The sequence below is a fragment of the Magnolia sinica genome, chromosome 2, assembly GCF_029962835.1.
Source record: "Magnolia sinica isolate HGM2019 chromosome 2, MsV1, whole genome shotgun sequence".
NCBI lineage: Eukaryota > Viridiplantae > Streptophyta > Magnoliopsida > Magnoliales > Magnoliaceae > Magnolia > Magnolia sinica.
In genome coordinates, this window is record NC_080574.1 from 5,945,053 (window position 1) to 6,017,141 (window position 72,089).

General features: G+C 40.0%; 1 protein-coding gene and 1 non-coding gene across 5 annotated transcripts; both read right to left on the reverse strand.

Annotated features, from left to right (window-relative positions):
- Nucleotides 1–1,965: 1,965 nt before the first annotated feature.
- On the reverse strand, nucleotides 1,966–30,244 carry LOC131232846 (acetyl-CoA carboxylase 1-like). 4 transcript variants are annotated; one of them, XM_058229350.1, is made up of 32 exons: nucleotides 29,788–30,244; nucleotides 28,094–28,466; nucleotides 27,728–27,934; nucleotides 27,468–27,629; nucleotides 26,802–26,894; nucleotides 26,293–26,388; nucleotides 25,747–25,920; nucleotides 25,568–25,661; nucleotides 25,290–25,477; nucleotides 25,148–25,198; nucleotides 24,159–24,198; nucleotides 23,860–23,984; nucleotides 23,569–23,685; nucleotides 23,370–23,444; nucleotides 23,214–23,270; nucleotides 22,999–23,103; nucleotides 14,628–14,714; nucleotides 13,167–13,358; nucleotides 12,816–13,008; nucleotides 11,521–11,627; nucleotides 11,314–11,403; nucleotides 10,967–11,143; nucleotides 9,719–9,796; nucleotides 9,434–9,556; nucleotides 9,000–9,269; nucleotides 8,570–8,925; nucleotides 7,972–8,209; nucleotides 7,501–7,850; nucleotides 7,193–7,406; nucleotides 5,727–5,906; nucleotides 3,239–5,392; nucleotides 1,966–2,230 (listed from the first exon to the last, which is right to left on the reverse strand). In XM_058229350.1, the coding sequence occupies exons 2-32, from the start codon at nucleotides 28,463–28,465 to the stop codon at nucleotides 2,171–2,173; spliced, it is 6,825 nt and encodes a 2,274-aa protein (XP_058085333.1). In that variant the 5' UTR covers nucleotide 28,466; nucleotides 29,788–30,244; the 3' UTR covers nucleotides 1,966–2,170. The 4 variants fall into 4 exon arrangements, with proteins under 4 accessions (XP_058085333.1, XP_058085347.1, XP_058085324.1 ...); XM_058229364.1 differs by having other exon boundaries at nucleotides 11,521–11,631; nucleotides 12,820–13,008; nucleotides 29,897–30,243; XM_058229341.1 differs by having other exon boundaries at nucleotides 11,521–11,631; nucleotides 12,820–13,008; nucleotides 29,788–30,243.
- On the reverse strand, nucleotides 6,172–6,291 carry LOC131238160 (U5 spliceosomal RNA). Its single transcript, XR_009167570.1, has one exon. It is a non-coding gene; the product is annotated as a U5 spliceosomal RNA (small nuclear RNA).
- Nucleotides 30,245–72,089: the final 41,845 nt, after the last annotated feature.

Sequence of the window (72,089 nt, forward strand, 5' to 3'; positions counted from 1 at the left end):
TCATTATTATTTACTATAATAATTTTGTGATGACATTACTTACATTTGACTGTAGGAATGATTTTATCACATTGTTTGTTTTATGAGGAAATCATGACCTTGATCTCACAAGCGTATTTAACCACATATGCAAGTTAAATGAGGATAGCTAATAAGTGTATTTGAATTGACCATTCTTCATGTATGATGCTACCAACTTTGTATTGGCCAATGGGCTAGGCCGATCATGGCCCGATGTCAATCCGGCCCAGCCCAGGCACCATGCATAGATTTTGAGCTCGGGTCTAGCACTCCAACCAAGTCGAAGATTCCAAGCCCTGAAGGTATGAGGCCGTTTCCCCATCCCATTGCCACTGCCAGGTTCTCATGTCACATAATACTTGTTTGTGCAATAATCTTTCAGTTCGTTTTGCCATTAAGGCGACTTTAGATCATATCTTACTCCACATGGGACCCCGAGGAACTGACCATGTGGTGGAAAAGGATTCATGTAGCTGAACCCGATTAGTTGAGACAAGGTTTAGATGGTGATGGTGATGATCATTTTGAACATCGAAAGAAGAAAGAAAAAAAAAAACCAGTGTAAAATAACAGCAGTCCTACATAAAATTACCCAGCCTGGTAAATTCCTAGTGGTACAATTTCAAACTTCTAAAGTCATGTGCTATCCTGAAATTAATATTAAATATAATAATACTGTTTTTTTTAAAAAAAAAAATCACAAATCCGACAGCTAAATATCATTCAATCTTACAATCAATGGTTAGAAATTTCCTTTCACCATTTCATGAGATCCTACAACTTTTTTTTTTTTTTTAACACAATCACACCCATGCACTCACATCACAGTGGTTTTTCATGACAATGCGATCCTACAACTTGTAGTTAGGTGGAAGGTGTGATTTTGGCGGACAGCCTCACGCCGGGGAAATGATTTAACTGATGAGGGCTAAAGCTCTTTAACCAATGTGTTAGTTTTGCACTATTAAAACAGTGATGGTGACTCATCCTCTAACATGTGGCACTGACCTACAGCCATCCGAAACATTATGGATCCATTGTGGATGGAGCATACATTTGAAATCATACTCATCAGGTAATCCTAACCATCCATCCATTCATGGCTACCAAATGGATGGTTAAAAGTAAAATAATGAGTACTTGGAAATTTTAAAGGGGAAAATCAGATAGTTAATGTCGTCCTTTCAGTGAAATTTTAGATTACTCTCCATTAATGATTGCATTGGAGACTTAAAGAGAATTTACTACAACTAACCATGTGTCACCACAAAATTTGAATGGTGCAAAACTAACACATGCGCTCGCCTAAATCACTCCCAATGTGCCACCCCATTAGTGCAGTTACCTGTGCTGGCCTACCTACGAATATGGCGGTTTCACTCAGGTGGGCCACAATATATGAAAAAAAAAAAAATGAATGGTTGAAGGACATTTTAGCCATCCAATTTGGGTTGACAGTTTGGCGTTGAGGACTGAATAATCTAAACAAATAAACCATGTGGCCCGCCCAATGGGAAGCTTCGATCACGCAAGTGTGATTGAACGTAGATGGGCCAGCCTCCACTTGTGAATGGGCTTAGCAAACACCTACCTTTCAGAAACCTAAGCTGTTTATCTGATGGTTTGATCATCGGAGGGGCCATGCCTTAAAAAACTACCAAATCAAATTATCCTTGCCATCCAACAAAGATGGACAGCAACAATCAAATGGCCCACATACAAATGGGGCCAAACTAGATGGGAATGATCATCCACAGGGGGGAAACTTGGAGCATCTCCAATCCAACATGGTGCACTATCTTCAACTAATTTCGATCAATAGGTGAGACCGGCATGTAAACTTTGTCGGTCTGAACAAAAGGTGGATGAAGCATTAATACCCTTGTGGGATGGAACGATGCAAAGTTCCAACGGAGAAGCAAGGCATCAAATCCATCAACTGTCTCCTCCATACACCTGTCTTAATTTTCCTAACTTCTAAATCACATGGATTTCTATGGAGGGAGGGTTCCATTTTCAATGCCATAAAATTATTTTCAAATTACAAAAGGTCATACTCTACAGCTGGTGCATAGGATTCCTGAGAAACGGACCTGATTATCGAACTATATAAACAGAGCAGGCCGATAGGTTTCTCCTGCAGCCGCTACTACCAACCGACTACCTTTCTAATTTCCTCGATTAGCTGCATCCGTCTTGATGGTTCAACCTGCACCGGATTCAAATAATCAGTTTAGCAATTCTTGTTCAATTTCATTCCTTACCGTTCGTTTCTTCTAGTGCGCATTTGCATTTGGATGTTAGTCTAAAAGAATTGCAATAGTTTAAATGTAGAGGTATTGACCAAACTGGAGCTGGGGCCATCTAATTCACACTGATGTCTGACACTAATTGCAATTGCTTGCATTTCAAGTCCGACCTGAAATGATCAGCACCACTATTTGGGGGATGGCCGGTCCCTTGTTTCCAATGGAGTGAAGCTAGCCTGCTTCCATCATTTCCACCTTCATTGAAGTGAATTACTGCAATTCAATTCAGTTGAGGATCCAAAACCCAAGGTCTAAAATCCTAGTTTCAGCGAGACTGATGTAGTAGGTGCTGAGCCTGAGTCTGGCCGGCAAAACCAATATGGACTTGGTGAATGACATCGGGGCAGCTGCAAACTTTAGTTTACGTGATCCTATGCGACCATGGTTTTAGAACTCAGACGAGTCCCATGCAACTCGTCCAAGGCAACTCATGCTCAGCAGCACCTGATCTGGTTCAATACCATGATTCACACCAGAGCAGGCCGAAACTTTCTTTGTGTCCCCCATGTGACCATGGTTTTATGACAGACGAATCCCATGCAACTTGTCCAAGGTGACTCGGACACGGTAACTCCTGATCCAGTTCAAGTTGGTTGAGTAGTGCTGATTCAGCCCTGACTTGACTCAGGACAAACAAATTGGTAGGAGTCACTGAGTCTTCTAACCATGCATGTGATTCATTCACTGCAGGCGAGTCACACCGTGTTAGGATTTTGATACAGACAGGTCACACTGCAACTCATCCAATACAGACAACTCACACTGTAATCATAACTTGATATTCCAATTCAGCCTGCATTCCTACCTCTTTTCAGAGTAAGGCCCCAAATCGTCTAGTCTAGGGCTCAGAATCAGTTTGGTATTTCAAACCATGAACTCCATGCAAGCAAAGAGAATTGATGGCTTACCTTTTGAAGGAGAGCAGCAATGCCTTGAGGCAGAGCTCGCAAATCTGAGGCAGAGTTGGCAATATTTGATAGTCGAAGCATTATTTTCTGAACCCGCAATTCTTGCATGTGTTCCTCATAGTTTTCAGGATTATCTTTCCAAGTGAAGAAAATATTGTCATCCTCCCATGTATCTTCTTTGGCATTGGAAGGCTGGGAAGCCAGGAACCATTTCTTGATCAAGGCCACTGCCGATTTATGCGAGAGCTGCTCGCCTGCAGCTTCCATCACAGTCCTGATCAGCGACCCCTCGGCAACTCTCCTGTGCAGCCTCTTGTAGAAGAAAGACCGGGACCTACCCCAGTCAATGACTTCCCTAATCACCCCTTTCGCGGCCATTCTGAGGGAAGTATCATGCAATTCGGCGAACCTGGTGGCAATCTGAGTGTACACTGGCAACAGCTGTTTTTCACGAGATCTTATGCTCTGCTGCAGGGCTTCCACAGTCCCAGGTGTGCCACTTCCCTTGGCCTCCTGAAGCTTTGCCTTCAATGTAATAAGCTCTTGATCAAGCCTGCCCATGCACTCAATCAGCTCCTTTGATCTGAACTTGATCTCGATCATCCCTTCTGGCTCAAGTACGTTACCCTTGGCTGTCCTTTCTGCATACATCTCTATGTTGTCTGGATTGATTTTGCTGTCAACGACGACCCATGCCCCACCACGGAGCTCACCAGTCGCAGGGATGTACACAAAAACAGGCTGTTTGTATGACCGAAGGTTCTCGACAATGGTCGATCCGGCCTGAAGGATGCCTTCAAAAAGGTCCCTCTGCCCGCCAGAGAAACCCCTCCAGTTAGCCAGAATGAAAAGCGGAAGCTCTTCTCTGTTAAAATCTAACAGTGCCTGAGCAGTCTTGGTAGCCGAATCAGGAAACCAAACCTGTCCTGCTTGGGGGACGACCCTTTCATGAGAATCAAGCTGGCCAGGGTCCGCGGGAATGACTTGCATCACAGTCTGTGTTTCAACAGCAACAATTCCCACGGGGATTCCTCCGAGCTTGGCCCTTCCTGTAACCACTGTCCTTGCCCAACCCTCCAATGTCTCTACGAAGCTATCTCTATCAAAAATTCCCCCGAACCACCTCCCATTATTATCCTGAAGACCACAAATGGCTGCACGAGGATCACACAAGTTCTCCGGCACATACTCAACGAGCCTCTCGGGAGGGTCCAGTGAAGGCAACATGGGAAGGGGTCCACCTACACGAGGTGGAACATAACTGAGCCACTTTAAAATGGCTGAGACACCTTCAAGATCATCTGATACGGTCAGATGAACGACCCCATTGGTAGCCATGATTTTTGGGCCACCCAACTGCTTATGCGAACTGTAAACCTCCCGCCCTAGAAGTTTGTTCAATGCAGAAAACCCGGTCAGAATTATAGGTTGATCAAGCCGTTGAATGCAGCGCATACCAAGGCGAGCAAGATATGCGCCTATGCCAACTGTTCGGCCTGTTACATAGGTCAATGTAAAGGTCTCCTTGTATGCCCTTGAATAAGCACCTGCAATAGCTCCACTGCCTGTTAAGTTCTCCACTCCCAAACCATCCTCCTTCCCTATGATGGTGTCTATGACCCATCTGATTTCACCAGTTTCCAGCTTCAACTGGTGTGCTATGACAGATGTCCCAATCCGTGCATGATCTTCAGGAGTTAAATACACATATTGAAAGCCACGCTCAGGGTTTGATTCATCAGACCATCCAACATGAAAGCAAGCTTTTACTTCCTCGGCAACCCCGATTCTTGCGCCTGAGTTTGCTGCCAAATAAATCAAAGGCAGTTTCTTATGGCAAGCGAGATTTGTCACCTCGAGAAAGAATGCATCCTCTCGGGGACCAAAGGATCCGGCTTTAAATGTCACGTCATTCGCTACTACTAAGGCAGTCCTTCCATCAGGGAACTCTGGGGTACACATCTCCATACACCAGGCTACCATGCCCACATCATTAGAGGCCGCAGGACGCTCCACAGAGACCAAAGGAGTACCCCAAGCTCCTCCTTTGTCGGCAAACACGAGTTCCGTGACTTTCAAAAGATCTTTATCCTTGGTTTTGTTACTACACGGGATCTGTGATGCCCATGACCGTTGCAACGCTGCTTCAAATGCCTGCAAATATCATACTTAGGACAAATTAAGCTACAAAATCACTTCCAATTGAGCCATATGCAAGCACAAAATCCAGGGGTCTGTTCGGATGTACACCAGAAGAATTGAAAGGTTTGAAACCCAACCCATCCATTGATGCCTCCTGCAAAATGCCGATGGCAGGATGCACTAAACACCCCCATAGGAAATCCACCCAAAAGGTGAATGTAATGATGAGTGATCAGATGAATTATCGATGTAATCTTATTCTGGGTGGTGAATGCAAGGGTTTAGGTATGCCCAAATTGGTCCTGAGCCCGTGTAGCAGTAAATAAACAAATGATTGAGAATTTACCAGTGGAAAATCATAACAGTAAGTAGTGTTGCTCTTCCTTGCCAAAAGACGTTTCCGATCAATGACTCCCAAGGGTTGATACCATGAAGCCACAGGCACACCATGCAGAGGACCAGAAACAGAGAAGGCAGAATGATAGACCACTTCATGTGTGTTGGCATCCTCCACTTCTCGATATATCTGCAATATCCATAAAAGTTATTGTTGAAAAAAAAAAAAAACCTTCTCAGTATATATATCAACCAAAGTTACTGTTTAAGGGTGTGTTTGGCAGCGCCAAATTTCATGAAATATCATAAAACTTTGCACCAAATTAGACTGATTATTCATTAAAATATCATGAAGTTTCTGATATTTAGTGCAACCAAACACACTCTAAATAAAGAAAAACGTGTACTTCTCAATGTATCTGCAAATCAGAACTTTTTTTAAATATTTATATAGGGCACTTTCTGAAAAGGAAAGGGACCCTCAAAAATAGGCATATGCCGCTTCAAGTGGCTAGCACACAGTAGTCTTTAGTAAAAGGCAAAAGAATATATTGTGTTGTGCTCACCATGTGGCCACGTAACTCATGAGAGCTTATTTATCAGTACTAACAACAAGGTTTACTTATTTGAGAATAAAAAATAAAAAATCTAGCTAATGTATACTAGGGAAGTGGCACGTGCAACACACGTACAAGAGAAAAAGCGGGAGATAAAACAGGAGAGATTATAGGGAAGATGCAGGCAACACAGAGAGAAAGAGGAAGGGCGCTCATGTTTCAATGGTGGGCAAACCATTCACACTTTTCCAGTAATGAGGCCCAGTGAAACTGCAGACCTGACTCATTTTTGGGCTGACATCCTGCATGAGTTGGTGCAATGGATGTACGGTGAAATATGAACCACAAGACCGATGAAAGTCACATTTTCGAGTTCCAAAATATCCTTGACTTCATTTAAAATGCCTTCCTATGCCCTTTTAATATTCAAAGTTCTTTGTCCTATGAAAATTAATTGCGGGGCCAAAACAGTCAACATGCTACTTGCGTTATATATAGTATAGTAATGCAGGGGCATTTTCACACCGGGCTCGAGTGGAATGTAGGGGCACACTCAGGATGGGCGGCCTGTGTGAGGCAGGTGGCTTGTGTGAAGCAGAATCCATGTGAAGTAGGGCCCACGAGAAGGTTCAGCCGAGGTCCTAAAAAAAAGGCCGACGATTGGATTCCTAGCATCTTCCAATATGAAAGACCTTTGGGGCAACCCCCATTCAAGTGCAGCCCGTCAGATCAATGTTCTAGATCACTAAACCATGGGCCCCATCTGTACAGATGCACATCAGCACAGTAGTCAACAGTGATGCTTCAGGACCCAATAATTCCCCGCAAATTTTCACAAGCTGAAAAGCTCCTAAATGAGGTTCCATCATCTCTTCAAAAACAAAAAGTCAAATCCTCCACCATGAACATAGAAACTTACATGCACAGTGCAAGTGTGACCAGTTACATTTGTCACCACAACCCGCCAAGCACCACTAGCAACTCCATCAGAGTCCAGCCAAAGCTTCAATTCCCATTCACAAACAGCTAGCCGATGCATCCGCACACCAACAGATTCATGGATCTTACATGACAGATCTTCCAAGATCATGCCAACTGTAGTTTCAACTTGGCTGGAATTTACCTCGACGCTCCTGGAGTCGATGACTTGAAAATGAGATGATAACAAAAGCATGCTAAGCAATCCACACAATGAAAATCACATAACCTGACTATGTAAACTTTCACCTGGAATACGGTACAAGGTCATATAGATGTTGCTCGCGTAAGACGCAAAGGTACATATGAGCATGTTCTGATTTGACTGTTGCATTGTGCATGTGAAGTTCCAACTCATCCAGCGCCGCCATTAATGACCTTAATATGCTGATAGAAGTATATGGCATATCTGGTTGTGCTTGGATTGTTTCCACATCTAGTCCTTGGCATATAGAAAATCCTTCCAATGTGTTTGGTTGCCTAACAAGGGTGCGGAGAAACATCCTTTGGATGTTTGGCTTGTCTACAACAGTGTACATGTGCCATTGCCGATCACGAGACTGGATATACTGTATATTTTCATAGCCCTTAAGCTTATCCTGAATGAGAACAGACAGCCATGAACACAAAAAGCCAGCTCGATGGAGCATTATAAATGAGAGAGAGAGAGAGAGAGAGAGAGAGAGAGAGAGAGAGAGAGAGAGAGAGAGAGCTACAAACCAGTTCAAGGAATGTAGATAGAGGTGGTTCCAAGTGACGCAATATAGGTTCTTCTTCATAATAAAGCTTTTGCGCTGACCAATGGAAGGAGTGCCGCATAGGTGCCCGCCCTTCATCCCTCTGTATGATACAGCTGATAACTCCAACACCTGCCCCACAGAGACTGGAGCCCACATTTTTATCTTTCAGTATCTTGGCTAGTTTGTTTATTCTTTCCTGAGCCTGGTCCTCATCACCACTGCGAACAAGTTAAAAGGAATATAACGGTTAACAAGGGGGGTGTCAGCCATTCATACATGTGGGGCCCATCATTTGGTGATCCAGAAAATGATGTGATGTACCCAGTGAGAATGATGGTGATGGCTCAGTAATCTTCCAGAATGAAGGGTCACCAAACAGTGGGCCACCGCATGTACAGAATCATGAGCCTCTGAAAACCATATATTTGTTGTTCCATATAACTACATGATCCTGTGCAATACACAAGGCTTTGGAATAAACTCAAGTAAAAGGAAAATCATTCTCCATAACTCATCAGCATGCCGCCCCTCAAACATGCATGCATGATAAATTAAGTGGGGAAAGATGCCATAAATACCTATCCTGAAGTGAACTCATCGGATTGTTGATGCCCACCAAAGCAACATGCAGCATGTTACCATGGCTAACTGGTTCTAAAGATCCATTTGGGACCATCTCATGATCAGAACCGAAACTTGGGCAATGAGTAGTTTCTTTCAATGCAGCATTAATTGCATCTGTTAGAAACTGAAGAGATTTTATGATAACCATAACTCCCCATCTCTTCTCACAATGCTTCTCTACCACTGACTCATCACACATTTTGTCTTCACCACCATCTCTTTTCTCAATATGCTCTTCAGAGAACTCCCATGAAGCAATAAGACCAGATCGATGCCATTGCATACGTACACTTCCCTTCACAAGGTAGGGCTGAAAACAATGGAGAAATGGAATTGGTCCTGGCGAGGGTTGCTATATAACAGATAATATGAAAGTAACCGTACCTGGTACAACCGACGGATATACGTCTCCATAACCCGCCTTTGAAGAGTGTGGTCACTGTGATCAAACAAGCCTACAAGGGCATCTTCAACAGCCAGAGGAGCACCCACAAGATCCTCCATCCTCTCATCAATCGCGCTTTTCCTCCTTGGAGTGGATATATTTTCACCTTCCTCGGTAAACATCTCTAGCTCGGAGAGGCTTCGAGCAATGCTTGTACGGAGTTCACTCAATTTGGTTTGCTCAAGCAGTTGGCTGGCTTTTAGAGTCAGCTGAAAAAAACAGGTCAATTTTGCATCAGGGTTTAGCACTTGCAAGAAGGATAGAAAATTGAACTTTCATTATGGTTTTAGATGGTCATTTTAACTGACACTCCAAATGCTTTTTTTAGAGCAACATGGTATGATAGATTATAGAAATTGAGTTAGTCCTTAACCTCTGAGTAAATCATATGATTAAGAGAGGAGAAACGAATCAGTTGATCCCTGTACGCAGCAGGATTAGGGTAAACCAATGCTTCCATAAGTCGTAATATCAGCTTGTTTTTTCTCCGAACACCCTGCAAGGTGACATACTTATGATCACTTCAGTGCTCCATAACCTCAGGCAAATTTGCCTTAATGATTGATACTATTGCAAAACAGTTGCATGGAAATAACAGCAAATGATACCAGAAGAGCTAGCTGGAACATGGTACTAGAATACAATCATCATTAAATACCTGATGAGAAAGCACCATGTCCACAACCTTCAGGAGATCCTTCTTATATTGAAGTCGAAGACCTTCAATGACATCAGCCTATCAAAATTAAATACTAGTAAGGACCTTTTGCCACCAACATAAAAATAAAAGTTGAAAATCAAATAGCTTGCTCATTCAAAAAGACGTGATTCTACATTGATTCTTACTATTTACATGCAGCGCATGATGGAAATAAAACCGAACCATATAAAACTTATGCCATGATTGGATGATATGCTACAAAGATAACAAGGGCCTTTTCAACAGATGTTGCAATCAATTTACGACAAAAGAGAAAAGCATGCCCAATTCCTTTTCTATTAGGATGTATTTGGATGTTTGAATTGCAATCATGTGTAAAATAAATTGAAATAACCAAATTGTGATATCCTTCCCCAGCATTCACATTGGGCATTCAGCTCCAAATTGCAATTATGTCAGTTTCAAGTCAGACTTGAAAAAAATGTAACTGCAATTTGAAAGCTAATTCCTCATTATGAAAGTCAGGTATCATCATCATTAGTTTTTTGCAATTCCTCTAAATTAAACTGAATGTTCAAAACCTAATTCATTTATGAATCCAAATGTAGCCTCAGATCTAGCATCAAATGCTCAAAGCATTAGTGCCACAAAAACAGTCCTATTGCGAATTAAAGTTAGAAAGGCATAGTTGTATTACTTAAAAGTTGGAAGGGTTTCCTTCTGTATAGCTTAGACCCTGATAGGAGATGCCAGGGTAGCAGACAGAAAGTTCTAGTAACACAGTTAAGGATAGCTGCAACACAGAGTGGTGGACCGAAATCTGAAAGATCTTTATGATGGAAGTGAAGATGCAATTCCAAAACACAAGAAAATAAGCCTCTTGCACATGTAATGACACAATCAAGGGTATTCAATAAAATTGCAGTACTAATGATTGATTTGTTTTTCATAAAAGGGGCTCAAGCTGATAGGAAAAGGAAACTGTAGGTTGGAGTTTCACATTTTTTGAATAAGATATAATAGAAGGCATTCAACCTTGTCTTAAATACATTTTTTTTCTTGAATCATGGCCAACATAATAAACTCTTCTGATTTTCATGCACTTGAAGTAAAATCCTGATGCAGCTAATGCTCAGAAGCATTCAGCAAAGAAAAATATTCAGCCTTCAGCAAATATGAGAAACTATATAATTAATAAACACAGGCAACCACCACTATAATTGCATCTAATGGAACTGAAATGACCTGAATATTATCACTAAATAGTTCTTCAACACAAAGATACTCCTCAAAAAGGGATTGAACCATAACACGAGCATGGCTTTCTCTTCCACCCTCATATGACTTCACGAGACTCATCAACAGTTCCACGAGCCTTTCTTGTGTAGCTATTTCCTTATCAGAACAGGAGGCGAGATGTCCCTGCCTCAAAAAGAAGATATGCAGTGACAATCCAAATTTATCTTCCCCAACGAAAAAAAAAAAAGATAATAGAAGGGAAAGAATGCTTGACAAGGTATTTGACGCTTGACTAAGCCACATATTACAGTCATAGTATCAAATGAAAACATGCAATCCAAAGAGTCACTGACCTCAAGAACCCTCCTCAATAATTTCGCTGGAAAATCAACATTTTTCTGGGCACTTGAAATCGTTTCATACTCCTTAAATTTTGCATCCAGCTGATGTTTGCATGAATCAAAACACAACCTCAGTTCAAAATTCAAATAGGGGAATCCACAAAACAGCAAGGAGGGACACCTCCAACGATATTTATACACCAAAAGACATCCACGAACCTCGTTTCTTAGATCTTTGGGGAGGCGGGTTGCCAAAACAGCCATGCACTCTTGCCACTGAAGGAAAGGAAGCTCGGGATCATCCAGGCAGTTTAACAGCTCTTGTACTACCTGAAAGAATTTCGGTGCTCTGTGATCGTCCCCAAAATCAAATTTTGAAAAAAAAAAAAAAAAAAAAAGGAAAGAAAGAAAGATAAGGAAAAAAGCACAGCAAGCTAATGGTGCACATATGGAATCAGTTCAAATATAAATAGGGCCAGCAAATAAGCCATTAAGGTTGGCCATGAACCATACTGAAAGCAAATAAAGCCTCATTATGCAAACTGAAACATCTTTCCAAAAGCCATGATTCATAAAGATTCCTGAGGTCCAAGTTTATTGGGTATTTATGTGTTGAAATAGCTAAAAAAATAAAAAATAAAAAAATGGAACCCTAGAGATGACGGTTGAAAATCAGTTCATATACAAAGAGAGGTAAAAGAATTTACAGGCATAAAAATCAATTACAATCAAATAAGACTAATAATAATAATCTCTGTTTTGGATGCACATATAAACTCAGTAGTAACAAGAAACTATAATCAAGTTGACATGTTAAACTTAATGGATGCCTCATATGGCATGAGATTTTGACAATTCGTATTCTTCGCCATTTAAAGCTCGCAAATTACCCCAAGGTTAAGCATCAGATTGCTGGCCAAAGAGACCAGGTTTTAAAATCAGACCTTTCAGATTTTTTTTTCCTGCACTTCTTTTCTGATAGCCGTGAAGCACCTAGACAGGACTGTTTTTTCTGATTGGTGATGGATGGAGAATTGTTTGAACTACACCTGAAAGTGATGCACCAGCCGTCCCAAGCCCAGGTACAAGTGTTAGAGTTGATGCCAGGCAGGCAACCAGTCATAGAATTTTTGCTAAGCATTCATAAGAATACATGTTTCTAATATGATTGGAAAAAAGAGGATTCATAAAGTGATGTGATGACGATTACGACGATGATGATGGCAACAGCGATGATGACGATAACAAAGGCAGTAATGCTGATGATGGAGAGGTCAACCAGGTCTTAACTTGCATGCACGCACGCACGCACACATATAGGTGTGATTTCAACATTCTGCATCCTGTCTGCCTTGGGAAGCACGAGAACTCAAACATATACTAAACTAGTCAAGAAGAATCTGAACCAATTCACATTTATGCATCTGAGCATTCAAAATATCTGTTCAACTTGTTTTAGGCCTGGTATTGTTCAGTATGAAAAGGAATAGTGTTTTTTGGGTCCTTGATGTCACTTACTTTGTCAATATTATGCTCATAGCCTGCAAGAATCATTCGTGAAGCATTTAGGCTTGCAGCACATCTCTGGTGAACTTTTCCAGAAATTGCAGTGGGGGGGCCCAATGCTGGAAAGCTCCCATGAAATGGCTCAGCTTTCCTCACAGCTGATGGATCGTCAAGATCGAGCTTTGCTATGAGATCACCTGCCTGCAATAGGAAACAACTTCAACCTAATTCCAGATATGGGTGCATCAAATACGTCCAAAGCAAATCTTCCCCAAAAAAAAAAAAAAAATTTAAAATTTAAAAATTAAAAATGCAATTCCTGGTAAAAGGATGACTCCACCTTAGACCAGAATATGTACCTGCATTGCCTGCCCTTCCGAAATCATGAAATGGATAATTCCAGAAGCAGGTAAAAGAAGCGGCATGCACATCTTCATAACTTCAACCTCTGCATATGGTACATCAGTGTCCACATGACTGCCATCTGGAACTAAGAAACGAAGCAGCTTGCATGGTGTCTCTGCCACTAACTTAGATGGATCGTGATCGTTCTGGGAGTAACAAAGATAAGGATCTCATCACTTAGGGTCACACAACTTAAGTACAAAATATATGCCCAAGAAACCAAAAAAAAAAAAACACATAAAGATGAATAGTACGGAAGAAAACTACAAACTGTATATGCAAGCTAAACTAGCTAGTTTGATCTTTGATGAAGAAGCAGCAAATAGAATTTCTCAAAAACAATAAAAGTAAATAAAATAAAATAAAAAGAAATCCCAATCAAGGGAGGAGAACTCTCTAAACCAACTTGTGCCTCATCCAATCCAATTCAACCCATCTTTAACCAGGACTGTGTCAAAAAGTCATAAGACCCATTCTATATAGGACTTGACTCACAGCCACAAAAATTTATATAAAACTCGGCGATACTGATGACACTACTAGTATCAGATATTCCAAGTATTGGGGATGTACCGCTAAGTATCGCCAATATTTTTTATTATGTAAATTCCAGGTGTCACTTGTATTGCCAATGTCGATATCGCCAATTTATTGCCAATATTTTCGACAGTGTAAATTTCATGTGTCGCTTGTATCAACAATGTATCGGCAATATTTCGATAATATCGCCAAAAATCTATTTATTTAAAAAATCCATTTCAAAATTTTTTATAGGCACATGGTTGTACGTAGTGCTAAATTTCTTGATGATAATATCGTAATATTATTGTTATTGCAACATAGGCGATATCGAGATCACAATCTTTTGTTTCCTTTTCAGTTGTCGATGATTTTTTAGCGAAATATTGTGTGTTGCCGATATTCTGAAATATGGATGGATGTTTGGCTGGAAGGTTGGAGTGTTGGGTGGATGGTCGGATGTATAGATGGGATGGATGGATGGATTGATGTGATGGATGGGATGGTTGGACTGATTTCTTATAACAACACATGCTTTTAGGCCCCCATTAAATGAAAACTTATTTTGTATGCATTCTTTTTGCAAATTTGTTATTCCTATATATGTAAATATGTGTATTTTAGCATCTCCTAAAGTTTCACTGAAAAATTCCACCTTTTGTCCACATGTTTCCCTGCATTTCTGATTATCAGTGATATTATCGACAATATCAATATTGTTTCCTTATCCCCAGCCAACAAAACTTATAGTGATATCGATACTTTGAATAGTGCCGACCTCTTAATGAACATTCAAATGATCTTATATATGCATGATGCAAGTAAATGTTAGATGAACATTTCAAAACTATTTCTGAATAAATCACAAAATAAACAAGTAAAAGAACGTGATTCACCTGTAACAAGCAAGTCCGCCCATCTATTAGAAGGCGAGTACCAGCTGCCTCCTCTTCTGCATATATCACGTGGCTGTTTCCATCTAACTGTAACAAACACATCTATCTATCAGATATGAGTTAAAAGGCAATTCACATAAGCAATTCCCCTTTTTAATGAATTCATAAATGAAATACCAAGAAACTGTAGCCTCCAAAAAAAGAACATAAAAATAATTTGTATAGCACAATCCACCGCAATTGCTTGCCCAGTGCAGTGCTACAAAGTGCACAAGCTTTAAAAGAAAGGCCTAGAATAACTCTAGTGCATTACACTAAGGATTTCCAATGCCCTTGCAAATCTTTCCTTTCCCTTACGAAAAAAAAAAAGACTCGCTTCCCAATGAACAATTACAATTACGATCATGGAGTGTTGTAACGGCCGTTACAAGCATGGTATGCCAAATCGGTTACGTATCGGCCGTATCGGCCGATACGTAACGGTAACGGTACGAGCCGTTACGCGATTCGGGGCCGAAACGGCCGATTCGGATTTTTGTACCCGTATCGGCCGATACGGGCGTAACGGCCGATACGGGCGTAACGGTCAGCGCCGTAACGGTCGAAAAACGGCCATTTTTTTTTGCATTTTAAGCTCCGTTTTTTATGTTTTTTCGAAACTTCTTGCTTCCAAACTGTTTCTCACTCCTTCTACTACTAATTTCGACCAACCTTGGCTGGATATTTGAGGAAAAAACACATTATATTGCGGATTTTGTTGAATCAAAGCTTGGTGGGCCATTTTTCATAAATTTGTCAAAAATAGGTATTTATACTTTTTTTAATATGTTTTGCTGTTTTAATCATCTCATATGATGTGTTAATCATAGTAGAACATGTTAATATGCATTTTACAGATTTGGGGTGCCATTTAATATTTTTTTCTATTTACGCATGAATTTTGCCCCTTTTTTTTAAAATTCAAAAAATCAATTTTTAATGATTGTTTTGCTGTTTTAATCATTCCATATGATGTGTTAATCATAGTAGAACATGTTAATGTGCATTTTACAGATTTGGGGTGCCATTTTATATTTTTTTCTATTTACGCATGAATTTTGCCCCTTTTTTTTAAAATTCAAAAAATCAATTTTTAATGATTGTTTTGCTGTTTTAATCATGCCATATGATGTGTTAATCATAGTAGAACATGTTAATATGCATTTTACAGATTTGGGGTGCCATTTTATATTTTTTAAATATTTTTTCTATTTACGCATGAATTTTGCCCCTTTTTTTTAAAATTCGAAAAATCATTTTTTAATGATTCTTTTGCTGTTTTAATCATGCCATATGATGTGTTAATCATAGTAGAACATGTTAATGTGTATTTTACAGATTTGGGGTACCATTTTATATTTTTAAATATTTTTTCTATTTACGCATGCATTTTGCCCCTTTTTTTTAAAAATTCAAAAAATCAATTTTTAATGATTGTTTTGCTGTTTTAATCATTCCATATGATGTGTTAATCATAGTAGAACATGTTAATGTGCATTTTACAGATTTGGGGTGCCATTTTATATTTTTTAAATATTTTTTTCTATTTACGCATGAATTTTGCCCCTTTTTTTTAAAATTCAAAAATCATTTTTTAATGATTCTTTTGCTGTTTTAATGATTCCATATGATGTGTTAATCATAGTAGAACATGTTAATGTGCATTTTACAGATTTGGGGTGTCATTTTATATTTTTTATATTTTTTTCTATTTAAGCATGAATTTTGGCCTTTTTTTAAATTCGAAAAATCAATTTTTAATGGTTGTTTTGCTGTTTCAATCTTGCCATGTGATGTGTTAATCATAGTAGAACATATTAATGTGCATTTTACAGATTTGGAGTGCCATTTTATAATTTTTTTAATATTTTTTCTATTTACGAATTAATTATGGCCCTTTTTTCTAAAATTCGAAAAAATAATTTTTTAACGATTGTTTTACTGTTTTAATCATGCCATGTGATGTGTTAATCATAGTAGAACATGTTAATGTGTATTTTACAGATTTGGGGTGTCATTTTATAATTTTTTTCTATTTTCGAATTAGTGACTTTATGTTTTTATTTGCTTATATTGGACAGGTTTTGCCTTGGAGCTTCTTAGGGTTTAGTTAGAATATAAAATCATCTTTATTAACATAGGTCATACACTCATACTCAAATCTAATTATCTAGTGTCTACCTAAGCCTAAAGAAATGTCTGGGTCTGGCCAACAACAAGTAAGTGATGATATTGGATGGCAACATTGTGAGAGGGTTGGTGGTACTAGGCACCAAATGAAGTGCAAGTATTGTGATAGACTAGTGACTGGTGGAATTACCCGTCTCAAACAACATTTGGCACATCGAAAGGGTCAAGTTGCGCCATGTAGTAGAGTACCGAAAGAGATAATGCTTATAATGCAAGCTAGTCTGGATGAGTCGAAGGGTAAACGTGCTGCTGTACAAAAGAAGAAAGATGATATTTTGGGTGCAGCTCGACAGGAAGTATTTGGTCCTGAATATATGGGCATTCGTGATGAAGATATTATTGATTCTGACGAAGATTCAGATCGAGAACTTACTATAGCTGGGAGAGAGAGCTTGCGTCTAGCTCGTGAAGAGGAAGAACGTCGCCGCATGTTTGGCACGCATGGGTCGGTGCGTGATACGGGGAGTGGGAGTGGGAGTGCAACTGGAAGTGCAATTGCTTCTGGGGGGGGGTAGGTTTGGTTTGTTACGACATATGTTTGGGAGCCCACGACAGACATCTTCACATGATGCCCTTATACGTTTGGATGAAGAAGTAAATGAGCAGGAGACCCTCTATTGATCCAATCCTATTTAGAAAGAATCAACTAAACAAAAAAGATAAAACAAATGTGGAGTAGAACTTACGTTGAGAAATTACGTAGAGCAGTGACAAAGTTATTTATACATGCCAACATACCTCATAACGCACCAATTCTCCATATTGGCAAGTGGTAATTGATGCGGCAGAAGCAAGTGAAGGAATAAAAGCTCCCACGGCTAAGGAGATTAGGAGGAAATGGACAGATGCAGTATGCGGATGTGAAAGCATACGTGGCTACCTTTAAACCTGTATGGCAAGCCGGAGGATGCACAATCATGTGTGATGGTTGGACTGGCCCAACCAGACGCAGCATGATCAACTTCATGGTATCGCCACTTAGGAACTATATACCACAAGTCAATTGATGCCTCAGAGGCAACAAAAATTCTACTTATATTAATGGACTAATGGATAAAGTTGTGGACGAGATTGGAGAGGAGAATATAGTGCAGATTGTGACAGATAATGAAGCAACATATAAGCTTGCAGGACATATGTTGATGGATAAGAGAAAACATCTTTTTTGGTCACCATGTGCTGCCCATTGTATTGATCTTATATTGGAAGATATTGGGAAGAAGAAGAATGTTAAGGAAATGGTCGAAAGGGCAAGGGAAGTGACAACGTTTATTTACAACCATAATCAAGTAGTTGCAATAATGAGAAAGTTCACGAAAGGACGAGAGTTGTTGAGGCCTGCGGCGACTAGATTCGCAACAAACTTTATAGCATTAGAGAGTTTATTCCAGCATAGGGAAGAGTTGAGTGAGATGTTCGCTTCCCGAGAATGGCTCAACACAAAACATGGGAAGAAGACATCAGGAATACCGGTCGAAGTTGCGAACACCATACGGGACAACAAATATTGGAAGAAGGTCAAGGCGATCCTAAAGGTGATGGAGCCACTAATGAGGGTACTCCGTCTTGTTGAATCCGATGAAGCACCTACCATGGGCTTCCTATATGATGCCATGGATAAGGCAAAGCTTGCAATTCAACGTGATTGTAGAAGTTGGCAGACTTATTGGAAGATGATCGACAAGAGATGGACAAACCAACTCCATCACGATCTTCATGCAGAAGTTACTACCTAAATCCTAGGTATAGATATGCCCAATCATTTGTTGCGGATGATGAAGTTCGTGTCGGGCTAAAAAATGTGATAAAGAGATTAGAGCCTGACTTAGATCTGCAAATAAAGGCATTAAATGAATTAGATATATTTGGAAATCACCTTGGTAGCTTTGGAGATGCTCTTGCACAGCATGCAGTATCTAGATTGCAACCGGCCGAATGGTGGATTAATTTCGGAGAGTACGAAGGCTCTCCAAAAAATTGCAGTAAAAGTTTTGAGCCAGACAACATCTTCCTCTAGCTGCGAAAGGAAATGGAGTTGTTTTGAGCTCATTCATTCAAAGAATAGGAATAGATTGCAGACTAGAACATTAGATAGACTTGTCTTCATGCACTACAATATAAAACTAAGAATGCGACGACATCATAGGAGCATTACAGCTGTTGATGACGGAGACTACTGTCCAATAAACTTGGATAATATTTATGATGAGGATGACCCACTTCTACCTTGGTTGGAAACAAGGGAAAAAAAAATTGAAGAGGATAGTGAAGAATTGGAAATTGATGACCCAGAAATACGCAGAGCACAACAAGAGAGTCGTACAGATGTGTTGGACCTAGTAAGAGGGGCAGCGTTTATGCCACATACAGATACGGCTCAAGATCAACAAAAGAGTACGAGCAGTGGTAGCGTGACCGTGTCGGATGAAGACGATGACCCCCCTGCCCCTGGTGCTGGCACTTCTGGTGTTGCTCAGTGCCCTATACAGCCGTCTACAGATCACAATGTCGATGAACAGCGACGAGGTGGTATACGAGGTCAGACTTATGAGTGTACCGAGTCACGATACAGCCAGCAGGAGGTGGGTACATCTAGTGGTGCACCGGGTCCGAGAGGTTCGAAACATCAGCAGGCTCATGGTCTTGGTTATTATGATGGATATTCTTATGGTAAATTGAATTATGATGGTTATACTGAGCCTGTTCCATCACATTCATGTTGGAGTAGCCCTCCTGATCAATATCCATATGATTATAGATATCCAGATCCAAATCCAAGTTACTCATCACAGCAGACGCACTCTCAATCTCAAGATTCTCAACCTGAGTACGGGCACTAGTGCTATTCGACGGGCACTGGTGGATATCCTTATTCCGGGTCGGAGTCGTTGCCTAGTCGGGATCAATCATCCTCTAGTTTCGTTGATCTAGTATTTCCTTCCGGCATTTGGATATTATGGATATGTAGCACTTACACCTATTGGACAGCCCTCGGCCTGATGGTGACGATGACGATGATGTGGAGGTCGAGTAACCACAAAAAACGATTTTCATTTTGGTGGTGACTTATGATTGTGAGTATATATTTGTGTTAAGGTAAGTATTTGCAGCAGACAGCTCACAACAGTATTATTGCATCGCGAGTACACACTTGACACTGCCGAACTTGTATTTAAAATAGCTCCCCCGACAACCAATCAAGTAATCCTTAATCAAGTTGCAGGGAGTATATCAGACACTACTAATTTTTTATTTTTTATTTTTTAATATGACAGGTCATAGACAGGAATTACACTATCACAGTCACGTGCACGGTGCACCACACTGCACAGGACCACAGGTATGTTCGAGAAATTCCTCAAAAATAATTGCAAACACCTAATGTAAGATATTTTCATTTTACATTCATTCTAATATATCTATCATTGATAGTAGATAGTTAGAAAATTAAATATATGAATTTTGTAGTCAAATTCAGGTTATCTGGTTCATAAATTCATCAGACAGTCCGATACAACTTCTCACCAAAGAGTGGACCGTTACACCATCATAAACATGTTCCAATTTATAAATGAATGCATATTTGGAATGCTTAGAATATTCTGGATTTAATCCATATTTTTTCATATTTTTTTGGCAAAAAAAAAAATTTTGCGGTGTTACGGGTCGTTACGCCCCCGTATCCATATCGGTTTTGGAGGTCACCGTTACGCCAACCGATACCGATACGGGACACCTTGGTTACAAGGTCATAAAGGCCATTACATAAAGGTAACGGTGGCAACCGTTACCATTTAGGGGCCATAATGACCAGTAACTGCCGTTACCGTAACGGTTGTAACAGCCCCTTAACAGTCTGTTGGGGAATATATAAAGTTTTTTTTCAATAAAAAAAGAAACTATAACTACCGTTACGGCCCATATTGTAAAGGTAATGGTGGTGGCCATTACGGCCACTGTTACCGTTACGGAATACCTTGATTATGATAGATTTTACAAAAGATATATTTTAACTTTTAATCTAATGGAATAGATCATATGACAACCATGATTATCTTGAAATCGTACGAAGAATTGATAATTACTAAAATACTACCAATTCAGCAAAAAAGTAGATTTAAACTTTTCTATATCCAAAATGTTTATAAGGCTTAATCTTTGATTCCCAGTAAATGTATTGGGCAATTGGAAAATATTAAATCCGATAAGAGTCAACAATTTTAGGATCATCAAAAGTTATAGAACATGGGCTTGTAATAATAATAATATATATATATATATATATATAGAGAGAGAGAGAGAGAGAGAGAGAGAGAGGAATGCCCACCTGCGCACCGGTTCTCACAAGAACTCATGCGAACCTTTTCAGAACTCATCACACGTGATGTGGGTCCAAAATCTGAATGGTCCATGTAATGCAACACCCCATGAAACCCTCGGGGCCCGACTTTCACTCTGATCCAAAACTTTGGTGGGCCATGAAAAAAGGAAACAGATTCTTCCCTTGATTTGTCCTTGGACATTTTTTAAAAAAATAAAAAAATAAAAAAAAAATCCCCCTTTTAGAGGCCAAGGGACATAAACTCATGTTATTTGGCCCAGGAAGCAAGTGGGGCCACCAGAAAGCAATTAATGAGTTTTCATCTAGCGTGCCACACTCACAATGGAATAATGAATAAGAAAGGGGGATCTTTTTTTCATAAATTGAAAAAATTCCGACAATCTTGTTTTGTTCAAGTTTTGAATTCTGGGTATGAAAAGTGATGGTGATGCAGGACAATTAACCACTTGCTCTAAAAGCTCGAACTGATAGATCATGGCAAATTAATCCATTTATCTTATAGCCCAGGTCCCACATCGCATGGGTTAGGACCTCAGCCGAACCCCCTCGTGGGCCCCACATCACATGGGTACCGCCTAACACGGCTGCCTGCCCCGAGCGTGCCCCTGCATCCCACATGCAACCCCACTCAAGCCTGATGTGAAAATGCCCATGCATTAGGTGGTTTTTCTACTTGGGCAAACTTCGTGGACAAATTGAGAATAACATAGGGATCATAAGAAATTTCACATCCCAACATGAAACACAGAAACAAACAATTTTCCAAACCATATTTCATTGGCTTCCCAATGAGCATGGTCAGGAAACAGGAAATCCGACCCCTAAAGATGTTTTTAACATATCTAAGAGAATCCCATCCGCTCATTTAAAGAGCTGGGCCAAGAAATTCCAACAATCCAACTAATAAGTTCAAGAAAATATGAAGTTTAAGAGCGAATAAAATCAGAGAAGATAATCGCATCCATTATTTTGTGTGTAAAGGCCAGTCTTACTCTTACAGCTCATGTAACACAAACCAATTCGTATTAACAAACTGAGAATAACATATAGAATGCTAAGAATCTCGAATCCCAACATCAACCAAGAAACACCCCCATTTGCCCAACCACATTTCCATTGGCTTCCCCAGTGAACATGGGTCAGCAAACAGGAAATCCAACTATTAAAAATGTTTGAAAATATCTAAGATGATCTCACCCACTTGTTTAAAGTGCTGAGGCAAGATTTTCCAAGTTCTAACCCACTAGTCAATAAGTAAAACATGGCATCTTGGAAAGAATAAAATTAGAAAAGATATTTCATCAATTGTCTTGTGCATAAAGGGTATTAGGGGTGCAACTCGGGAGGGTTGGGTGAGGTTGAGGGTTAACCTAGGCCCAATCCACAACCCAGCCTGATTCCAACCCGAGGTGCCCAACCCAAAGTCTTCTATACTCTAACCGACCTGATCCAACCCGACAAGACCCAACCCAACCCAAATACATATGATTATTTCCAACCCAACCAGAATTCAAATCGGGTTGGGTTTTTCCAATCCAAACCCAACCTGAGGACCTTGACAACCCTATCCAAACTCAGGTTGGGTCAATCAGGTTCAAGTTGACTTGAACCCAAATTGCAGCCCTGAAGGGCAGTCTTGGAGCTGATCTAAATTGTTAACCAATTCGTAATAACATAATCCTGAAGGGCAGTCCTCGAGCTGATCTAACTTGTTAACCAATTCGTAATAACATAATGCATGCATTATACTACGAGAAGTGATGAAAATTGAAATGGCAAAGAAAGGAAAAATATACTTGCCTGCATCAAGAGACCCCCATCACGCAAGGTATGAATTTCTGCTTCGATCTCTGACTGGTTCATTCTTAATTTATAGCTGCCTGGTCCTCCCCTGACCATTTCAATCTAAGGGATAATATTTCACAAACTTAGTTATCCACTTGTTCCACACACAGTAAAACTTCAACTTGAGAATGATAAAATTTGTTGGAGTCAAAAGAAATGCAAATAGTTACCGTGTATTTGCTTCCCTCAATGTTCAAGGAAACTTGAGAATTGACAAGTGATATGTTCTGCAGTTATGGAAGCTCATTCATTAAATAATAAGGATGAAAATAGAAGAAAAGACCAAAAATCGTGACTCAAACCAAGATGATTCTATAATGCAATACCTTCGGCGGGATTTGCCCCTTTCCAAGATAACCAACATATTCGGAAACCATAGCTGCACTGCTGGTTGAGGCTTTCTTTAGGCACAAAAGACAGAGAGAAGGAACTGTATTGATTAGACTCACACTCGAATGTTTCCATAAATGATAATAACTATAATTATCTTGCTGCAAATTGACTAGTAAAATTAACAGTCCTTACATAAAGTGCTCCTCCGACGACTGAAATGTACCAAGGAGGCCTCTCAGCTCTAACTCGCATGGCAATTCTGCTGTCCAGCCAGCCCGTGTGAATGTTGTTGTCTCTATATTCTGAAGCCTGAATCAAAGATGGATCTCTTAACATCAATGCATATGGTCAGTGAACAGCATGATGCTCATAAGTCAACTTCAGGTGATTTATGTTCAATACATTGATCTCTTCACAGAGAACAATAGAATTTCATATTGCTATGGTAAAAGAAATCACAGGGTAAAAGAATGGGAACCTTACATGCAAGAGATCTATGGTGTAGTCAACATTTGTACGAATCTCTCCCCGGATTTGGATTTCTTTTAGCCCGAGAACCATGTTAGCTATTGCTAAGGCTCGAGATTCACCAAAAGCAAAAACATGTCCTGCAAATATAAAATACAGATTTTGCAACAGGGACAATTATAAAATAACATGAATCCAACTATTGAACAATAGAATTTAAAATATCATCTTTCAAAATAATAAAAATAAAAAATTAACCAGATTGCAATCCAGATATTTACAGACTTGTTCAGAAACTATTAACAACTACTAACCAAATTGAGAATCGGAGAATTCATGAATGCCTCCTCCAGACTGTGAAACACATAAAAGTTATTGTGTAAGGCGCTTATTAAGCTCAAGGAATTTCTGCTTTACAAACAAGCATGTATATGACCACTTGTAAACACGAACTAATAGCCAGTATTGTGAGACCGATCATTTGTGAGGGATGGAAATAATTATTGTCGCAGAAAAAAGGATGTTTCCAAACATAAGAACCACCCATTTGAGTTTGAAAGATACATGATAAAGTCAACAGACTTTGTTGAGCATAGGTTGAGGACAAGACAGTTATAATATACAATACTTGATGTGGTTACTACCAAGCTTGAAAATCAACAATAGCTGGCAGAATAAAAACATGGTCAAAGCTATTAAGGAGGATTCATCTCCAACCAGCCCAATCGATCACCTGCTGTTTCATTTCATCATGTGTCTATAGATGAGAATAAGCTATCAGGCACCCTCTCTAAAGAAGGGCTACTCAATCATTTCTCTATCTGGTCTTCCTGTCCACTAGCTTTATGGATACTATACTTTTTCTTTAGAAAATTTGTTGCTAATTGAACAAAGAAAAATAAAAGATTAAATGAAAAAATTAGAGATCAATGTTTCCTTCATACAACAGGCAAATATCAAAGACCTGAGCAACAACAGCTCATTATACAATGGGAAAGGATCCATGTGTGTTAAAAAAGAAATGAAATGCATAAGATAAAGAAAGGGAGGAATGATTCTTAAGAACCAACCCCCATGAGGGATGATCCCAGGCTTCAAGACATCCCCATGATGGACGATCACGGGCTCCGAATCCCACTGACCACAGAACGCCTTGGAGGTTCCAAGGAAACAAGAAAGATTATTGAGAACCAATCTATTCTCAAATACATAGGAAACCACTTGGCCATTTTGATTTTCTGTACAACATCTTTACAATAAAATTTGGAGCTATTTCAACCGGAAAGTTGCCCAGAAGATATACCTTAACGGAGAAATACGCCCATGCGTTGGGCTTGCTTTTGAAATTTAGTTCCTGCAACAAATCAACCAATTCCAGTTGAGCTCATCACACGCACATATCAAAAGACATTTGGGGAAATTTTTGCAATTCCAGAAAGTCTAACCTGTACTTTCCCACTAGTAGGCTTAAAACCATCATCAGGATCTTCACTTGTTACACGTACAGCCACGCAATGACCCTTTGGCCTTATTGACTCTGCCTTATCAAAATCAAATGGGGTGGCAGCCACCGATGTCTTTCTCCAAGCATCATACCCTCCACCATGGTTTATTCCATAAAAGCGCCTGATTTCTGATAAGGAGAGGCACGGCAACATGGAACTTAGTAGCAAAGCACTGAGAGCATGAATCACACAACAGCTTTAAATGAATAAATTCGTACCAGGAATTTGCCAGAGGGGAATGCCCATCCCAACCGCAACTTGAGCTGCTGGCAAATTTATTTCAGCTATCCATTCAGTGACAGGATGCTCCACCTAAAGCAGATTAGGTTCCGAGTAAGATGCTGAAAACATTGAAGGGTGTAGTTTCCACCAACTACAGGCATAAATTTCCACAAACCTGTAACCGTGGGTTGAGCTCTAAGAAATAATAGTCCCCAGTGTCCATGCTGTACAGGTACTCAACAGTAGCAGCCCCTACATAACTTACAGACTTTGCTAGACGCCTTGCTGCCTGCTCCAGTTGTTTAACAGTCTCGAGGGGGGCTACTGTAATTGGACCCTCCTCAATGATCTATAGGACATAAATAACTGTATCAACATCCTTTGTTGGCAGTTCCCTTTGGAAATGATGCTAAAGATCCATGTTCTTGATGGCGTTTAAAAATGAAAACTAGGATTACTTTAGAAAACTATATTTGTCAAAATGATTCAGGGAAAAAAAATGAGCACAGAAAATAAAAACGGAAAGACATGGGATTTTTGTAATGTCCCACTGTTGAGAAGAAAAAAAAGTCAGCATAAATACCATATTTTACAACAATATAATACGATGCATCCACACCCTCAAGATTGTTACACTGCCATTTCAGTGCATTTGGAGATAACAAGTTTAAGTGCAAATAATAATAATAATAATAATAACAACTCCAAAAGAGAAGGTTACTTTTTGATGTCGCCTCTGAACACTGCAATCACGGCTGTGCAAAGCTGCAACATTGCCATACTGATCGCAAAGTAACTGAACTTCTAAATGCCGGCTCTAAAAAATGAAACAAAGTTAAAGTCAGAACATGGTTAAACTCTGGCAATTTGAAAGAAAAACGAAATTATAACATAAAAGACTATTCTCCACTATAGCCAATGGCAAAAGACATTCACTTCAGTTTTAATAGCAACACACACATCTGTAGCAAGGGGAATGCTCAACATCCAAGTCCTCGACTAACCACATTCTAGTCATTCAATGCATAACAACGCCCTTTGGGTAGGCTCAAGAAATCAATGTGAACGTCTCTCAAGAGGAAAAGGAGAAGACACTCAGAAAGTGAATTGTGAAAGGACCAACCAAAGACAAAGGATCATCTGATGTCAAGGAATGGTGGTCTGGCTCCAACATACTTTATATGGTAGACTACAGTTTTAAGTGGATTTGATGGTAAAGAAATATCTCACCTGAGAAGCTACCTTCATTATAAATATTGGCGAGCCAGGAACTTCACCTTGAACTTGCTTGAACAAAGCTTTCACTTCGTCATCATTATGAACCTAATTGAGAGGATAAAGAAATATTCAATAGAAATTGGAAAATAAAACCAAATGAGTTCAACCAACATTCTTATATGCGCAGCATTACCAATGTGTCATTCTGTTACAGTATCAACTACTTCACTATAAGTAACCGAAGTGTGTTACAATATTAAATGCACCATGAAAAGATCGGTCCTAATTGCAAACTAATGATGAAACAAAACCATATTTGTAAAAATATAACTTCCCTTTTTTCAAAAGTTAAAAGTGACTTCCCTAAATAGCTTTCTAAATCCTCTTCTGGCATAAACTCTTCATAGGATCAAACTAGCTAAAAACTTGTTTGATGTCAATAGTTTTGAAATTGAGGCAACTAGAAATCTTGATGTACCTTGTGTTTTGAGGAAGTCAGGATGCAAACCACCTTAACCAAAAGGTCACAGGTCAAGCACCAATCACAAGAGTGATTTGCTTTTAGATAATCTTATTTGGAGATTTACTTTAGAATAAGCAGGAAAGAAGGGAGATATGTTCTCACTCCTCAGTCCTCAGTGATAGGAAAACCACATTGTGATCAAGTATGAGACGTACCTTTCTTATCCCTTTACCACCGCCACCCCAAGATGCCTTGATCATAGCAGGGTAACCCACCACCTGACAACTTGCCACTGCCTCCTCTGTCGTATAAACACAAGCTTCCCGATAAATATCCTCTGGGATAGTTTCCAAGCAACTTTCAGGAGGCATTTTCACCTAGGAGAAATTTTCAAATATTGGATCAACCAATTCGAATGTCTAATACCCAGGCTAAACAATAATAAAAATTAAAAATTAAAAATAAAAATAATTACATGTGAGCCACTCCATGGTAGTGTTGGTACTCCTGCTGCTTGAGCAATTAGAGAAGAACCAATTTTATCACCTAATGCTGCCATCGATGATGCTGGAGGCCCAAGAAATATGATTCCTTTTGCAGTCAACGCATCAGGCAGCTCGGGGTTTTCCGATGCATGGCCCCAACCAGGCCAAACAGCATCAACATGTGTAATCTCTGCCATCTGTAGATGACTCAAATTTTAAAATTGAACGTATGATGAAGAATAATAGGTTTACCAACTTTTCAACCTTCAATTTAGGTATTTAAACTCTCAAACCAACAGTCCGATATAAGTAAGCATAGGTAAGGAACAAGAAATGGAATTGAACGCAGAACCGACCTCCACAATGAGTTGCACATTAGCATAGTTATTATTGTTGGTTCCCCCTGGAACTTCCACAAACTGATCAGCAATCCTAATGTGCTCTGCATTGATTCTCATGTCTTCTGGAGTTGCCATAGCCACCAACAAAATGGCTTTCTCTGTTCCAAAGGTTTCGTAAGCCCATGTTCTGATACTACGCATGAATTTCACAGCTGCCATCCCATTGTTTGCAATTAAGATACTGTGAATGGGCTTCTTCCCGCCAAGGGCCTTGCAGAAATCATCAACTTCTGACAATGCCGAATACCAGATTTGAACTTTTCCATTTATGACCCCATTGCCACGCCACACTTCTGCCATAGCTGTTCTCCTTTGGGCTTCAGACATTCTGCATTGACATAACTAAATAATCAATAAATCCAAAGATTGGAAGTTAATACTGAATTGGGTTTCTCTCATTCTTTCTTTCTTTTATTACTTTCCTTCTTTTTACCCATCATCATATGTTAGAAAAATTGCAACTTGGGCAAGCACCATATAAACATGAGCAAGAAGAATATTGAATGTAGCACTAAAAAACTTCTAGTTACTTATGTTGGTTTTCATGTTCGCTTCAAGAATGATCCTAGCTCAATTGATTATTATCATGAAAAAAAACTTCTCAACATGAACAGCATGACAACATGTTCATGAGAAGGTCTCCATGGATTCCTGGCAGACCAAAAAATCCACATATTCCAAAAGGAAGAATTCTACAACCAGATCCTAAAGCTAAAGCACATGGATCATTTACTAACGCAGATGCTGTTTGCACAAGCATCAAATGAGAACAATTTTTACAGTTTCTACAGCAATTTATAGCCTTTAATTATTAAATAAATAAACAGAAGAAACCCAAAGTCAATAGCAGTGATAAAATTCCAACCCACTCAATCTAAGAAAATTCAATCAATTCAACAGCATATCTCTCAAACATTGCTAATACAATTAGAGATTCTAAACGTTCATACGAAAAACAAGTGGGGTTGTTAGTTCCACCCCATGGGTAATTCGAATTTTGGTCTTGACACTTGTTCTTGTATGCGTGCTTTTACCAATATCTCGAACAGCCAAATCATCCAAATGGGGAGGGGCTAACAATTTTCAGAGTGGAAAAAACAATTTCCGAGACAAATAATAAACGAAAAGAAAAAAACTCGCTCTGCAAGACGAAATATATGATGCTTGGCCCGAATTAGAATTACTGGTGCTTCCACCAGGCCGGCACTCCATACATGCAGGTCCCTCTTTTCAGTGGTCCACCCCAGCCACCTCCTAGGCCCCATTGTAGATGCCCGGCCATTTGCCAGTATTGTTTGATGAATTAGATTCTGGATCAAATGGCCCATCCAGGGAGCGGCCCACCAGACGAATGGTCTGTATCACTGAAAGATGGTGCCCTCCCTGCATAAAAACCTCAGCTCAAATGAAAAAAGCTGGATTACCGAGACCATGGGTTACAGAAAATTCAACCACCCATACCACTTCAATCAGTTCAAGACCAGAAAAACTCCACATTCCATTACAGTAACACAAAACAAGACTACCTCAACTAAAAATTCAGAAAGAAAAAAAAAAAAATCAAAGAAGATAAACAGGCAACAGCTGTAAAAGGAGAAATTAGTGTACTGAACTGACGGAAGAAAACCCCAAATGAAAAGAAGATAAACCTTATTTCCTTCTTCTTCTTCTCAACGATGGGAATGAAAGAGGTCGAAAAAGCTCATGTATGGAAGGGAGAATGAGAAGAGAATGAAGGAGAAGAGAAGGGGCATTAACGGGCTTTAATTGCAATTCCGCGTGATACCTGCCCACATCTTTCCCTCCCTTGTTCTCGTAGTAGTTCCCAACTACCTCATTACTCTCTCTCTCTCTCTCTCTCTCTCTCTCTCTCTCTCTACAATAACGGTTTGTTCTGTTTTATTTGATTTTTCTCTTTCTTTCTCGGAATGGCGTGTGCGTGTCTTTCGATTGTGAGGTTGGGTGGGGCAGTCGACCAACCTCTCTCTCTCTCTCTCTCTCTCTCGTGGAAGGGATGGATGGGATTGGGGTGAGAGGGATGGATGAGACAGCCCAAATTCCAGCCGTGTCCGGGCTTTGATGATTTCCATCTGCTTCTTTCTTCCCCCGCGAGGGAGAAATGGACAGAGGGGACTTTGTCGATTTTAAGTTCGTTTCTTTGCCTCTCTCGCGACTGAGCATCCACCGTTTGTCGCCCCTCACTAGGGCCCACTTTCTGATTGGTCCGATTATCGGAACTGTGTATGATTTGGAATCTATGGCGTACGGGTCTTTTATGAAAATTACAATGGGGGAATGGTTGTGACCTTCGCTATCTGTAGTCAAATTTCGGACAGTATAAGAGTAAATTTCCAATGGCTTGAATTAAACTCTAGAAAGCGAAGATTAGGATTATGATTGATGCGTGGTTATGGGGAACTAACTTATCTGTGGTAGTAGCGAAAATGTGGACGGTTCAAATCATTTGAGCATGTGGGCCCCAGAGGGTGATGACAGACGCCCCGGGTCCTGAGTGGCCATGCACGTTAAACGAACTCGTCGATTTGGGTTTTTTTTAAGGTCAATAGCGTCAAGGTACGATGTGGTACTCGCTTTAGCTTCGCCTTTCTAAACTTAAATTTTATTTTTTAAGCCGTAAAGGTACTTTTTCATATTTTTAAGGACAAAAATATCCCCACATCATACCTGAGATCTTGTCTCATAAGGACAAAAAAGTATTTTTCAAAATTAAGGATTGGCCCACCCTTGGCCAATTTAACCCATTCATTTTGATCAGATGGTTATGAACCCACAAAAGAATTTATTTTTTTCAATTTTCTTTTGAAGTTCTTTTTAGCTCTCAACTACATCATTGTTATGCATTAATTTTTAATTGTTTCCTCTGGTATGGCTCATATGTGAAATTTGGGTCAGTAACATGAAATTAAAACTCATTTTATGTAGACTGATTATATTTATTTTAGGGCAAACCAGTGGACCCCACATAAGATGTGGGATGAGTTTATATGAATGGTGAAAATTTGTGAAAGGAGAAGAGAGTGTGGTGATTTCCTTTATAGCTTTTTAATGAACATTGGGAGTTTGTAAAAGGTAAAAGGGTATAGACAAATGTTGTAATTAATAAATTTTTGTATTTGATAAATTTTGTAACGAAAGAATGTTGTAATTGATTAATTTCATAATGAAATAGTGTCATAATGGATAAATGTAATGAATATTATAATGAATTAATGTTATAATGAATGACTATTATAATAGATAATTTTTAATAAAGGAAGAATGTTGTAATAAATGTATGTTGTTTGATGAATCACTGATATTTATTGAGGATTATCAATATTCAGTATAAATTATTGATATTCATTATAAATCATTGATATGTAGTGTGCATCGTCGATATTCAATGTGAACCGTCGATATTCATTATGATTCACCGATATATTCATTGTGGATTGCCAATATATTCATTATGAGTCACGAATACCATGAAAATAGACATTATTCCATTATATGTTCGATTTAAGTGATATTGTGTTTGTTAGAAATATAATTTGATGAAGATTCAAATAGTTTTGGAATCATCTTATTTGGATACCATTTAATAACTCAAAAGTAGACCCAAAGTTCATTAAAGTTGTAGGTCATCGATCTCAAAAAAATGATTATAACTTATTCGTTACATGTTTAATTGGGATAATCTTGTACTCATTGGAAAGATAATTTGATGAACTTTAAAATAAATTTGAAATCATTCCATTTGAATCTATGACAAGGGAGTTATAACTGTTTTGTAGAATCAATAATTCATATGCTAATAAACTTTGGATCTATTTTTGTGGGATCAATTGCTACAAAGAGCCCTTTCTTTTTATAGAAAAATCCCTCACCAACTTTAAAATTCTTGAAAGTTCGCACAAACTACCTTTATTGATTGATTGATCGATGATTTCCAAAAACTTCCAACATCTGATTTTCAAAATTTAGAACTCTATCAATTTATTGAACCTTAACCATCGATTAGTTGAATGTGTCAAAAAATTCCAACAACCATTCTAAGAATTTCAATCAATGAACTTCATCCATTGATATATCAACAAGCCCAAAAAAAATATCCAGCGAGTTTTAACATAAATTCTGAATTTATTCTATCAATCAATGATGGTCAACAATGATTGTAATTTAATGTTTTGATATTTAGAGTTTACCGGTTTCAAAATTTGTTTCATTCAAAATCTTAACTGTTGGGACTTGGTTTCCTTAAAGCTTTGAATTACCATAATTGACTTAAGTTCTTTAAAACTTCTTTCAATCATATATAATAAGAAAAATATACTTAATTAATTAGATTAATTTATTAATGAAATCTATAGAAAATTAATGTAGACTAGAAGATAAATATGTGCAATTTAACACTCAACAAATGGGTAGTCGATATTGGTCACGGAAACTTCTTTTATAAAACTGATTCAAACTAAGTACATTTTGTAGGGCATTGTTTGGATGGATAAGATCCTCCCGTGAGTGGATTTTTTTCATGGTGGCATGTAGAAGAAGGGCTAAACCGAATCTGAGTCCAGATTAGTAATTGTACTGTCCACGTGTCGAAAAGCACTGGGTTGACTTTATAGGATAAGCGGCCAAGGCGTGTTTTGGGCATTCATCATATTAATTTTTAATTTATTTAATTATTTTATTGAATTTTGTTTCAAAGAGTTATAAATTGAAAGTTGGGACATATAGATGACAGAAGGGTGTAGGGTCTAGTTCGTAATGGCCAATAAGCAATTGAACCTACTAAGAGGAGCGGATTAAGCGAGACCACCCAAGAGGGTGTGGCCAGTTCGTAATGGCCGGTAAGCAGCCAGTTCGTAATGGCAGGTAAGCGATTGAACCTATGAAGAGGAGCAGATGCAGTGAGACCCGGCCTCACCCAAGAGGGTGTGGCCAGTTCATAATGGCCAGTAAGCAATTGAACCTACGATGAGGAGTGGATTAAGTGAGACCCGGCCTCACCCAAGAGGGTGTGGCCAGGTCATAATGGCCGGTGAGCAATTGAACCTACAAAGAGGAGCAGATGAAGTGAGACCCTGCCTCACCCAAGAGAGTGTGGCCAGTTCGTAATGGTAGGTAAGCGATTGAACCTACCAAGAAGAGTAGATTAAGTGAGACCCTGCCTCACCCAAGAGGGTGCGGCCAGTTCATAATGGTCGGTGAGCAGTTGAACCTATGAGGAGGAGCGGATTAAGTGAGACCCGGCCTCACCCAAGAGGGTGTGGTCCTTACCATGGGGCCCACGTTGATGTTTGTATTCTGTATCCACTCCGTCCATCCTTTTCCACATCATTTTAGGATATTATCCCAAAAATGAATCAGATCCATTTATCAGGTGGACTATACCATAGGAAAGAGTGGTGATTGAAGGCTCTACTGCTAAAAACTTATTAGGGTGCACGTTAATGTTTCCGTAGTGTTTACTTGCCATCCAATCTGTCGATGAGGTCACGAAAGCCTAGATGAAGGGAAAATAAATAAATATCAGCTAGATTCAGAACTTTTGTGGCTCATTAATGGTCAATCTCCGCTGTTTCCTATGTTACGGTCCACCTTATAATTGAATCTGCTTCATTTTTGGGATAATGCCCTGAAATGATGTGGAAAAATGGATGGACGGCGTGGATACAAAATACATACATCAAGGTGAGCCCATGGTAAGGGCCACAGAGTCTTGGGTGAGTGGGGATCTCACCTAATCCGCCCCCAGACGGGTGTGGGATTTGGCTTATTCATAAGGTGGGCTCCACTTAATTTATGTCCTGAACATGCCCGGTCCCAAAATTAGAGTAGCCCATTCATGAGGAATGCCACACTCCACAAGTAGACAAGAAAAAAGTCACAACCAACGGTATATATTCAATTTGCACACCTAACTTGTCCACCAAACGTATTAGGATCTGAATTGTCAACCAAGGCTTAAAACACCCAAACTCTTTGGTTCGGCCATTTTTTGTTTGCGAAATCCACTCCGTCCATCAGGTGATCACCCTTATTTTCACTGCACACGCAAAAGAGCCTCCCCATGACAAAACTCATATTGACATATCAATGGGAACAATGTAAACTTAGCACCTAAAACGTCTAAGTTCACGTGATGTGGCCCCCCTGAGTTTTGAATCAGGATGATTTCGATAATCTTTCCCTTCATCCTCGTCATTCACACCTGATGGACGGATTTGATGAAAAATAACAACGATGACCCTCCACACAAGCCCATGGCTGGTGTCCCTTGCCAGTTGTTCCTTATGGGGGTTTGGCTGATTTTTTGTGGACGCGGATTACCCACTGAGAGGTTGAGTAGCGAGACTCCTACTGGTCCCGTGGGTCCCATCATGGTGTAGAGGTGTACAAGAGTAAATCTGAGTCAGCTTGGCACAGCTCGACTCGGCTCAGCCACTAGCTGACATCAGCTCGAACTCGGCTCAGCTCGGTCCTTGAGCTTGACTAGCCAGCTCGGGATAGTTCAAGCCAAGATCGAGGTGAGTTCGTCTGTGCAACATTTTCACAGACACATGGATTACACCTTCAAATTCTTAGTGTATGTAAAACACCAATAACAATTTTATAAGTATTTCATCAAACATCGGGTAGGCAATGTCAAAATCAAGAAAAATACGTAATTGTTTGATGAAACATACCTTCCTTGCCACCAGCTGATACTTCGTTGAGTCATTTTATCAAACAATTGGTGAGCAAAATCAATATCAGAGTGACCGGGCCACCATATTGGTTCGATTCGAGTTGGGTTCGATCCGAGTCGAGTCGAGTCAAGTCGAGCTTGGGCAAGCTCAAACTTCGTTCGAAATTTTTTCGAGCTCAAAAAGTTAGATCAACTCGGCTGAACTTAGTTTTGAGCCGAGCCAAATCAAGCTTTTTCGAGTTGAGTCAAGTGAGCTAACCAAGCTAACTCGGTTCATATATAGCCCTATCATGATGTATGTGTTGTATCCACACTGTCCATCCATTTGGAGAGATCATTGTAGAGCATGAGCCAAAGAATGAGGCAGATCGAAAGCTGTAGTGGACCCACCATAGAAAACAGTGGAGAGATTGATGCCCACGGTTGAAACCTTCCTAATCCGGGATCCACATGTTTATGGGCATGTTGTGTGACACTTTTTAGCTAGTGACACCTGCCATTTTATCTTATTTTTCATTAACATTATTTATTTAAATAGGAATGAATGATAAGATTGAGCTACATGGTGGGATGGGACCGCTGCAAGAGATGGGTGACCATGATTGAGGTATGGCATTCATGGTGCAGCAACCTTATGGCGTGTTTGGCTAGGTGGATTGGAAGGGATTGAATGGTATTAGGGTGGATGGCATGGATTTCAAGGCAACGATGGTGTTGTCCGTGCATTGTCTTAAGATCCATGGGATTGCCATATCGAGTTTGTTTGGCATGCCTGGCCAATCCCAAGATCAAACCTTCCCATCCCTTCCAATCCCTCAAACCAAACACGTCCCAGGCATATTTGAACAGATTAGGGTGGATTGGATGGGATTTAAAGGTAATGATGGTGTTGTGGGTGGATTGTCTCAAGATCCATGGGATTGCTATATCCCGGGATTAGATCAACCAGTCTGTTTGGCATGCCCGGCTAATCCCGACATTTAATTTCCAATCCCTTCCAATACCATCCAATCCCTTTCAATCCGCCCGGCCAAACAAGCCTTTACTTTGTAGGGCACGTACAATAGGCAATAGGGGGGCTCAACCCATGCTTTTCTCAGGAAGCTTATTTAACTCTCACAAAGCTTTTCACTTGCAAATATAAAAAGGAAAATACAATGTAGAACATTATATATTTATGTATAATATAGTTTTAATCTTAATAAAATAATTTTATCTCTACAATAGCTTGAATCCATACAATTGTATCACATGCGTCAAGTATACCTTTTGTGAATGTTTTAAAGGATTAATTGCACCTACTACTTGCCTTTCCTCCACTTTGGATTGTTGCTCATACCTCTCCTCAATGGCAATGATTCTTACAAAATCTACCATAAAACCCTTGTCTTTGTGCAATTGACCGCAATTAATATCCAACTAGTTGTTGTAAATGCATGGGCCCATTGTAGTTATGCATGTCATCCAACCTATTCAACATGGTCACCACATAATGACATGGGTATGGACGGGATGAGGTCGAGCACGGTCTTCCTCCGGGGATAATTGCTCCGAATTCATGGAGTTTTACTGTATTCTTCATAAAGTTTCCTCAAATCCACAAGGAAAAATAAGAACAAAAAATTCTAATAAATTCGAAAATTACTTGATTGATAATTGTTCCCTTTGTATATGTCCCTACTACACTACTAATAAAGAAAACAACTAAACCAAAATGTGATGACCAAAAATAACAAAATTCTAATTTTAATAAAACTCTTCTAAAGCCTAATTTTAAAAAATAAAAATTATAAATAAACTTTTCCTAAAAGATGCCTAGCATGATTAAAAGTTATTTCTAAAAAAAAAAAAAAAGAAAATCTAAAAGTCTGAAAGTATGAAATTATAAAAAAATCAAAATTACAAAAATAGTATTTTTTTTCTTAAAATTTTATTTTTGAGTTAAAAGCACGCATTTTCTAGTGAAACGGACAGACGCAACCTATTATGTGAGTCGGTTCACTTTAGATGGCCCATTACAATTAGGGCCTGTTTGGATTCGCGTATTAGGGTGTATTGTATTGTATTTGGGTACTGTTCATGTATACGTTGGATGGTTTTCAGAATACATCCAAATCGACACGCCATTAATCAATGTTTGGATAGGAGGTATTGATCGGTCAAGTATACAATTTCTTGTACATATCAATGTTTGGATACGACATATTAAGCTTGCGTATTGTACAATCAACAGCATCATTTTCTAGCTGAATTTTTAGATCAACCTCCTTTTCTGGTTGAGTTTTTAGCCCGTCATGCATTAAAAAAATCTCAGCTTTCGATGAATTTGCTTCTGGAATATCTTTCTTCTTTGTGGAATTAAAGATTGTAATTGTATATAAAATCAAAACTGAGAATGTAAGGAATGTTGGTGATGGAATCGAACTTTGAAAATAAAAAACCATAAAAAGAAAGAGTGTAAAAGATACCAAAGAAGATTGAAAGAACATGAAGAAGAAGGAGAAAAACCCATTTGAATTTGATTTTCAGATATTCTATTCAAGATCAAAGATTAAAACAAGCAGTACAACAAATAGAAAAATCTAAAAGAGAACGTTCAATCTCAACCGTTTCCTCTTTCTTGTATTTTTATTTTTATTTTTATTTTTTTGCTTCTAAAACTGATATATCAAAAAATAAAGAAAAAATAGCAACTGATTTTAAAAACCTATATAGCAAAAGGATAAGAAAACAAGAGAGATGGGCTTTCTTCTTCTTCTTCTTGCTAGATTTGAAGAAGAAAAATGATAAAATCTAATCCTATTCACCAACCAGAGATGGGAAGAAGAGATTTGAAGGAGTAGAAGAAAAATTATTTGAGTTTCAGCTGTTTTCTTTTTTCTCAGAGAGAGGAATTCCTTTTTGGAATGCATTTTTTTGGTTCCGTATTGCATGGTTTTCCACGCATCTCCACTCCAAACGAAACACCGTAAATGTCAAATTAAACCCTCTAATACCATACAATCCCCCCTAATACACGAATCTAAATAGACCCTGAAGATTGATAGGTTGTGCACCTCGTAACGATATCCAGATAAAAAGTTATGGCTAGTTATGGTTCACTAATTGCATTAGGCTCTTGAACTGACACAATACATGCACTCATGCTCCCCCTAACTTGATAGTATGGATCAGTTCATTCATTTGTGCCTCTATTTTGTTGACCTCCTTGATCCATGCAATCATATACGGGGCAATTTTTTATTTTCAATTGTAGCTTTTTCACCATTTTTCCAACACAAGATTCTTAGTACCCTCATTTTCAAGTAGTAGACTAAGTGAAGATACCCTTGTTTCAACACTATGGTCTTGATATCAATTCTCTAGTGGGGGTGGCTAACAATGGAGTGTATACTGACAATGGGGTGTGTACTAACAACCTAACCCAAAAAAAAAATAAAAAATAAAAAAATAAATCTCAAATGCCTTATTGATTTGTACCTGTTTGAATTTTTCTTGAACATCTAAAAATGGGTGATGGACCAGATTTTTGCTTGAATGGTTGGTTGTACGTGCCAGATCAATCGCCGGTGCTCCCCATGGGATCTTCTGACCTTGGAGCCTTATGGGACATCCCTCATCTATGGCGCGGCCCATCCAAAAAATGGACTAGATTAACAAACCATGGGCATGGTTGACTCTGGGTGTAATGTTACAGCAAAAATTCATTGGTCGTGCACCTCGTAACAATACTCATATCAAAAGTTATGATGGATTTACAGTTTACACTTCGAAAAATAGTTTCTCCCTATTTGAAATGAATTTCTTCGATTTGGATACACCTAGGCCCTAATTACATAGAATTTGGATCCTTTGCTTGCCACAAGCAGAGATTTCATGCTTGCTGGTCCACGTCATCACTGATGTTGTTAGCATTGCTATATTAAATGTAGGCAATGATGATGTGGCCCAATCACATTTCAACAAGCAGAAAATGATCCGGACTCTTAAAGCAAATGATAGAGTGGTGCGATCCACACACATAAATGGTTCATGGCCATTTATCCAAAAGCCCCCCCACAAAATGCATTGATCATTGATCTAAGGCCTTTATCTCACTGTTTCTATCATAACATGATAGAGCCTCCTTCGACCAGGGACATGGAAGTATAACCACTCGATCAGAACTATGTGACGAGTGAATGCAGCCTGGATGGCCCTGATTAGAAACTCACCCAAAACGGATGATCTAATGCATCTAATTGATGGCCTTTCCAGTGGACTGTAAGAAGCAAAATAGTTAATGGTTCACATTCACATGGAAAGATGAGGGAAAACCATGGTTAGAATTTTCTTGGTAATCAAAATTTTGAACCATGAGCCATCCACGGTGTAACGGATATAGAGCCGGTTGCAATCCTATCCTTGGCAAATATAGACTGAAAGAAACTTGAAGGGAAGTGGACATAGTCTGCTTGATCCCTACCTAGTCCTATGTATGACATTAAGTAATTGAATCCGGATTCTTTACTTGTCAATTTTCTGCTTGTTGAAATGTTATTGGTTCATGTCATTATTGATGGTGACCAAGTAGGAAATTCTTGCTGAGTCTGAATCCTCTACTTCAGCAAGTACGGATTTCCAGCTTATTGCAATGTGACTGGCCCACATTATCACTTTCTTTAAGTAGTTGAGACCTTCAATGATGGGCGCCAGAAATGAGGTACATGTGAGTTTTTCTTGTATGCGTATGCGTGAATGACAATGCAGGTGCTGAGTATGGAGGAATTCTTTTGTTAGCTTACATAATATTACAAGGCATGTCATGTGCAATCCAAATAGAGGAATGAAATGAAAGATGAGACTTGGAGAGGAAAGTGGAGGGAGAAGGGTGTTGCACAACACAAAGGGAGAGTAAAAGAGAACTGGCTACCTGCCAAAGAGAAAAAGGGTAGGGGCTACTTGAATGTTGCAGCTTTCTTGAGAGGGTAAAATTCAGTAGTCAACAAGCTTTCCGTGAATAAAAATGTTAGCGACTGGTTGCTGAACGCTTCAAGTTACCAAAAGATTATTATTTTCCATTGAAATGGGCCTTACCATATTTTTTAAATATTCAAAGCTTGGTATACTAAAAAAATACAATTCCAAGGTAAGTAATTTATGGCACATATGGTCATCTCACCATTTTATATTAATTATATCATCTTCAACTTGCATTGGAGGATTTTGCTCTAAAATTCTAAATTTTGTGAAAACAGATGAGTGCTAGGGGATATTTTTCGTTGTAGGCCCACTTAATACTTGGATTACAATGGCTCTTAGAGAACGATGAATATCCCAGTGGATCAATGTGATTGACGGTTTGGATATAGCAAAAAAACATAAGATGACCAAAATAAATTGCTTTGTAAGATATGCTTATATATCCTACATGCCTTTGTAATATAACCTATTTCTATTTTCAAATATCCCACAATGCATTTGTAAAACAAGAGGGGAAAAAACTCCACGGACATGAATTTGATTTCCCTTTCCATGTTTTATATGGGCGATTGCGTGCATCCATAGAGAATAGTCTCATCTTAAAAAAGGGTGGAAGCTCCTTGTCATTAAACAAAAAAAAAAAAACCCTCATAGTTGAGGAGGTAACCTTTTATCTTGTAGGTGAACTTCCACAGAGCATATGAATCAGGAAGGGCTTAATCAACCTATGTAATTGATTATAAAAAGAAAATGTCCAAATGGTTTGCGAATATTAATATACCTTTTTTAGTGGGAGTGCACATGCCATGAGCTCCCCGTGCGTGCCTACGTATTATAGGAAATAATCATTCTTTGATTGGGGCTTTTTAGTGGATAACTAACCATATTCTTTAATGGAAAGCTGTGTAGGTCCTGTTAGCTTGTCGACTATTTTATTTTAAGGAGAAATGGGCCCTACTCAATCTGCAATTTATCCCTAGAAGAGATAAAATCAATTGGAAGTATTGGGATTTAATTGAATTGTGTAAGAGTTTTATAAGGTGGGCTTAATTGATCAACAATCTACATCTAAGGGTTGGATATTGTCATCAGACATATATATTGATGGACCCCACTAAAGTTCTGAGCAGTCTCAAATTCCTGTAAGGAGTGGTGTGCTGGATTGTGTTACAAATTAAGTGTTTTGCGGACTTGAAAACTCTAAAACATACAAACTCTTTGAGGAAAATTTGCGGTGAGTTTTAAAGTCCTCACATTTACTTAAATAGAATTGGGTCACCAAACTTACAACTATGTGAAGCTATCTCTCATCTTATTACTTCTCTAAAGGTGTAAGGTGCGGAAAATTCTAGCATGTTTGCATTAAATCCTAGTTATCAGATCTCCATAATGATCCATATTCAGCAATGGCTTCCCAATTAAATACTGATAAATGTCAATTATCAAATCTCCATGCTCTTCAACTCTACAATTTAAGTTTACAACTTGGTCAAAGAGGTCCATTGGCCATTCACATGTGTGAGATCACATGTGCCAACAAATAGCATGTGTGGCAAGAAAGAGTTAAATCTAGAGGTGTACACGAGTCGAACCGAGTTGAGCTTGGCATAGCTCAACTCGGTTCGGCCACTAGTTGACCCCAGCTCGAACTCAACTCAGCTTAGTCCTCGAGCCTAATTGGCCAACTCGGTTCGGTTCAGTCAGCAGCTCGGGCCAATTCAAGTCGAGTTCAAGTCAAGATCGAGCCTCTGCGGCATTTTCACAAACACATGGAGTGTACTTTCAATTTCTCACTGTATGTAAAACAACAATAGTTGTTTACAGGTATTTCATCAAACACCTTATGAGCAACATCAAAATCAAGAAAAAATGATATTTGTTTCATATACATACCTTCCTTGCCAGTTGCCACTAGCCGACATTTCGTTGAATCATTTCATCAAATACTTGGTAAGCAACATCAATATCAAAGTAACTAAGTCACTAAACTGGTTCGATCCAAGTTCGATTCAAGTTGGGGCTTGATCCGAGTCGAGTGAAGCTTGGGCAAGCTCGAACTCGGTTCAATTTTTTCTCGAGCTAAAAAATTCAGCTTGACTCGGCTCGAAACTGAGTCGAATCGATCTTTTTCGATCGAGTCGGGTCGAGAAAGCTAACCTAGCTAACTCGGTTTGTGTACACCCCTAGTTAAATCCACATCGATAGCAAGCTGTAGATACTCCTGATGTGAAAGGTACCCGTACCATTTGATCATGTGATAGACGGTTGGCCATCCGAATTTGAGATATTTTATTTGTGGTTTAAGAGTTCCAAGTATTATTTAATAGCATGGTTTCCCATATCTTTCGAATTAGTTGTTGTTCAATTCCTTTTTAATAATTATTCTAAGTACTTATGTCATCTATGTCAGGGAATTAGTTGATTTTGGTGAGCATCTTTTTTTCTTCTATGCTCTATTTATGGGGGAGAGAGCTTTTTATTTCAACTATTCAATCATCTCAATCTCTTTGTTTATTTATTCAGGGTACACGAATTAAAATAATATATGATAATCATTCTTATTTCTTAAAATGGTTAACGATTATTTAAGTTTATTCACTGAAGGACACGTGTCAATATGAGTCGTCTTATCCGATGGGGACACTTCACCAGGGCCGCTGTCAGCATATTAAAAATATATCCTAACCACATGATCTGAATTGCCCTTTTCATCATCTCTTTTTGTCCACTGCGTTTTTGCATCTACCCCACCAAACTCTTTAGTAGCGGGGTTATTTGATACTCTGGCAGCCTGTGAAGCTTGATCCGCTGGCACTTGATTAAACTGACTGAATTGAAGAACCCATTGTCGCCGAGCTATAATTCCAAAATCAGATTGGTGGAGCAATGCTAACTTTTGATTCATGGACGTTTGTTTGCGCAAATAGAAGCGTTGGATATTTTCAATTATAACCGTCCAATAAATGTCCAGCAATCCAATTTTATATAATCAAATAAGAGTAATTTTATTTATTTATTTATATATATATTTTTTGGGGGTTAGCTTGTTAGTACACACCCATGTCAGCACACACTCCATGTTAGAAATGAGAGTAATTCTATGTTCATTATACATCTCAATTGGGACTTCTAATTTGGACAGGTTAATTTGAAACATACATCTCTATTGGGACTTCTAATTTGGACAGGTTAATTTGAAACACTTGAACACCAAGTATGCTCTTGTTAGAGTTGGGCATCGAGTTGAGTCAGATTGAGTTCAGGTTGACCTGATTTAATCCAATTTTGAAATAGACTTGACCTGAACTTGACCTGACTCAGTACCGAGTCCAGCATGCCTGACCTGATCTGAGTCCGGTTTTGGCCTGGACTAATTCGAACCGAGTCCAACCCAGTCACAAATAACGAGTCGGGTTGAGTTGACACCGGGTCAGGTAGGGTGCAATGGATATTCACCGCCAAAATCACAACTCAAAAACCTAAATTCACTTGTCATAATTGCAACCTCGTAGTCAACTACACGGCATCTTTTGAAATGAATGAGTTGAGTTTCGGATTGAGTCTGGTCAATGCTAAGTTGAATTTTGAACCAAGTCGAGTTGAGTTGAGTTATTGGGTGACTCGAACTGCACTTGTTTAAATTCGAATTAAATGAAGTCAACTCATTTCAAATCGACTTACCCCCTCGGTTCGAATTAAGTCGGATCTAAAGTTGGACGAGTCGTCCCACTCCTAGCTCTAGCTCTAACTGTTGCTAAGTATTTTCCAAGTGCCTGCGTAGTCTATCACACTCTGCCATAGGTTAAAATTTTTCTCCATAAAATACGTATAAGATTCTGAAGTGGAGCATGATCCCATGCAACTTATCCGATCATAGATCCCGACTTTCCATTTGGTGGTCCCTGTTGTGGACGGCCCACTATGGAATCAGACCAATCAGAACATTTGTGCAGTGAAACATGACTTGCAAATTAGATGGCCACGAAAGAAGAAAAATCCTTCCACTCTACCCGTTCATTGCTAGGCCACCAATCCACTTTCAAACCTACTTACATTTGGAAACGGATTGGCTACTACCCCTACCACCAGCCCCATGGCTGGTGTTCGGTGCTCTGTGGGCCCCACCATGATGTATGTGTTTCATCCATTCATTTCATCCATTTTTAAAGATCATTTTAGGGCTTGATCCCAAAAATGAGAGGGATATAAATCTCAGGTGGACCACACCACAGGAAAACAATAATAATTGGATATCCACCATTAAAATCCTCCTAAGGCCCACTGTACTGTTTATTTGACATCCAATCTATTGATTAGGTCATACAGATCCAGATGAAGGGAAAAAACAAAAATCAGCTTGATCCAAAACTTTTATAGCCCCTAAAAAGTTTTTAATAGTCAATGTTAATTCAACACTGTTTCCTGTAATGTGGTTCACTTGAGATTTGGATATACCTCAATTTTGTTCTCATAACATAAAATGATCTGAAAAAATAGATGGATGATATGGATGAAACACATACATCATGATGGGGTTCACAGAGCACTGACCACTAGCCATTGGCTGGTGGCATAATCATGTATAGCTCAAAGGCTTCTTCTTCAAGAAGAAAGAATCATCCATCTTCCTCAAGATCTAAACAATTTCTCCAGCATTCTTGGAATTATACAGAGATAAATAAAGAGACTTTGGAACTTCATAACTCTCCTGCCAACGAACCACCCGTCATTCCCATCAATTAGCGGCGTCACTGGTCAATTTTACACAGTGAACCATTTGATCGACGAAATATCTTTGTTTCTATGAACAATTGGGTCATAAAGGAATCAAGAATTTTAATAGGATATCTGGAAGAAAATGGACCTCGCCAAATAGCTGGTAGGATTCATAAAATGAGATTTTTACGTCCATGCCATGATCCTCAACAACCTTTCCCTCCCCATTATTTCGAAACTGCTCAGCAACTCTTTTTTTCTGAAAGATTACCTTGAAATACAAAAAAAATTCTCAACCGTAGGTCTCCTGCCTCTTCGCAATTTCTACAGTACCCAGGCTCAAGCCGTCACTCGAAAACACATCGTTATTCTAGAACAGATTAATCTCTCTAATGCAATTATAGCTACGTCAAAACATTTTCATACAAATGCAGCTATCTTTCGAAGCTTCCTCAATTATTGGTCTCCAATAGCTAATTCATTCCATCTTCCCTCAGGCGACATGAGCATTACCTTATGGGACCTTTTTTGCATAGCAGGTCTTCCCATTATGGGTAACATTTTCGATACATATATAACTTCTAATGGAGATTTCGCTCTAGCTTCCGCGGGGGACAACAAATCCGGGATTTCGAAGAATACACTTGAACTTTTCAATGCGCTGGCTAATTTCCCTCAGCCGATCGCATCACTTCTCTTAAATGGCTAGCCCATTTTTCTCGAAAGCTATGGTATATTTTCTTCTTCCTATCCTCTATTTCCAAAATTCTGATCTTGTATGATCTTATTTCACTAACTATATTTTCACCTTGATAGTTTTGCAGGCCATAACCATCAAGAACTCAAGACCATTTGCAAGAACATCAAAAATATCACGGAATACAGTTCTTCCTGCGAAATACATTAAGAATACATTATTTCAAAGTTCAAACATTCGCAAGGCCCACCATAATGTTTATTTTTCATCTAATCTGTTTGTGAGGTCAAAAAGACTTGGATGAAGAGGAAAAACAAATATTATATTAATTCAAAACTTCTATGACCACCAAAAAGGGTTTCAATGGTAGACGTTCAATACCCCATTGCTTTTTGCAGTGTGATCCACTTGATCTTTAAATCTGTATTATTTTTCGCGTCAAGACTTAAGATGAGCTCTCCAAATGGATGGACAGTTTGGATATAACACATACCTTATGATAGAATCCATGTAACTTGATGACATCAACACACCAGCTAGATCGCTGGTGTGTGGTACACCAGCCAATCTGCTTCAAAACAGACGGGGCTAATAACTAAAAAGGGGAAAGCAGATGAGGGTGAGTGAACATGTGGATGATCAGTCATCAGTACCAGCCGTTCAAAAAAAGAGACTCATCATTGACTGTCGATGGCTGAAAACGCAGACGTGTCGGAGAACCCTAACCAAAGGGGGTGGGCCATTCCTGGACCCCACCAACCAAGTATAAGCTTGTTTTAGGCTGGATTTCAGTTGAGTGTACAGAGCAGCGGCTTGGGTACGGTCTGCATTTCTTGAATTAATTAGGCCTAGAACGTCCCTAGGTCCATAAAAGGTCTGACAAGGATGGTTCAGCCCAGTACTATTTTCCTTTGGAAAGGCAGGATTAAATCCTATGGAATTGTATTAAATACACCCTTATTGGATGAGGATTTTATGTTTGAAATACCTTGTTATTTTGAGAGTCCATTCCTACGTTTGGGATCAAAATTTTCATTTGGAGAATTTTTTATATAAAAAAATCACTGTAAGAATTAAAACCTATGTACGGTGGACATTTCACAATTTATGTTGGTCAACTGTCTACACATGCAACTTGAATGTCACATGAGGGGTGCATATGAATGGATGGTGTGGATAAACACATGCATCAATGTGGGGCCCATAAATGTAATGAATTTCTACATCCACCAACAAATCCTGCGGTGTTTACTGTTGGGACCAGATGATGTGATTAACCTAATCTTTTCTATCGTTTACTAATGCTGGATGAAATTTGCATCAACCAAATGCAATTCCATACCACCTAATCCTATATCCCAAACATGCATTTTTAGCGAGGATTGATGACTCACGGGAGTTGGGTCGGTCTCAGTCAAGTCCATCTGGATAGGCACAATCTGTCAACATGGCAAATATGGATGACTGGGCCTGACTCATACATACAAGTCAGTCATAACTGGACTCAGGGCCAGTCAATTTTCCGAGTCTTGAAACCTTGATTTTTGGCTCTTGTATTTGGGTCCCCAGCTGAGCTACTCATGCGTGTCAATCCATGGCTGTTCTAATGTCATGGGCTCCCCAGAAGTTTGATTCCTAGTTGCTGTATATGATGGGGATTTGCAGGTGTGCACCTTAAAAGGAGGTTGCATATCTCACACGCCAGCATAGCTCGTGTATGAGACTTCCAAGTCAGGGCCCAGAAAGTAGGATGGAGCACTTACCTTATGAGCCCCAAAAGTCAAATGTACACTGTAGTGTTGATCATTTTTTGAACTGTTCATTTTGTACACGGGCGGCCCACCTAATAAGTAGCCTAGACCTAGCATAAGCGCTGGTGCCCACCAGATGATCAGCTTTGATCCTGAACACGTGTGCCATATTGACATATATGAGCAGCATTTCCTTGGTAAGGCACACAGAAACGTGGAGCATGTTTGGGCTACGCCATGGACTGGGTTTTGCCACATAGCAAGGGAATGTCAAGAGTCTATCCATAACAGGGGCACAACTTGATTTGTTTAGGTTTAGATTGACAGGTCAATCCAATCCCAGCCCAACATCAGTAATCGTCATCCCAAAGCTCAAACCCAACGTATTGATATCCAGACCTAAGACGATTCAAGTTTGGTACGATTAGGTTGGGTTGGGTTTGGTCATCTTCACAGTCCGCGCGGTTTGCGTGGATCCCAAACTGCAGGGACCACTTTGATATATGTGCCTCACATCTATACCGTCAATCCATCTTGATATCTCATTTTAATGCATGATTCCGACAATAAAGTAGATTCAAATCTCATGTGAATCATGCCGTATGAAACAGTGATGATCAAATACTCATCATTAAAAACATCATGAGGGTTTATTTTCGATACAACCTGTTCATAAGGTAACAAAGACCTAACAAACAGACCACGTATATCAGCTTGATCCAAAACTTTTGTAGCTTATAGAAGTTTTTAATAGTTGATTACCACTATAAGTTTTGGATGTACTTCATTTTAAGTCATTTTTACGATCATGCCTTAAAACGAATTTTCAAAACAGATGGACATCATGAATGTAAGAAAAATACATCACGTTGGGCCCATGGTCAACTGTTGGGCCCACAGTGAATGCATGTGGTTTATCTTCGTCGTCTATCCATTTTTTCAACCTTATTTTAGGGGTTGAGCCCAAACCACAAGTGGACCATATCACAGAAACGATGAGAACAGCGATTTACACAGTTGAAACGCCCATCGTGTATGATGCGAACCAGGAGAGTAACAACGATTGGACGATCCTAACCGTCTGATTTTATTTGCTAAATGTAAACAGTCCCACTTGCTATCTAGTTGTCCTGAACCGCTGAGTGGAGGAGATTATTCCCTGAATACGAACCATTTCCTCGTCACCAATTTGTAATCCTATAGAATCACAGCTTGATTTTGGCGTAGAGCCCATCAGATGAACAGTCCAAATCTGGAACATCTGTGCACACATACGGGATGGAATGCTGGATCACATCAATCATCAAAATCATTTTATATTATGGGACTCATCAAAATCACTGGTAATATTTTAGTACATGTCTCATCTAAGTTTAAGGCCCACTAGGTGAACGGTCTTAATCTTAGGTTAAAGCCCATCAGATGAACTACCTGGAGGCCCAAGAGAAAGGCCCTATATTGTAAAGAAAGGAAAAATTCCGTTCTGGGGGGATTTATAGCGGAGAGTTTGTCCATGATGAGGCCCATCACACCAATGGTTTGATGGTTTGGATTGTTGAACAATGCCCCCCACTTGTCGAATTGACAGCCGAACAGTCGCGTACAATCTTTCAACTTTCATGATTGCACCCTACCGTTGGTGGATCGGTGATGCAGAGCGTTGATCTGATGTGGCCACTGGATAGACCATGCATCCTCCCATATTCAAAGATCCTTGCCATTCAATACTCGACCTATTTTTGTTCAATTTGTACTCTTGAGAAACATATTTTCTTGTAACCATCTATTTAGGGGCGGCCGATTTAAGGGTGACGATTGTTCCATTTTGGATAGCTACGAGATAGGTCAACGAACAATCATATCAACGGCCTTGATCACCCAACCAAGAACCCCACTTCCACATACTCAATTAGAGTTGTACGCAAGTCAAACTCAGTTGAGCTTGGCACTGCCCGGCTTGACCCGGCCGGTAGCTAACCTTAACTTGAACTTAGCTCAGCTCGATCCTTGAGTTGTTTAGCCAACTCAGCTCAGTCTGGTCAGTAGCTTAGGCTGGTTTCAGCCAAGTTCAAGATTACGTAACATTTTCTCAAACATATAAAGTGTATCTTCAATTTTTCACAAAATGCAAAATAATAACAATAGTTTATAGGTATTTTTATCAAATACTCAAACAACATCAAATTAACATATGAGAGTAATTTTATAATATAAAGTTTTTTTAAAATTTTTTTATTTTTTATAATGATTTGTTTTATATCCATTCTTTCATCGCTATTAGCCGATTCGACAGGGAATACATGCACCTGTAACAATACTTTGTTAAGTCATTTCATCAAACACTCGGGGAGCAGCGTCAATATCAAAGTTATCAAGTCACTAAGCCAGGTTGATTTGAGTTGAAGTTCTTTCCAAGTTAAGTCAAGATCAGGCAACACTCAAATCCATAGCTCACCTGGTAGATTGAGTGGAGATACCTCGTTTCAATACTTAAGGCCTTGGTATCGATCCTTAGTGGGGGTGGCTAACATGGAGTGTGTGGACACAGGCAAGTTGAAACTTAGCCGGAAATTTTTTCCAAGTTCTAAAAACCAACTAAATCAGGTCCAAATCCAATTTCTGGGAGCGAGCTAACCGAGGTATATATTCAGTGCAAGACCAGATCCATAGCTCAGGCGGTAGACTGAGTGGAAGATACCTCGTTTCAACACTGAGGTCTTGGCATTGTTTCCCTAGTGGGGGTGGCTAACAGTGAAGTGTGATCTAACAGTGGGTGTACTAACAAGCTAACAAAAAAAAGAAGAAAAAAAGACCAATACGCTGCTAAAGAACGTACCAATACCGCAAAAGTGTTCTGAACAGGTACTGCAGTTGGTCACTCCAGTTACTTTCACACTCCCTGATTGATTTTCATCCACAAAATTTGGATTTTAGAACGGAAAAAGTACTTAAATTTCCAACATGGAAAATAATCGTGTAAGCAAATCAATCAGGGTGCGTCTCGATCTCAATCTCTGCCACTAACGGTACAAACGGTTGGATTTTCACGTGAAATGATGGGACGCTTCAATGAACGGCACATATTATCCCATTCTTATCCAACAGAGACAGGTGTCCTGCTCGTTTCCACGAATGGGAGCAACTTGCAGCTATGGAAGTGGACCGGGTGGTGAGCCAGGGCATTGTGGGGCCCACTGTGATGTATGTGTTTTATATCCACACCATCCATCCATTTTTACAGCACATTTTAGGTGGGCACCTCGAAGGTTTTATTGGTGGGCATCCTCATCCCCACTGTTCCTAGTAGTGTGGCCCACTTGAATTTTATATCAGCCCGATTTTTGGGATCCCAATGAAACATGAGCTTCTGAAATAAGAGACCGAGTGGATTTCAGACACACACACATCTTGTGGGCCCCGCAGATCCTTTTGTTCCACGGGCCAAGTGTTGTAGAAAATTCGCGTCCTTACATTACAAGGGGCATTAATGGGTCATTCTCATCTAAATACGTACAAACATGTGTGGCCCACTATTTTGTGATCCGAACCATTGGTTTGATTGTCCGCGTGTCCAATTCCGAATCCCCAAAAACTGCCTTCGATTAGGAAGGTCCTAACCCTTCGATTATTGTACTATTTTTAGCTGAACATGGACGGTAGATGATTTTCGTTTTGCCTTAACCACCTATTTATAGGCCATCGATCGAAGGTCAGGATCTCTCAATCTGAAAGATCATCAATGTTTCTCGTCTCCACGGTAAGAACAATCCGATCCACCGTTGGATCACTGAACTCTGCCCCCTCACAAGCAGGACCATAGAAGGAAATTAGATGAACGAGACCAGCAAAAGGCCAAAGATATACATGGAACCGTGAAACCATATGCACGTTCACGAGCCAAACATCCCGATCCAATGGCCCACACCTCCTCTCTTTCACATGCAGCCCACAAGCCAGACTGCCTTATCCTAATTCGTCATCACTGATCATTATATATAAATGCCACGTGTACGGTGCTGAAGTCCAGTTCGAGGAGATCCTGTCCCTTCGCCGCCCTCTCTTTATCATTTTATAATTCTGTGGTAGGAAATTGCCCAATACGTGTCCCCATCTATGCACGGTACAAGCTGGGGTGCAATTCGATGGTTTGGTAATCCAGACCATTGGTCCCTTGTGTCACACCGTGGCCGTGCTGTGCTTCGAAACTATCCGTAAAAGGACAATCTTAACCTTTGAACTTATGGCCTGTAGATAAACGGTTGAGAAGAGATACAAAATCCAAGATTACCTGCGCGTACAACAATCGTACACCGTAGGCCCACCGTGTTGTATGGATGAAATCCAAGATTAGGTGGGCACTCGATTTAGGTCCTTCTGCCAAAATTCAGCACGATTCACGACTGAGATGGCCACATCACAAGGAACAATGGAGAGGAGATGCCAGCCATAGATTTCTCTTGGAGCACACATGGTGCTTATATTCCATCCTATCCGTTCATCGAGTGTGCCTGACCAGGATCAACAGACGCTCAAAAAATTAGCCTGATACAAGGCACATGTGGGCCACACGGCGTGAACTTATTGGTTTTACTTTTTTACTTTTAAGTTTGGATTATATAAATCGTTACCTCTGGTGTAATCCATACCCACTTGAACTTTGTACTAAGTTGATTTTTGGTATGCACGCTAAAAATGGAATGTTTTATCCAATGAACGGAACGGATGTCACAATAAGAACACAGTGGACCCGACGCAATGAGGATTTTTTTCCCCAACGGGTTGCAATGGTGATCTGGGCCAAGTCGAACTGGGTTTTAGTGGGTCACATTAATTGGCTTGTCAATCAAGCCCAAAACTAGCCCCTTTTCTAATCTGGCCAGAAATTCAGATCTGATCCTACCATTCATTGTAGTAAATATGGGCCAGCCTGCGAGATAGGGGCTTTGATGGAAAAGCTGTCAGCCCATAGTCTGAGCCCATTTACCAACTGGGCCTGAATTACGCTAGCTAGGGCATAAAATCATCCTCATGCCCGGCCCGTCCACTGAAACTTGATGGCCCATCCACATATTCGTCTCTAAGGTCTCGAGTCGTCGATGTCCAAATAATCTGCTTTTGATAGGGAATCACATGCCTACATGTACACAGTTAATAAAAGAAGTACGCAACGGTGCATATTTAACTGAAAGAAGTCCGACGATTGGTGGTTAAAATCATCCGCTCTTGGGAAATTTTTGGGGAATGGTCAATCTACGGTAGGATGCAAGAGATCAATGGTCTTGATTACTGACCATGGCCCTCAGTTATCAGAATAACAACGTTCTCTTGTTGCTTATGGGAATTGCCGCGGACCCAATGCGTTCGTAAGACTGCTATGTTAGTTTACGATCAATTTCGAAATGGTGGTGACTCATCCTCTTCACATGTGGCACTGCTGTACTGCTATATAGCTGTTGGGTGAGCATATCCATATAATTGGATGAATAAGCAATCCTAACTATTTACATCTATTTTTGTCGTACCCATGCGGACGGATAAGATATTGCCACATGTAGCACAGTCAGAATAACCTTCCATCTTTAATACGGTGACACGTAGCCTTTTAATATGGTGACATAGAACTTTATAGATGCCTTTTAAGAAAGCGGCAACGAATGACACGTAGCTTTAAGGTGCATGATTGAAGCAATCTATGCAACGCATCTATAAAAAGCCTACTGTGGCAAGGATTCTATTATAGATCTAGACGTGCTTAATAAGTCCGTCTCTAGTAATCCTGCTGAAATGAATATTCTTCTTCAAGACGTTTACAACTCTCGTATCGATTACAAAGATTTCAAAGACCAAATTAATATCTGAGTAGATTGGAACTAATGAATGGGGGCTTTTCAAGATTTGGTGTATCCAATTTCATCGAAACCACAAATATTCAAGGGCATATTAGGCGAAAGGATAGAGATAATTCTGATTGAGCCAGATTTAAATGCAACAATATCCCAAAAATGATTTCAATCTATGGAAGTACATATGTAAAAGTGGAGACCTAAAAGTGGTTTCAGATTTACAGAGATTTTGTATGATATGACTACACAAAAGTTGCTGCTGCAAATGATCCTTATCAACAGGGACACTCCCCAAGGATTTGGCCATCTCAAAAAGCTATAAAAGGAGGACATAATGAAGAGCTCAATGCCATATGTCAAACACAATCAATCTTCTTTACAATACCATTTACATTTATCTTAGCATAAACCTAGTCTAGCCTTAGTCGTAGCATATATCACTACTGTTCAACGCTACCACTACAGTAGCATAGGATTAATATAATAGTCAACAACTCTCTGTAATTGGACCTTGTTTAACTGAGTTCTTACTTAGTAGATATCAATCTTTTGGTCACATTTACTGACCATCTACCTAGACTGACTACTCAGATAGATGGGTTGACTGTCTAAGAGTTCCAATATGAGCAGTTGGTCATATATGGTTAAGAGATCATCAATATAACAATTGGGAGCAACTGATTAATAGTTTAACAAATTTGATGATCCTAGTGTGTGTATATGGCAGCCCTTTCACATGACACTGCATGTGGCAAAATGACACATTGGAACAAGATTCAAGAAGTCCCTTAAGGGGGGTCGGGGATCCCCACCATGCACATTCCCTTGCACAAAAAGAAATTAGGCCGGTCCAATCACCACGAGGCCCGCCGTATCATAAACAAGAGAAAAAGAGAAAAACTTTAATACTCTAGCAGCCTAGGATGAACGATACTCCAACACTTATAAATTACTTAGAAGTTACACATGTGGCATTGGAATAAATTCAAAGTAAACAGTAAATTATGCACACACACACACACACATATATATCATGAGCCAAACAATAAACTTATTTGATTACCTTGATATCAGATTTGTGGACATTTATTAGACAGTTAATTGAAAAATAGCCAATGGTTTTATTTCAACAAATAGGTGTTAACAAACAAGTGTCTTGACTCACTTAAAAATCATATGGCCTAAGCCAACCAACCTGGCCCATGATTGTAATCCGATTGGGCTCGATTAACCTGATTCACATGACCCAACTCGTGTATAACCAAGGAATATGGAGCAAAGGGCATGCCCAGCTTGGCCCAATTATTGGATACATACAGTGCATTCATAATCCATATGTGTCCATACATAGCTTTTGTTAGTTCGTTTTGGATGTTTGGCTGGATGGGGTATAGTCGGGTTAAATGCCCAGCCCATTGAGCTTATATGTGTAGGACGGGCTTGGTAAGGCTCAACCCATGCCTGACCCATCTACTTAAACGAGCCTCATTGTCCAGTCCGAGTCCAATCTGCTACCCATTGAGCTTAGTCTGAACCCGCCTCAAGCCGGTAATGCCATTTGAGCCACGAGCTAGCTGACCTGACCCATTGGTTAGTCCTACCAGTAGGATGGCAAATGGGTTGGCTCTAGACTAATCCGGGTATGTCCATTTGCTACGTAGGCCAAGAATGTTAGGATTTATGGGGCCCTGTCTTCGCTGGGATTACAGGGGGCAATACTCCCTTCCTTGAGCGTCTAGGGCATGCACCCAATCTAGAGGGTAATTTTATAATTTGGCATAGAATTTTTTTACGTAAATCCTGATTGATTTGGGATAATATATATTTTATTGTGAGAGAAAGTTATCATTGTATTAAGAAATATTTTTTTCATTTTTTACTTTTGAGTATGGCAGATTGGTATGAATCTATAAATATGTTAAAACCACATAAATTTCTGTATCGTCGTATGCCTTTAAAAATAAAAAATATATATAAAAAAAAAAAAAACTTTATTTTGTTTCTGATATTGATTCGCGTGTGGTGAAGAACGAATCTTTTTCTCAACAAAGTAGTCAAATGCAAGTGCCTCTCATTACTAGTCAGCTGAATGTATATGAATCCATTTATATATGTAAGTAGTTGCTATATTTGTATTTTCATTTTTATTTTCCAATTTACATATTTGAATTACTTTATATCTATTGGTACTGGAAACAAGTTTGTAAATGTGGGAATATGACCCAATTGATGAGAATTGTTAGCATGATGGAACGACCGTGTGAACACATGAACGCGCTTAGGACACCGCATTTGTCCGAATCATTGCTGATGAGCCCCATCACATCAACACATGTCAAATCACTTTGATTGGATGACCGGTAACCATCGGATCAATGGTTTAGGAAATTGCAATTTATTTTGAGTAAAATAGAAAATTTTAAGAATTGACGATGACCATCCATCATATGGGGCCGGCCTTTGACTACTATCCATCTCAGACCACTTTGATTGGATAATCCTAGCCATTGGATTAGCAGTTTTGAAATGGATGATATATATTTGAGTATATTATAGAGGCAAGCATTGATTTGGGTCATCCATCGTCTGGGTCTACCTTTTATCCGTGTCAAATTACTTTGATTAGATCATCCTAACCATATGATCAATGATTTGGGAAATAGACTGTCCACATTGAGCATATAAAGAGGTCTAAGCATTGATGTAGGCCAAGCACCATATGGGTGGCCTGCCTTTAAATGCCCAATCCTCTCAAATCACTTTGATCAGATAATTCTTAGCGTCCGACTAGTGGTTTAGAAAATGAACAGTTACATTGAGCAAAATAGATAGATGTAAGCATTAATCTAACAGTCCATTATGTGGGACCCATCTTTGATTGATCATCCCTCTCAAATCACTTGATAAGATGATCCTAATAATCCAGCTAGTGGTACGGGAAATGGACAGTTGACATTGAGTATACTAGAGAGGTTTAAGCATTGATTTGGATCATCTATCATGTCAGGCCCACCCTTGACTTCCCATCCCTCTCAAATCAATTTGATCTGATGATTCTACCTATGGAATTTGTGATTTGAGAAATGGATGGTTCATGTTGAGGATAATAAATCGATGTAAATTGGCCACCATGTGAGGCCCACCTTTATTACCCATCCCTCTCAAAACATTTTGATATGATGAACCTAACCATCCAATTAGTGGTTTAGGAAAAGGACGGACATTAAACATAAAAAAGATCTAGACCATCTATCATGTGGGGCACACCTTTAACTCCCCATTCTTTTCAAACCACTTGGATTAGATGATAATGATGGAACAATGGTTTGAGAAATGTATGGTCCATATTGAGTATACTAGAGAGGTCTCACAATTAATGTGGATTGTCTTGTCCCTGTTATTGAGCATACGGAATGTTGAATATACTAGAAGGCACACCTACCTTTAATCGCCATCCCTCTCAATCACTTGGATTTGATTAGCTAACCATTGGATTAATGATTTAGGAAATGGACGGTACATATTGAGTACACTAGAAAGATCTAAACATTATATCAACCATTCATCATGTGGGGTCCACTTTTGATTGCACATCCCTCTCAAATCACTGTAAATATTAGATGACATCACTATCGATTGGTGTTTTAGAAAATAAATGGTCCATATTGAGGTGGTAAAAAATAGAGGTGTGTTGAGATGTGGAGTCACACCTAGATAGGACCGCTCAACTAGTTGAGTAGCCCACTCGACCAGTTAAGTGCCCTGCTCGACTCAAAGTCCAGCGAGCTATGTTTTTTTGAATCCGTGGTACTCGACCGGTCGAGGCCCCTGCTCGACCAGTCGAGGGTCCATTCGACCAGTCGAGCAGCTTGAGCGACCAGTCGAGGTTGTGCAGATTCATTTTGTGGATTTGATACGGACTACGAAAATTTAAGTCGGTTTTGCAGAGATGCGAAAGGGAAGTTGCCTAAACTATGAATAGGGGTCCTAGAGTTTATTATAGGGTATGCAAAAGGTATTCTAAGGTGTGGGCAAAGGTTTTTTTCTATACATCTAAAAGGAAAATGTTAATATATTGCTTGTAATCTCGTTTTCTTCATAGTGGAAGTTTGCGCCCGTGGTTTTTTACCCTTGTTTGGGGTTTTTCCAGGTATATCTTGTCTTGTGGTTTATTTGGTATGTTTGATTCTACTTCTGGATTATATTTCTTTCTGTTTATCGGCTGTAGGTGAGACCGGTGATTGAATCTCGGTTCACTGCGTTGTTGGCGTGCTGCGCAACAACTGGCATCAAACCCAGGTTTAGTTCTATTGGGAGCGATGATGGAAGAAGGGAAGACTAAAATTGAGAAGTTTGATAGTTCAAAATTTACCTTCTGGAAGATGCAAATGAAGGATTATTTGTATCAGAAGGACCTCTATATTCCTCTAGGAGGAAAAGAGAAAAAACCAGAAAAGATGACTGTAACATCTCGAAAAAATCCGTACAAGAACCTGAGTACCACCTCAGGCAAAAATCACCCAGGACCAAATCCTGGTAGGTCCTATAGGGATGGAAGGCATCATGGTAGGTCCCATAGGGATGGAAGGCATAGATAAATCACATACTTCATGGTGGAGGTCCACACTGATGAAAGGTGTGGACACAATTCATACACAAGTGGGTCCCAAGTAGGACCCACCATAATGTTTACTTTCCACCTAACCTGAGGTCCATTGAAATGTTTATTTTCCACCCAACCTAGGGCCCAACATAATGTTTATTTTCCAACCAACCTAGGGCCCAACATAATGTTTATTTTCCAACCAACTGTTCATATGGTCATGTGGACCAGGTTAGGGCCCACTGTAATATTTATTTATCATCCAATCTATTCTTAAGGTCACGTGGACCAGAGTAGGGCCCACTGGACTGGGGCCCACTGGAATGTTTATTTTCCATCCAAAATGGGCTCACTGCACTGTTTATATGACACCTAAACTATTCACGAGGTCACGTGGACCAGGGCCCACCATAACGTTTATTTACATCCAACCTGTTGATAGGGACACGTGGACCAGGGGGCCCACGGTAATATTTATTTGCCATCCAAACAGACAGGTGCCCACAGTGATGTTTATTGCCATCTAAACTTTTCGTAAGGTCACAGTCAGGGGCCCACCGTGATATGTTTCACAAATCCAGTCCACCCATTATGTGTGTCCCACTTGGCTGAGGGTTTAGACCAAGTTTCAGCCGCATCCAAATTTCATGTAGGCCCCACCAAGTGTTTTTATATGTTCAGGCATGTCTTCACATGATTTTAAATGGTGTGGCCCGCCTGAGTTCCGTATACAACTGATTTTTGGGACGGCCTCCTGGTCCGAGGGGACCCATCAAATGCATGGAGTTGATGTTCGAAACGCATCACGGTGGGGCCCACAGCTAGACCCGTGAGGCCCAGCCCGCTGACCGTCCGCCAGTCGCAGGCAGCGCCTGCTGCGTCCTGACAGCAGCAGCGCTGCTGCTGCTTGTTTCCTTTTTTTCAAAACCAGTTTTCTGTGGTTTTTCCCAGGTGGGCCCCACATCGAGGAAATCTGTCCCGCCCATTATATTCTCCAGCTCGATACAGTCAAACAGAGTCCAATATCCATTAGGATTGGGCGAGTAAAACGACAATGCGGGTTTTGGACGGTAATAATACTGTTTCCTAAGGTATGGCCTGCCCGAGAATCGGATTGCCCTCAAATTTCGACTCAATGCCTAAAATGAGCGGGGGAGAAGGATGGACGACTTGGATTGAGCACATACATCAAGGTGGGGCCTGCATGAATAGCCCACCATTTCCTTCTCTCTTTTTTTTTTAGTTTGCAAGTACACACCCATGTCAGTGCACATACTCCACGTTAGCCACACCCGTCCAGCGTCCAGGGATGCTGGACGGCATGGATAAGCACATGCATTGTGGGGGGGTCCCACATGGACGTGACCCATCATTCTAATCAAAGTGGGTCCCACATAAACGTGGCCCACTTGACCTAGATCAATCTAATATTTATGTTTTCCTTCCATCCGGGCCTGTTAATGGGTTGAATAGGGTAGATCCAACACATTCATCCGATGGGTCCCACATGAAAATATGATTCATGGTGGGCCACAATCACCCCTACATCATCATCACCATTCAAAGAGAGAGAGAGAGAGAGGAGGGACCCGCCACTATGGGCCCTCCATTGATACATCACATACATTGAAATGGGTCCCACCAATAAGTGGGCCCTCAAATCATGAAATTAACGGTAGAAACTCAAAGATCACCCACCTCTAGGCCTTCTCCTTGCTCCCTTAGCCTTCTATGCTCTTTGCCTTTACTTTTAATGGTGGTTGATGGGATTTTGATGGTGTGGATGAGAGATGAGAGGGTGGGCCACACTTGGCTTTGGGGAGAGTTGGGGAGGCTTGGACGTTTGGGGTTCTTAGTTGCTTGGAAGTGAAGAGATGGAATGAGAGAGGGAAAATAATAAAAGAAATGAGATGATGTAAGGAAGGGGATGGGAGGTATGTGTGAGTTTGATTTTTTTGGGAAAAAGGGGATGAGTTTGTTTGAAAATTGTAAAAGAGGAATGGTGAGGTGGAGAGAGAGTGGACTTTTGAAAAAAAGTAGGGATGAGTTGTTGTACTTGGGGTAAGGCTTGTACTTGACATTGATTGATGAGACATATCGTAGAGATTCCCTCGATATTTACAACGCGTGGCGTTTCTTCGGAATGAACGCAGGCTCACATCTCCTGGCCTGGGTATCGGTTCGGTGCGCGAGTCGCGGCATTGGAATCGCCGCGACGGTGCGATCGCTAAGATACAAGTTTCGGGTCGAGCCGTCTTCGGTATGTAGGACTCGGCTTAGGATTGAGCGCAATCATCGGATACGGTGCGAAGGTTGCCAGAATTCAACCGGAAGGACTGCGGAAGCCTATAGAACGGTACAGTTTAGGATATGGGCCTTACAATAAATTGGGTGCGACTCATATATTATCATGCACGTGTTAGGCCCATATGCAAGTAAGTCCTGTTTAAGAGTTTGGAAAGTATTTGGGGGAAATTACTCTAAGTTTGTTTATCTCACCAATTAACATAGTGGTGTAAAGGAGCTGGGTAATGAGTACAAATTACTTTACCCTAATGGGAATTTTCTCCTCATGGCTCGATCGGTCGAGTGCCTTGCTCGACCGGTCGAGTGGTGCTCGACTCAAAGTTCAGCGAGCAAATTGGTTTAGGACTTTAAGGTGCTTGACCAGTTGAGGGATGTGCTCGATCGGTCAAGGACCTTGCTCAACTATTCAAGGTTACGCAGATTTAGTCTGGATTTTGTGCGGACTGCGTAAATTTAAGGAGGTTTCACAAGAGGTGCGAAAGGGAGTTGCCTAAACTATAAATAGGGGTCCTTAGAGCTATTCTAGGTAATGCAAGGGAGTTTTCTAAAGCTTTGCAAGGGTTTGTTAAAGGGTTTAGGGCTATCAGAGAGAGAGAGAGATAAAGAGAGAGAAGAAACTTGTAGAAGGGAGGTTCTATACGTAGATGTGATCTACTGTGCACTCGACATCTCAGTGCTTCTATGTCCTCGTGATCGGTGACATCTCTCTGTTTTTCTTTATTCTCTTATTGTTTATTCACTCCTACGTGAGTGAAGAAGGTTTGATCTAAGCAGTGTGAGCTTGTAACTGGTTGTAACGTTCTACTTCATAGTGGATTGTTGATCTGGACGAGGTTCCTTGGTTTTTACCTCTTTGAGAGTTTTCCATGGAAAAATCTTGTGTCATGTAGTTTATGCTTTGATTTATTTCATTACTTTATTATCCCATAATTCTGGTGTTATTTGGGAGGTTAGATCCTAAGGTTTTTGTGCAACAGCCCTCAACAAAGTCGTATCGGAGAATTCAGGTTGGTTGAATAGAGTGGGATCGATTCTGAATTATGGAAGGTGGCTCATCAAGAATGATCAGTATCAATGGTTCTAACTAGACCATATGGAAGGCTAAGATGGAGGACTTGCTTTATTACAAGGACTTGTATGCTCCAATATTCCATAATTCAGAACCGATCCAAAGGATATGATAGATGATGATTAGAAGAAATTGGACTGAAAGGCAGTGGGGTTTATTAGACAATGGTTGGACGATTCTGTATTTCACCATGTGTTTACGGAGACCTCAGCCGCTAGCCTATGGCTAAAATTGCAAGGGTTGTATGAGAGGAAGACAGCTGACAATAATATTTTTTTAATAAGATGACTTGTGAATCTCAAGTTCAAAGATGGTGGTTTTGTGACTGAGCACATGAATGAGGTCAGCAATATATTAAACTAACTCTCCGCTATGAAGATGGTCCTGAACGATGAATTACAGACTTTACTATTGCTTAGCTCATTGCCTGATAGTTGGGAGAATTGGTGGTGTCTCTAAGTAACTCCGTGGCAAACGGAAAGGTTTTCATGGAACAGGTAACTAATTGTCTCTTCAATAAGGAGACAAGGAGGAAGTCTCAGGGGTTTACTCAGCAAGAGGCCCTTGTGAGACAAGAACGGGGGAGAGGAAAGAACAAAAAGGGCGGGAAGGCCCGAGATAAATCAAGAGGCAAGTCGAGTGTTAGAAATGATGTTAAATGCTGAAATTATGGCAAGATGGGCCACTACAAGTATGAATGTCGTAATAAGAAGAACGACAAGAAATGAAAAGGAAAGGAGAATGAAGATGAATTAGACTCTACTGCGGTGGCTTCAGATGACGACGTTGTAGTTATTCTTTTAGAAGATCACGATGTTTGTCTCACGATTACGACTCAAGACACCGACTGGGTGATAGACTCGGGAGCCTTGTTTCATGTGACTCTACGCAGGGACTTCTTCATAAGATAAGTCAGGTGACTTTGGGACTATGAAGATGAAAAATTCTGGCATATCGAAGATCGTAGGGGTCGGTGATATTTGTATGAAGACCGATGTAGGCTGCACATTGGTTCTTAGGGATGTGAGGCATATCCCAGACCTTCGCCTCAACTTGATGTCGACGGGAAGGTTGGATGATGATGGCTATGAAAGCCGATTTGTTGGTGGGCGCTGGAAGCTCATCAAGGGTTTGTTGATCGCAGCCAGAGGGAAAAAGTGTTGCACCCTGTACAAGGCAAGTGTCAGTGTGTGTAATGGTGGGTTGAACGCAGTGGAAGATTCAGCTATTGACATGTGGCACAGGTGTCTAGGTCACATGAGTGAAAAAGTGCTTCAACTACTAGTAAAGAAGTGGATCCTTCCAGGCGTGACAGGTATACATCTCAAAACCTGTATTGATTATTTATCAGGGAAACAACATAGATTTTCATTTGTTAAATTTGCTTCTCATATTAATAAAGTGCATGCATTAGATTTGTTTTATTCTGATGTTTGTAGTCCTATGAGGACAAAAACTTTAGATGGAGCAGTGTATTTTGTCACTTTTATAGATGATGCATCTAGGAGGGTTTAGGTTTATACTTTGAAATCCAAGGATGAGGTCTTTGATGTGTTTAAATTGTTTCATGCTTTGGTCGAGAGAGAGAGACAGGTGGATCATTGAAGTGCATCCACACTGACAATGATAGTAAATATATCGGTGACTTTCATGAGTATTGTAAGTCCCTGGGTATATGGTATGAATAGATGGTTTCCAAGACCCCTCAGCATAATAGTGTGGATGAGTGAATGAATCGCACCATTGTAGAGAAAATTAGATGCATGTTATCCCATGCAAAGTTGCCCAAGATGTTCTGAGGAAAAGCAATGCACACGGCAGTGTATTTGATAAACAAGTCTCCATCAGTCCTGTTAAATGGAGAAATACCTGAGAAGATGTGGATTGGACAGGATCCATCGTACAATCATCTTGGGGTGTTTGGATGTAAGGCATCCGTTCATGTACCAAAAGGCGAGAGGTCCAAGCTCGATATGAAGATCAGGCAGTGTGTGTTCTTGGGGTATGGGGATGAAAATTTTGGCTACAGATTGTGGGATCTGACCGAGAAGAAGCTCGTCAGGAGTAGAGATGTGGTATTATTTGAAGATCAATGTATAGAAGACATTTGTAAGCCAGAGAAGAACTAGCCTTGTTCAGGTGAGCTAGAGGACATGTATCTGGTTATTCCTCTCGTGCTGCCTGATGACGGGGGAGTACAGTAAGGTGCAGAGGACGAGAAAGTTTCTACAGAAGATAGACCGGGGGAGCAGCCCCTACCTGATCCACCTTTTGAGCCACATGTGAGGAGGTCATCTAGGAACAAACAACCATTCAAGAAGTACTTACTGCATGAGTACATTATGGTCACTGATGGGGGAGAGCCAGAAGATTATTCTGAGGCCTTAGCCAACGAGCATAAATGGGAGTTGTTGAAAGCTATGCAAGAGGAAATGTAATCCTTGCATAAGAACCACACCTATGATATGATGAAACTGCCTAAGGGCAAGAAAGCTCTGAGAACAAGTGGGTGTTTAGAAAGAAGGTTGAGCAGAAGAATTCACAAACGAGGTTCAAAGTCAGACTTGTGGTGAAAGAGTTTGATCAGAGAAAAGGTATAGACTTCGAGGAGATATTCTCACCAGTGGTGAAGATGACATCCATACGGGTGTTGCTTGGGTTGATGGCTAGCATGGATCTGGAGATAAAGCAGTTAGGTGTTAAAACTGCCTTTCTCCATGGTGACTTGAAAAAAGAAATCTACATGCATCAATCAGAGGGGTTCGAAGTTAAAGGCAAATAGCATATAGTGTGTAGGCTGAGAAAGAGCTTGCATGGGTTGAAATAAGCTCCAAAGCAATGATACAAGAAGTTTGACTCATTCATGTTAAAGCATGGGTATGATAGAACGGAGTCGGACCACTGTTCATTCACGCGCGAGTTCTCAGATGGTGATTTCTTAGTTTTGCTGTTATACGTTGATGACATGCTCATCGTGGAAAAAGACATCAAGAAGATTGATAGGTTGGAACAGGAGTTGGGCAAGTTATTCACGATGAAAGACTTAGGCCCAGCTAAACAGATCCTAGGAATGAAGATAACCCGTGACAAAAGTAGCAGGAAGCTTTAGCTTTCACAAGAGCGGTATATTGAGAAAGTCTTAGAGCGGTTCAATATGAATGCAGCGAAATCCGTCAGTACTCCACTGGATGGTCACTTCAGATTGAGCGATAAACTGTCCCAAGACGAAGGCAGAGGTGGATCAGATGCAGAAGATACCCTACGCATCAGCGGTAGGAAGTTTGATGTATGTCATGGTGTGTACGCGCCCAAACATAGCATATGCGGTTAGTTTTGTCAGTCGGTATCTTGCCAATCCTGGCAAAGAACATTGGACAGCGGTGAAATGGATACTGCGGTATCTAAGAGGCTCATCCGGGTTGAGCTTATGCCATGGTGACGGAAAATCTATGTTAGAGGGCTACACAGATGCAGAAATGGTAGGTGACATAGACTCTATGAAGTCTACATCGGGGTTCATGTTCACATTTGCAGGGGGAGTGGTCTCTTGGCAGAGCAAGCTACAGAAGGTCGTAACATTGTCAACAATAGAGGCCGAGTATATTGCAGTCACAGAGGCATGTAAAGAGATCCTTTGGATGAAGAGGTTCCTATAGGAACTTAGCCTGAAGCATGAGCAACACGTGGTCTATTGTGATAAAGTGCTATACACTTGAGCAAGAATCCAAGTCAGCACTCCAAGTCAAAGCACATAGAAATTCGGTATCATTGGATCAAGGATATTTTGGAACAGAAGGTGTTACAGCTTGAGAAGGTCTACACAGACGATAATGGGTCAGACATGATGACCAAGGCTTTGCTCAAGGGTAAGTTTGAGGTTTGTAGAAACCAGACTTACTTAAAGAAGGTAAATTCCTCCTGAGTCGAAAAGGGAGAGATTTGATGTGAATTTTCTCCTCATGGCTCGACCGGTCAAGTGCCTTGCTCGACCGGTCGAGGGTGGTGCTCGACCAGTCGAGTGGTGCTTGACTCAAAGTCCAGCAAACAAATTGGTTTGGGACTTCGAGGTGCCCGACTAGTCGAGGGAGGTGCTCGACCGGTCGAGGAACCTGCTTAACTAGTCGAGGTTATGCAGATTCAGTCCGGATTTTATACGAACTGCGTAAATTTGAGGCGGTTTTGTAAGAGGTGCGAAAGGGAGTTGCCTAAACTATGAATAGGGCTCCTTAGAGTTATTCTAGGTAATGCAAGAGCGTTTCCTAAAGCTTTGCAAGGGTTTGCTAAAGGGTTTAGGGCTATCAAAGGTGAGAGAGAAAGAGGAAGCTTGTAGAAGGGAGGTTCTGCTTGCAGAGGTGATCTACTATGCACTCGACATCTTAGCGCTTCTATGTCCTCGTGATCGGTGAGATCTCTCCGTTTTTCTTTATTCTCTTATTGTTTATCTACTCCTGCGTGAGTGAAGAAGGTTTGATCCAAGCGGTGTGAGCTTGTGATTGGTTGTAACGTTCTGCTTCATAATGGATTATTGATCTGGACGAGGTCCTATGGTTTTTACCTCTTTGAGGATTTTTCATGTAAAAATCTCTTGTGTCATGTGGTTTATGCTTTGATTTATTTCATTGTTTTATTATCCCATAATTCTGGTGTTATTTGGGAGGCTAGATCCTAAGGTTTTTTTGCAACGGCCCCCAACATTCTCATCTACTGAAAATAGCTACATTTGATTATCAATTCTTATATTTGATTTATCTACTGTAAAATTATAATGATAACATTTTTATATTACTTTAATATCAAATCATTATCATAATAAATTATTTTGTTGTTTGGATTAGAGATTTTCGTAGTAATACTATGAAAAAGTGTAATGATTATAAATTCCATTACGTGTCTCTTAAGGGAGTATTTATTTTCCATGTTTCGCTTGTAAATGCATGTATACTCATTGTTATTAGCTATACTGCTTGTTTGGTGGATAGTATAAATATTGATGATTTGCTTCAGTCAAAATACGAATATTTATGACGGAGGATTTCCCTCCAATCTATGCAATTAAGAGTGGATTTTTCAAATCCCTCGATGTACATTTAACATGACCATTTAGCCATATGGTACTCCTGCATGCTATGTAAAATGGTAAGTTGTTAGAGGTTTTGTTATAACTAGCAATTATCAAGCTCAATGATTTCTACTCATTGAACACATGCAGCAAGAACCCTACCTTTTGATGGACGCTTTAACTATCTCCGACCACCATAGAACGTGCATTTATAACAATGAGATTGTTGTTAACTGATGTAGAGCGGGTCACGGACAGTTACATGGCCAAGATGGATCAGAAAAGGCTCGGTCGATGATAGAAGTGATCCAGACCATCGAACCTTAAATCGGGCGTATCTTGCAATCCAGAATGAGTTATTTGACGTAAAATATATGATTTTGGGGTAGAACGAGCTACTGAAGCCAACCAACCCCGCTATGTCGGGTTACGCAGCTCGGAATTATGAAAAACCCCAGGATTGACAATCGTTTCCCTGTTTTAATTTCGTTTTTACTATAAATAGTAAGTTTTAGTTTGATTATAACTCTTCATTCGTCGGGCTTTAGGAGTTGCGCCCAACGTGAAAAGAGCTTAGAATAATTAGGAGAACGGTTTGGTGAAGCCAAATAGGACACTTACTATTTTTGGCCAACAACCTTGCGCACTAGTAGACATCACGACCGTCTATAAATAGTAAGTTTACTATTTATAGTAAGTCGCGGATTCTAGGAGTTTGAGTTGTAGTTTGATTATAATTTCTTTCCCATTGCTTGGTACCCCTATTTAAAGGGTTGTGAACTCATTTTTATGGATCAATTAATCAATTTCAAATTTCTTAGAATTTATTTCTATTCTCCTTTCTTTCCTCGTGGATTCGAGAAGTCTCCGTGAGGAGTCCAGAGAAGCTCCGTAGATTCGGAGTAGTTATCCTCATCACGTTCATCCCTGTGTCATTAACGAACACTCCTTCGAACATGGATTTTGCTTCCTCCTTACGATTCATCAATATTCATCTCCTCTTTTGTCTGATAGTTTTATTTAGTAAGATATGTGATAAATTTTAGTGTTGGGAAAACATGTGTTTGATTTTTTCCATTGGTAATTTGTTGAGCAATGATTCGGGTTCGTGTTGATAGTAACGACGTATGTCTTATATATCCACACTGTCTATAATGCCTTTGTGTTAGAACTTCATCTGGATCTGCATGAACTTTCCTATAGGTTGAATGGCAAGTCAAAAATTAATGGGCCCTTGGATTTCTCCTTTCTTGATTACCATTCAATTACTACTTTTTCCTTCGCTGTGGTCCACCTGAGATTCATATTAGCTTGATTGTTGGGTAGATGAGAGAATTTGAGTGATGAAAACTTTTTGATGGCATAAATTTGCCAAGCACACATCAAAGTAGACCCCATGGTCAGGTTTAACCCTTCAACGTTGGAGTTGTGGTTTACCAAAACTAACCACATTTCTTGTATTTCAAAATGTTGAAACCACTATATTTATTAATGAGCATTGATGGGATGCTTACTCTTCAAGACGAAGGATGCAGATTACCTGTGAAGGCCTTTCACATGAACTTCCTGCCACTGTGATGTTTGTGTGAAATCCACTTCCTCCCATTGCTTTTCCAAATCTTGTTAGGACATAGGCTAAAAAAATGAGGCAAATTCAAAACTCAAGTGGGCAGCATAATAGGAAAAAGTTGGTAGGCCTACTTTTGAAACCTCCCTGACATCCACTGTGATGTTTATATGCCATCCATACTGTTCATAAGGTCATTCCTACTAGGATGAATTGAAAACATAAAAATATTGGCTTGATCTAAACTTTTGTGGCCCTATGAATGTTTCACCAATGGACATTCAATCCTCAGTATTTCTTATCTATATACACCCCACCTCAGGCTAATAAGCTGATTGAGTTTGAACGAATGGATGGACAATCAAACTCTGATCCTAAACCCTAACCCTTAAAGCCTAAACCCTAGAAACCTCGGTCTTAAAACACGAACTTAGCCCATTCAACCCAATTAACCTAGTCAGCCTAACCTTAAATCCTATGGACCTAAAACCCTGAAGCTTTGAGTCAGCTCAGCGAGTTAACTCACCTAATCAACTCATTGAGTCAACTCACCCGGTCAACCTACCCAATCTAACAACTCAATTAACTCACCTAGTTAAGTACAAAACCAAGCCCAAACCCAAGCTCGAAAGCAAGTCCAATTGGAGAAATGATCAAAATTTCAAAGCAACAACCTTCACAGCAGAGCTTATACACACTTTAAGGATGTTACCTGCCAAAGCAAGGAGTCCAAGTGGGGACCAGCGGCAGCTAGGCTGCCGCCGGCTATGTGGCACTCCCCCTCTTTATGATAGCATCCCTTAAGCATGTGAAACTCTCATTTTTTAAATATTAAGTGTGCGGTTGAAATGCATTTACTCTAATGCTCATCTCCTTATCCAAAATTTCATTTTTATCGCACCATCCAACCTATGAGATAATGCCATGTGGCAATCTCCAATCCCAACCATTCAACCACTTTTTATCCCCATGATTACCATGAATTACAAAAAAAACCAGGTTGGAGGCTATAAATAACCCTCTTTCGTTCTCATTTCAAGCACCGATCGGATTTAGGAAGGATCCATTCTCATTTCAACCCACTTCCATTTTTAGAAATCCCTTAACCTTAGCCTTAGCCATCCCTCTACCAAGAAGAGTTAGATTGAGAGAGAGAGAGAGAGAGAGAGAGAGAGAGAGAGAGAGAGAGCCCAGCCCTGGTCTAGCCTAACCTAGCCAGAGTCTAAGCCTCATGAGTCACTCAAGTTCAAATATGAGCTACTTAATATATCCTTGAGACACTATCGTTCACCAATTGTTTAAGCTTCTATTAGTTTCATCAAACCCAAACATTAGCATTGCTCAACCCCCTTGCTCCTCATATCCATCATCATCATAGTGCATTTTCATCATTTTCTTGCATCTAACTGGTGGGCACATGCTTTGAGGCTTGCCGATATAATCAGATCTTGCCCACCAGAAATTTTAGCCAGTTAGCCGTCGTTTTAACATATACATTGCATTCTATTATTTTCTCGTATTTGACTGGTGGGCGTATGTTATGAGGCTTGCCGAAATAATCATAGCAAGTCCACTAGAAACCTTAACTATTTTGTCGTCGTTTTATCGTAAGTATCAATATAACATCAAGCATCCCATACATACATACTTTGCATGCACTTGATCGTTTCGAACGTATGCTTTGTAGCTTGCAGATATAGTAAGATCCTTACCTATTAAAAATTCGAATCGGTCAATCATCACTGCTGTTGCATCGCATTACATTTCTGCATGCAAGAACTAATCTTATTATTTAGAAATTAGTCAGATCTTGTGAAGTAAAGACCATATATCCGTACGGGCAAAGTTGGTGTTAACGCATTTCCTCTTTATAATCACGGTCTCTTACTTAGAATCTCTAGAACGTAAACTCACGAGGCATTTTAAGGTTAAGGATCTTCGGGTTTTCAATATTAAACATTTCTACAGGGTATAATGGATTGTAGAATCATAATAAATATTGACTAGTGACAACTCTTGTCAAATATAAACACCTTTTATCCTTTAACAAAAGCCCTCGAGAGAGGCAACGGTAGAAGGGGCGAGAGTTGATCTCCCATCCCCTCGGGAAATCCACACTCCAGTGTCCACACTATCATGTAGTCCCCTTAAGTTTTAGATCTGCCTTATTTTTTAGCCCATGTCCTAACAAAATATGAAAATAATGAACACATGTGGAGGATTTCTCGTAAACATCATATTGGGCTTTCTTATTATCTCGTCATAAGAAATTCATTAGAAAGGCTATCGCTGGCAATCCACATCCCTCATCCAAACACATGTTCACCATTGAAACACTATATTTACAGCCTACCACCATTGCAAATGAACGCTGGAATCGGCTGGTCATGTCCGTATTTACATGTAAGCATTCATTATTATCCATTTGCATGGATTTATAGTAGATTTGAAAAAGTAAACAAACCTTAAATACATTTATATTTGACCAATGATTCTGATGTTTGATTTAGCATTGCTAAAATTATAATTATAGTATATCTTCTTTATATTATTAGAGTAATTGGTGAAACAAACAGCCTAGGGCATTCACTTTTTAGAGTTACACATTTTCCACGATCATGTTTTAATAATAATAATAACAAAAGAAAGTTATGGAGAATTTTCCCACTCATCCCCTTTCTCCCTTTTTTTTAATCTCTCTCCAAATGTTTTATCACAAAAAGCTTTCAAAGAAAGGTTGCTTTCTCTGGTTTAATTTTCCAAGTCGGTCAAGGGCACTGGGTTGTCGGCCTGCGATACGTGTACAGCAAGCAGTGAAAATGAGATGAGCAGGTTATCTTAGAAAGCTGGCATTTCTTTGCATGGTTGAACATCGATGGTGATTTTCAATTGACAGATTTGAGTTGATTGCAAAACACCAATGATATTAATCCAAAGTCTAGCATCGTTTTCTACAGCGGTCCATGCAGTGGGCCCCACCAGATGTGTAGTCACCAACCGTATTAGTTACGGTTGGAAACGGATTGGCTACTCCCCCTGACACCAGCCAATGGCCGGTGGTCGGTGCTCTGTGGGCCCAACCATGATGTATGTGTTTCATCCATGCCGTTCATCTACTTTTACAGATCATTTTACAGAATGAGACCAAAAATGAGGTACATAAGAATATTAAGTGGACCACATTACAGGAAACAGTGTTGAATGAGCGTCGACCGTTAAAAAATATTTTGGGGCCATAAAAGTTTTGGATCAAGCTGATTTTTGTTTTTTCCCTTAATCTGGGCCTGTATGACCTAATCAACATATTGGATGTCAAATAAACAGTACAGTGGGCCTTAGGAGTATTTTAAGGGTGGATATCCAATCACTATTGTTTTCATTTGGTGTGGTCCACCTCTCATTTTTTTGGATCAAGCCATAAAATGATCTATAAAAATGGATGTACGGAATGGATGAAACACATACATTATGGTGGGGCCCACAGATCACCGACCATCAGCCAGGGGGCTGCTGTCAGGAGGAGTAGCCAATCCGTTTCCGTCACGGTTCCGTTTTGAGTTGTAACTACTGAACAAAAAATGGTCCACCGCGATGAATCTGAAGCCTTCTTTCTTTACAGACGAAAGACGGGTCCAGACGCGATTCGACAAGCGCCAGACACAACACAGCACACGTGCGATGTTACACATGTGTGGGGGACTTGGAAAGTTCGTCTGACAGTCCCCTCATTGTGTATATCCTATCCTCGAAATCAAATGAGCGACGCACGTACGTTGATTGCAGACCGTGGGCTTTGCGACCGTTCATTCCTTTGTATATGTGCGGTCCACCGGATATACTGACCTGCCACGTTTTTGTTCGAAGCAACGGTCACTGCAAGGAACGCCCTACGAACGTCCTGGATCTGACGTGGATTTGCCACGTTGAGACGTGTGGTGGTTTTTTTTATTTGGCGCTTGAAACTAGATGGTGGGGTCTTGAATTAGTGTAGGTACGTTTAAGTCTTACACTTTTGCTTGTCTTGTGTTTAGATTGCTCCACGTGGCAGTTAGATCACCGCATATCTTAAAACAATTAGAGGAGAATATTATACAACAAAGACCTAAACCTAATGCAATCTTGCATCCACCACCATGATTGCGAACTTATACCCTAACCATCTGACCACTTCCCTAAAACGGGTATAGTACATTGAGGAAAAAAGTCATTGTTACTCCTGCAGGAAACCACTGTACATTTGGCCCACATGAATCTCAATCCGTACTGTCCAAATAATGGGCCCCATATTAGATGGGGTACATCTCGAAGATGAGATGTATCAGATAATCTTTAGATCCGATCAATAGTCATGTGGATGTGGAATTTGTGGGCAGTTTAGACCATCTGTGCCACATCCACGGTGAGCCCATTGATCTGTACATCTTGGATTGAGGCATTTGCATGCCACGTGTAAGGTATATGTTGACGTGTATGGATGGTGTAAACTCTGCCAGCACATCAACTGACTACTTCAATGCAAATTTCGTGAAAGTGAGATGAATAAATGAGAAGCGTGCGTCCTTGAAAGGGTTGTGTGATGGTGGAACTTTATTGCCGCACCCCTTATAGACATTCTCGATATCAAGTTTCCAAAATCAGCCTAACGCCAAACATGAAAAGCCAACATTAAATGGTAATGACCGT

What these genes read in the sequence shown, in the direction of transcription:
- LOC131232846 (XM_058229350.1), bottom strand. Translation starts at nt 28,465, where the DNA reads ATGTCTGAAGCCCAAAGGAGAACAGCTATGGCAGAAGTGTGGCGTGGC. An exon ending in TCGTCGGAGGAGCACTTTAT is followed by an intron (nt 23,445 to 23,568) that starts GTAAGGACTGTT and finishes TTGTGCCTAAAG; the next exon opens with AAAGCCTCAACCAGCAGTGC. An exon ending in TTGAGGGAAGCAAATACACG is followed by an intron (nt 23,104 to 23,213) that starts GTAACTATTTGC and finishes ATTATCCCTTAG; the next exon opens with ATTGAAATGGTCAGGGGAGG.